Source organism: Glossina fuscipes, unplaced genomic scaffold (assembly GCF_014805625.2).
Source record: "Glossina fuscipes isolate IAEA_lab_2018 unplaced genomic scaffold, Yale_Gfus_2 2, whole genome shotgun sequence".
NCBI lineage: Eukaryota > Metazoa > Arthropoda > Insecta > Diptera > Glossinidae > Glossina > Glossina fuscipes.
The window spans coordinates 4,510,779-4,582,867 of NW_023998416.1; the positions used below are offsets into that span (position 1 = coordinate 4,510,779).

Consider the following 72,089-nt stretch of genomic DNA (forward strand, 5'->3'; position numbering starts at 1 on the left):
CCTTAAATTCAGGCGTAATTCTGCCTTCATTTGCCTGCAAGACACATTTTCATTAGCCGGTAAATGTCGAATATGCCGCTTGGTCCTCTGATCTACGCTTGCGATGTGTTTACTACGCTTAATGCAACGATTGCTTTCAGAATCTTTTAAAAAATTTGAGATCGTTCTGCTTTGCCAAATTATCTCGACTGCTATCCTGCCAGTTTCGTTGCCAGTACGTTTCATTACTTCAATTATCCTGAGCTGAGCATCCGAAATTTCATCACCTATGGCATTTTCAATTAGAAGCGAAGCTACAAATGAAATTTTTCCTTAAAATATATTGAAAATTCATTACCTATTTACCCACGGGGAGACTTTTTTACAAAACGCAAAATGAAAACTGAAATATTTACTATTCAGCGGCAGAAACTCGAACGATGATAATTGAATCACGACCTAACTACGTTAATCTCAGATGAAAGGACTGCAGATGAAGATGAACGTAGAAGGAAGTACTTGGTAAAGGAAGAGTATATTGTAACTGTCAGAGGTATTTATGTTCATTTAAATATACTGCAAAAAAAAAAACAGAAGCGTGCATGTAGCTTGACAGTTGATTAGATATGAGGATGAGAGCGATTCGATTGCATTGCATTGACCTTATGCTTAATGCTTCTGCCAGAAAATGAAAAGTGTGTGATGTAAATTTTGATATTAGTTATGACTTCAGCTGTACAATTATAAATTTCTTATTCATTTCCTCTGTCCATTCCTGAGTTCAATCGAACAGCATATGGTATTAATGAAATTTTCAAAGAAAGAGTCTTTAAAAACTATTTATTAACATAACAAGTGGTTGCTCTTTTGGGTCGAAACATGATAGAAACTGAGGGATCTATTTCAAATATTAGGCAATCACAAAGAAATCAATTTTTTATGGAACCTTGCCTATTTTCTTGTAGATAGGGACACGTAAATAAAAAGTTTTCATTTTTTTGATTCAAATTTGTTCCGGCCGTTTTTAACCAATCTAGATCCATAGAGTAGCAGAAGCAGCCATATCTCCTTACGGCCGTCGAGACCTTAATCATCCCCGTGACGAGCAGCGGAGTGTTTTCACTTTTTGTGTCAACCGAGCACCCCGAAGTCATCACTTTGAAAGACTTGTACATTGTTCTCATATGACTCCTTTTGTTTTCCATACACGATTTCTAGTGCATGGGTATATTAAGTTTGTGCGGACATATGCAATAGGGTGAAGCATTTGAGATAAGCCCGCTTTTTACTGTAGCCGCCGATTCAGAAAATGATTCTAAGACTGTTTGTCCGTCTGTGCATCTGATGTTTGTGCATGTCAACATGCAGTTTTGCGACGTGTTTTGACCCAAGAACGAATGCTGTTTAAAATGGATCAGATCGTACCGCTTGTTTTTTATCACTCCCCATGTAAAGCCTTATTTTCAAAAGTCTCTATATGAGTACGTGTATTAGGCCAAGTGGTGTAGGTTATGGTAAGCCATGGTAAACTCTTCTGCAATGTGAGAGAATGCAGTCAATTGAAGACACGCAAGAAAATTGTGTAAGGGTCTCAACTATTGTTCGCAAACTGAACAAAAAGCTGAAGTAGATGGTAAATGAAGGGGATATTGCTCGGAAGACCATAAACTAAAGTTCATCGAATATAATAACGAATTCCTTTCTTTTTTTCGATGCAGGGAATATTTATAAAAGTTATGTACTGTATGTTTGTTTGTGCTTGTTGTTTATAATGTCGCTTGTTATGCAAATAATTTTATAAAGTTATCGGACTATAAACATATAATAAAAAATTGCTATAATAAAAGTGTTAATAGGTAATTAAAATTGTTAAAGTCATTGTCATTCATGCCTTCGCAATTTGCTTTTATTTGTATTTTTCCTTTTGGATAAATAAGTGCATTCTCATCGTGGCCAGTGAACTAATAAGAAAAAAATAAATAAATAAAAATTAAAAAAAATACAAAACGAACTAATTTCACGCTTCATCAAAATTGAAATTTTTAAAATAACCAAATGTTTCTTTCCACTTATGCAAGCATAGAACAAAATACTTTCGAAAGGTCAATAAACACAATAAATGACGAACGAGTGAAATGATTGACTGGCAAATGACTGCCAACGTCGAGAATATGTATAAAATGTTGAAATGCAAAGCGCAAAGGAAAAAATAACGAAATTAAGCAAACAAATAGACAAACATACCGACAGACAAATATATAAATAATTCGTTCACTTTGACATTCACCCTTACACTTAGCGGCGGTGTAGTGCAGCGAAGGGAAAGTCTCGCGCACCTGTTTCATGTTTATAGTTTCGTTTTGTATAAAACAACAATTCAAGTCAAACTACAATGTCGCACACGTCAGGGTTAAAATTCTAGCTCATACTCACTCCAAAATAGGTGATTATTTTGCACATGCGCTTTACCTGCAAGTTTTCTTAATGCAATTATTTTAGCAACAATTGAATTTCCGGTAATCCATTTTAAATAATTCCACTCCACAGTGCAGCATGCTTCACATGGTCAGGCAGATGCCTATAAAATATTGAAAAACGAAGCAAGAAAAGGGAAAACAAAGAAACTCCTTAGATGAAGAATTTTCGATTCTTAGAAAAACGCACTAACTTACCATTTTGGAGTGCAATTCAACAAAGACTAAAATCATTAAAGCAAACATTTGCTCAATTAAAAATTTACGTCCGAACATGTATACACACACCCCCACATAATACTTTTATCTTAATTTCTTGTAATTATAATCAAGCATTCAAATTATTGGATAAATGGAAGGGATCGTTATTATTATATGTTTATGTGAGTTTTGTTTATTGCAACTAATTATTAAATATTAATGTTGTCAAATTAATCTTTTACTTTTCAGTTAGGAAAAACATTTTGTGAATGGTATGGAATTAAATCGGGGATATGAGACGTAGAAAATCAAATAGTTGAGTAATACATTTTTTTTTTTTTTAAATTGAATTCTTTATACGGACCCATCAATCCGTTTTTAAAAAGAAAGGTATCCTGAGAAAGTTCAACGCTCAGCTTGGCTTTGGAGACTTCAAAATTATCGGCGAAAATTGGCCCCTGATCCCTTTAGTCCCGAAGCAACTAATATCGACTCCAAAAGACAAGTAATCAAATTTTTTAGGCTGCAAAATGATTTATTTTCGTGATTAGCTTCAAATCAGTTAATATAAAAGGAGAACATTATTAAAACTTCATTGATTGAGTGAATGGTGCAATTTCCGGATAAAAATTCGTCACAGCGAAGAGAAAATAATATGTATTACATACGTAGATTACGTGCAACGAGGGAAATTGGGGGTTTAGGATATAGATTGTTGAAGCATCCTCTGCCTTGCCCGCCAGATTTTGATATCGAGCCAGGTTAACCTGCTTTCAGATATCAAATATGACAAACGCATTTTATAAAATAAAGGAAGTGAGAATTGCTTATGCTAAACATAATACAAATTATACATATACATACATCTGTCTGTAAGTCTGTAAGAAGTCGTAAGGTGCTTCGTTTTTTTCCGTATCCTAAATGGCAGTCCACAAATAACTAAAATAAATGTTGAGATGTTTATTAATTTAATAGAGACTGTGTTTTGAATATGAGATAAAAATTAAAGAAAAAGCCAAGTGATCGCTTCGAATAGATTATGACAGTTCGGACTACCACTGCGGATAGTGAAGATATTGGTTCAAAATCAGCAGCAGCATATAAATGCTTTGTTGGTTTTCTCTCTGCAAATTACGATGCTTAACACGTACTCCGCTCTGGTCGAGTAATCGTTAATAAAGTCGATGAAATTCTTCAACATGTTGACGAATACCGGCGCATTTCATGGTCGCGGAACTAAGCACTAATCAAAAACGAGTTTTCAACAATTTTCCATCCACTAGGTTTCCACCTGCGAATTGCGGCTGAAACAAAACGAAATCGAGCTAGCTTCGAAGAGATTGAGAACAGGAAATGTGATTCACATACGGCAAAACGGTGCGAAAGAGGGTCTTAACACAAGGTGGATAAATTTTCACTAATGGCGACACGGTTCGGATTGATGACACGTAAGGTGGGAAGGAAATTGTACTTCATGAGAAACTTGATTGATTCGACTCCACACTGTCAACTAACTAATGCGATTTAGAGAAGGAATTGAGCCAAACCTTCCGTAATTGATCAATAAGCAAGGATGCAGCTTTCCTTGGGACAATGCTAGACTATACAGTTCTTTAATGATAGGGAGAGCTTGACAAGAAGTTCTGAAGCTTTCACCGTATAGTCCGGAATTTAATGTTAGCCTGACTTGAAAGCAGGTGTCTGAGTATTATTACCTAAAGTTTTTCATCCAAAAATCCCGACATTTTTTTAATGAGAGCATAAAAGTTTTATCAGAAAAATTACAAAAGCTTACCGAACAAAAGGTTGCATGGGCTGGGCATAGCCGAGCAGACAACTCGGTATTCACAAGTTCAACTATCATTGAGGTTCCATCATTCTTGGTCGTAGCTATAGGGAGCATGCGGTTGGTAAAGGCGTAACCGCTTACTGGTTGGACACACACCCGCTAGACAGCGATTGTTCCTTTATCTCTTTTTCGAGCTCCGTCTGACCCTTGTCATGCTACGCGTATTTGATTTTAGTTCCTCTGTTCTTTCAGACACTTTAAGAAGAAAAAAACATGTTTGAATGAATGTTCTACAGCTCGCATGTGTGACGTGGAACCTCCATTGATTGAAGATGTTCGACGAAAACACATTTAAAACTCTCGATGTCCTTGAGCATCGGCCTGATATGTGCACGTGTACGGGTATATTCATGGCAAGTGTTCTACAGAGATAAAAGAGATTTATCCACCAATTAATTTCTTTAACAAATTTACAAGGCTTCCCACCCAGTCTTGATGAAAATGCCTATATATTGCACTATACATTACCGCGACTCGTCATTCTTTAATCATACTACGGGCCGTTAGGACAATTTACCAGCAGATGTCTTCCTTACCGTGCCTGATGTTTCCTCATTTACATCAAAGGGATATCCAGTGAGATATAAAACAACGAGGACATCGCAGCAACAAAAAACTCGAGTTATGTCTTTTAATTCTAAAATTCTTCGTAAGAGTCTATTGGCAGGTCCTTTAAAGTAGAAAAATTGAAAGAAGAAAATTGGGACTTAGATTGTCTTATAGAAACCAACTGCCATAATATTCAAGAAACCCTCTGAAAAATCGCTTTATTTTAATCAATAGCTGTTCTGTTGCAACAAAGAGATTAATGAGCAACTCCTAGTTTCTCCTGCTCACCCTGGTGATCATTATTGCAGACATAGAATGTAAATTGTGTAAAGTCCAGTTGTCGACCTGAAAAACGCTTTTAAATGCACTTAACGTTGAAAATTGATTAACCAAAATTTATTCCGTCTTCGCTTAATTATCGTATATGATGCATACAATATATAATAGCTTTAGTTTGCTGCATGTAAATGGAGAAACAATGATTTCATTTTATTCGGCGCCAATTTATTTAAATATCGTTAGCAACGCATTGAGCATCCCCTTTATTTAACGCTTTTCACCTACAACCGTGGCATGCTATGCCACATAAATTTCATCCTCTAGTGGTTTACTGTTGTATGAAAATTTTATTTTTGCTTTAAATTTATTACTTTGTGAATCTATAGCATAACGTTCATGTATTGTATTTAAGTAAAAATTACTCCTGCTTGATATATCATCAAAAACTACACACCATTAACAACAATCTCATACAAAGTGTGTCCGTGTGTTTTAGGTTTTTTTTTTCCCCCAATTGATGAGAATTTTGTTTTATTTGAGAGAAGTGCTCGGAGATAAGTTAACATGACCTACTCGAAATTTTTGATCATATTTTGTTCACAGCGAAATAACAAAAATGTCCTTTAAATTTTTATTAAAATCTTGTTACTGTCAAGGGATATTTTTATTAGGAATACAATCTTAGATAGATAGATCTTTACTACAAGTGCAGAATTTTACTGGAATTGTTTGAATTAATAATGAGACTGAAAAACTTTTAAATCATTGAAGAGTGAATTTAGTTGAAAGCACCGTCAACGTATTTGACATGATTTGGATTGAATTATATGATGAAGCCAATGTCTGATTGTTTATAGCCATCAGGGTTCATAATGGATTTTTCAGGCACCTTCATACGCACTGAGTGTTGTGTGATATACCTAACAATATGAAAATTTAAATGTCGTTTGTGAAGATTGTTTTTTTACGATATCTTGTACGATACGATACCATAAGGAAATTATTTGTTTCAATTTCATTAAATGGGAAAATGAACTCGAAGCTTGAACAGTTCTTCTTCAATAACTTCTTACCATTGTCGCCTTAAGAGTTAAATCCATTACTTCAAAGAACTTAATCTAATTTTTTTGATGGCAAAACCTCGCACAAAGCCATGTCTTCCACTGCGTAGAGGTGTTTTCCGAAATGCAAAATCCGAGAGTGAAACACTACCGGATTGGCTTTTAGTAACAACACACTTTAAAATACTAGTCAAAGTGATATCCAACTTCATCAACACGAATAAATTCACGATTGTCGGAATCCACTCGTCTTAATCCTTAGTTCGCCTATTCAATATTGCATAAACAGCCAGACATTGAAAAGCTGTATTGATAGCCAATAGAGAAACCTTTACAATATACGGAGATTCGCTTTCGGAGCATCTAATTCTATGGACATCTTGAATGTACCTGGAGAACACAATATCGATAAAATATTTAACTTCATTATGGCGACCAGACTTATCATCTAACTTACCTTTTAAGGAAACAGGGCCGGTAGCCTCGGTTACCTATGCTCATCATTTTACTAATAGAATTTATTTCTTTGGTCTAAATAAATTAGCAACAACTTATAAAAATTATAAAAATATAAATTTTATATATTCGAAAAATATTAACGCGAAATTGCGTTTGTATCATAATACCTGCAGGTAAGACTACTTGTTAGATCATGGCAAGCTGATAGACTACGTCATATGGAATCCTATTATTATTAGCGGATCTCAAATGGAATGTAGAAGCACTACGTCAATATCCTTTATTAGTTAGTTACGAAGGGTAGTGTGTATAAACTGCAGTGGACACAACACGCTTAAGCCAATCCATCATTCAAATATTTTATTCAAAATACGGCAGAACTCTGCCGCCAATCTACTACAATAAATGATCTTATTACACTAATACATTGCAAATGTTGATCTTTATGGCCCATCCTCCGTCACCATATACGTTTGATTCCTCCAAGGGAAGACGAAAATATATATGAACAAAATTTTCCAAACTATAGAAAGTGTCTTGCAAATATCTCCTCAAACGCGAAGATGATCCATAGTGATAATTCACACTTTCCAGGTTTATGCCTTTGCTAAATTCTATGTTCAACAAAATAAAGAAAAATTGGCCAAGTAATTATTAAACTTAAAAGAGGGAAAAACGCAACAATGTCTTTTAATATGACCACAAAGCTAAAAAAGAGCGATAATGCAAATACGACGTTAAACAAACGTATGATCGCTGAAAGGAGGTAGTATGTAAAACTCGATATACAACATTTTGAAAGACCGAACACACTCACGATTTTCGTTATGTTTTAAAGGGCGCTAAGAGCTAGCATTAAAATCTCATTTCATCACAATCTCCTAAGGGGATCATCACTGAATTTTCTTTCATAGACCGCCATACAACGTGTACATAAAGCTTCGTATCATTTTGTACAATAACACACTCGTTTTAAAAGACCGCAAGAGTTATCAAGAAAACTTTATTTCTTTACGATGTCGTCTCCCATATACATCAATTCCCATGGATGTGAGACGCGAAAACTTTCGTTTACATTAAGGCTAAACATTAAAAAATTGATTCTCATGGTAACTGGTGACATATCAAAAATCTGGAGCTTGCCTAACTCTCTCCCCAATTAACTCAGTATATCTTCGTTTATTATAATTCTTCTCTTCCGCATAGTATATAGTAGTAATAAATTTTTATTTTATAGTTTCGTATATATAATGCAATGATTTTATGATTTTTTTGATTTATGTTTATATTTTGCTTAATTTTCGAATCTACATAATCACATAAAATATAATCACTTAGCAAAGTCGCGAACCGGCAGGAAGACAATCAACGTTGTAGGAAAGATGAAATGGTAGGCTATGTTCGATCGAATAACTTCACGTCAATTATTTTCTTCCTCTATGATAGAACTAATATGAAAATTCCTTCAATAGAAACGGAAGTCTACCATCGATTATCCAGTAGAGTATTTTAAAAAATAGTGTACAAGTTTTCTTTGCAAAATATTCGAATAATTTTGCCCGATAGTAGAAGCACTTGAACATTTTCCCTTGCACATCTATTATTAAGGACTTGAGCATTTTAGAAGCTGTCAAAGAAAATATTAACTCTCGTAAAGAGTTAATTAACTCGTAGAAAGCTTATAAAGAAAAAAAAAAAAAAAAAAAAATAGTAATATTAAGTTAATTAAATTCCTTAAGAATTGCATTGAATTGAATTAAATTGAAAAGATAATAAATAATCCTGGCGACGTAGTTACGGCGCTGTCAACGGACTGTATTTATAAACGCGGGAATGTTTTTAGCTTTTAGATGCAATCATTTTATGAATTTACAAATATGTATTATATGTACATATAAGTACACTTTCATATATCTGCCTATACAAGGTGAATGTGAAAATGTGTAAACCGAGAGAGAGAAATGTATTCCGAGTGTTGTAAACATAAATTTAACAATTCAAACAAAGTGACGGCCTCTGACATCGTTTAAAGAAAGTGTCACAACGACATGAAACTCATTAAGAGAAGCTACATAGTCTTACCATGCACACACACGCACAAACACACACATATATATATATATATATATAGATATATCCAGACTTATATCCTCATGATAGTATATATTTATAAGTGCATATATATATATATATATATATATATATGTATAAGAGACTTTAAAACATATACGAATAATGAAAACCACAAAACGCATTAAACATTTCATTCGCCATTGCAGACCAAGCCCCTGCTTTATACGGTAACGAGCGGTAAATTTACGTGCGAACTTCTACTTTAATAGAATTTATTGTCCTCCCCACTCAAAACACATTATTCAATTATTCGGTGGTAACATAAATTAACAAAACGAGCCTCTGTGAAGGTATGAATGAGATTTTCATGCAGGCATATACGCCATGCTTGTTAAGCTCAAATTGAAACATGTAAGCGAGCATCCAAATCAGGCAGTGAAAAAGAGAGCCAACACGATAAAGAGAAAGAAATATGTTCTTTGTAGACTTGTAGGCATACATTCGATAGTGGTGCATGCCGCGCTTATACCATTACTCCGGCTACACGAAAACTCTGCTGCGCTTATGAAGTAAAGTGTGAGAGAGAAAGAGTGAGAAAATTAAGAAATAGGTGGAGCTTGTTAGAGAAGTAGAAAAATGTAGAAAAAGCAAAAAGTAGAAACCTGTTTGCTTTTTATGAATTAAAAATTTAATTTAGATCGAAAACACAATTGCAGACAAACAAACATATATGTATGTATATATATGTATGTACATATATATATACAAATATGTATTTATATACACTCTCTTCTATGGCTTAACACCTTTTTGTACTGAATGCTTTGTTTCCGAATTTATCGGCTTTACATTTTGCACACCTGTGTTCGATCACTTGCAAGACAGAAAGAGAACTTTGTCAATTAAATTTTTCAGCTCTCATCAGCATATCGCGGAAAACTGGTAGAAAGAGTATAACAAGAGATCGCGCGCGTCTTATTAACTGGTTTGATAAGGCATGTGGGATTCACACAAGCATAACCGGTATTTGAAACACACCTGGTTATATGAATACGAACGATAGACTTACACTGTTCCCCAAGCAAACGAACTTCACCAGTTTACGGGCAACTTTGACTCAGTGTGGTTGTTATACGATTTTTATAATGTGTGCATGCATGTGGCGTTTTCCGTTAAATTTAGTTGAAACTTAAAAGTTTTGAACACTTTACAACGCGTGTACCCCGAATATAACGCATACAAGCAAATTAGATTATCACCATGTCGAACGCAATGAAATGCTTCCACCTCTCGCCATATTGAACGTTTGTTTGCATGCATACGTAAAACAAGTTTAGCAAGAACTATTTATTTACCGCTAAAAATCGTTACGAAAATTGCTTAAAACAGTTGTGGTTGTTTTTAATATTTTTTTTTTTTTTTTTTTTATTTCTCTTTTATTTATTTATATATTTATTTTTTTTTTTTTCTTTTGTTTTTCCTATTGTTGCTTTTATTCAATTTGCAAATGAAACTTGAGAAGTTTTCAAGCTCACTATTATACATTAGTAATCGATTAGTGGGAACAATATATTTATATATATATATATATACACATATATATCTGGTTAAGTGAATGGCGTTAATCGTTTGTGTGTGTTCATGTGTATTTCTGCGTGGATAGTAAATGATTGCAAAATAAAAACAACAACAACAACAACAACAACAATAATAATAATAATAATAATAACATTACAAATCTTAATTAGAAAGTTTGCACAACCGATGCATTGTGTGAGAAAAACAATAAAAAGAAAAATCAATTAACTTGGATTAAACATAGTGTGAAAATAATGATAGTGAAAGCCGACGGCGCTATAACTGGTAATACTGCAAATGTGAGGATAATTTCGCTAAACTAATCTTGCAGAAATTGGATTTTGTTTCATTTAATCAGATTCGGTAAGTTTTTGCTACCCCCAAGGTGCGGCGTGCGATATTTTTATTGACAGACTTCTCTCTTAAATCCATTACGTCGTAGCTGCATTAGGTTTGACAAACGGCAATTGTGCATTCAAGTAGAGGGTGTACCCACTCTTGATCTAAATGAGAGACGGAATGCTTTTAATGTTAACTGCCTGTCTCTTTGTTCACCAAAATCACCGTTGCGATCTCAAAAGCTGATTCTAGATCTTAAACGATCTCCTTTCAATTTCGACAAATTGATTATATAAGTCGGTCATGGCTAGCAAAAAAACCTAAAAAATTTCTCTTCCTTTACACAGAGCAGTTGCCTCAGAATTTTTGATTGAACTTAGCCTTGCATTTGTTTTTTAAATTCAAAAATAGAACAGACATATAAGCATGTGTACGTATATATATATGTGAAGTATGCAAGAGTAAGTAGCCAGGATATTCAGTTTTTACACTCACGATGATGACTTGCCGCCAAATTGTATAGAATGAAGTTTCAACTAACGTGTATTGTATATAAGAAAGTCCTGAGAAGATTCTTTATCCAATAGATTTTCCATAAAAGCCATAGATCGGAATAATTTCGATAAACATTACCCTATGCAGCCAAACTATCAATAATTAAAGGAAAAGACACAAAATTTGTTAATCCACTTGAAAGTAATGGACTTCTGAAATTAATCTATATTTATGTCTATCATTTCGACCAAGCCTTTTCAAGTTTTGACCATTGACCAAAACAACAGTTTCAACTTGCATAAGACTGAAGGCAAAAAGAAACTCAATATTAGGATATTATATATGAATTAATATATTCAATTATAAACTGGTTTGCGAATTTCAATTCCATGATTCAGTGAATCTAATTACATGTATTCAGTTCTATAAGTAATTAAATAAATATTGCTACAGTATATTAGTATATAAACATTTGCAAACTTCTTTATTCATTATTAATTACGGCAACGAAACCTGATTTTTACATATTAACCAGAGGTCATGTATACCTGGGTTTAGGTGCCTGCTAGTTGTTATGAAAGTTCTTTAAAAAAGCTTAGAATTATTCTCATCGTCAGCGCCCATCAAAAAAAATATCGAAATAACAAACATCAGTCAAAGTTGTATCAGATCTCTTTAAAGACCTGAATCGACCAATCAACTCGACCATAGCTAATGTTGCCCGCAGTCGTAGCGAGTAAACGAATGAAGATGACTATAAATGCGTTGTTGTAATCTGCTCCATAAATTGCCCTTTGATTATTGTCTGTCGTGGTGGACACATTTAAATTCCTATCACTTTAAATAACTTTTCATTGGAACTTCTTTGCTTCCGATAAGTTCTGCAATACAAAACCACATAATCCAACTATTTCTGTGAATAATACTCGAAATTGTTTTCTTAATTATCGCAAGGCGTCGGCTCTTTCATGCACTTGTTTATTCGTTTACTTGTAAATTGATTCTCTGCATCCTTAAAATAAGTTTTTGAAAGCATTTCAAAATTCTTACCCGGCAACTTTTTACCTCCACCTCTACTGGAAGAAAAGCGCGTGCTATTTAGAAGTTATCAAACTTCGTACAGGTAAAGATGGATTTTCCCGTGATAGGTTTCCTCTTCTTTTTTCCTCAAAAACTTGAACTGAGACTCTCTAGTTGATGTTTTACATATTGGTAGCATTAAAAAATGTCTTTTGTACTTCGAAAACCGATGTCATAAACTTTTTGGACATCCCTTAATCTCTTGACTCACTCTCTCCAAACAATAGTTAGAAATTCTATATAATTCTTTCTAAAGAGAGAGAGCGAGAGAGAGAAAGCTCAACAGTATGTGGCAAAGCTGTAGTTCAAGTCCGTAACTATCCATCAGTCCAGTTAGCCTCTTCACGCTCGATCCCTTCTTCAAAATTCGAAACACATAGAAAATTCTCTCACTCGCACGTCAGGTGTCTTCAACACCGTTAGTTAGTAGCTAATCGTTCACTACCAAACTATTATCCGTCATTTTTAAATAATAAAAGATATTTGTTGTTATTTGAAGATGAAATATATTGATAACACTGGAGCAAAAGAGAAGAAGACTTGGAAATTCATAAAATGAAATTTGAATTCCATTCTTCTCAAAATATTCCAGTTTCAGCAAATATTTTTTACTATTTAAGATCGATAGGTCACTTGAAGTGAATATTTGTTACTCCTACCATTTATGCTATATCGCAAAATATGGAGAACAGTTTGGTAACTGTTGGCTTGTAAGTTATAGTTTAGAAGATTGAGCAAACGGCTTGTGAACGAAAATCAGTTAGTAAATATAAGCTAGATATTGTAACTAGTTGCCAATTATAGGAAAAGTCTTCGGCTTATTAATACCATATTTGAAGGTAATCTATAACCATTAAACAGGAATCATATGTCGGTCAATAATTCTCGGGACAAAGCAATGCTTTTTTTTCACTGAAAACTTCTTCTTAGGATTCAGTCCAACGATTCTCTAACATCTTTTTATGGTGCATCGTAAAATAAGCATTAATTTTCCCAAAGATCTCACACTTGATCCAAATTCTTGTCGCTGAAACAGCTATTTGAGATTTGCAAACAAATAATTGCCGCTGTAGGTCGGATCTGGTTGTGACCGCAATTCGAACTTCATGCATCTTTGCCCTTGCAGACAACGATTTGTGTCACGTGTCTTTGTTCCAATCTGAGTAAATACGGTGCCCAATGGCAAAACAGCGCTTTTGTCCCCTTTTTTTCAGGGAGAATACTGAATACAGTCATGAATATGATACCTCTAGGATATTAGGTGCCCCATGCAACTATAGTTTTCGATTATCATGAATAATTTTCACGGTTCGACTTGAAATTTCAAAAAACCTCATAAGAAGGTCAGAAATTCGTCTGTCATAGTCCTTCCAAAGTCTTATGATTCTATCTCTGGAAATTTTACAAATTATTTTGCACCTTTACCCACATGACTAGTCGATCGCACGTGATCACAGGTCCAAATCTCAAGTGTGTTAGAATTTGCAACTCAGGCGAGCTTATGATTTAAGTTATCCAGCAAATATACAGACAATCAATAAATATATAAATTTTGGATTTCTTATTATAGCTATGTATGTTACAGAAACGTTTTGGATGTTTTGGTGTCTCGTTTAAATGCAATAAATAACTCTTTCAACGTGTCCACGACTCTTTCACCTTGAACAGGCATGTTAATCAATTTGTCAATGTTTTCATTAGTGTATTTATAATTCATTGTTTTTTTTTTTTATTGTTTAATTAACGCTATGTTAATTTATTTGCACAAAATTGTTGCAAGTGCAAATTACTTGTACGTATTTGCGTTTATTGCATCTGTATAATGTGATATATTCGTTATCTAAGTGAAAATAGAAAGCGGAAGAAATATAAATCCTTGATTACTGTCAACAGCTGTATTCGCTTGGATACATCCATCATTATATCAATGTGACCCGATAGAGAATATCGCCCTCTTATTTCTTGAACTTTCTTGCTTGTAACTTTTAGCGTTAGACGTAAAATATGCGTTGGTTGGACTATTGATCTGTACCTCGAATTCTAAATGACAAACCATATATTCGAGTATTCACGAAATGGAGTCATAACCTATATCACTTGCGATACAAGGGCATATTCAGTTTGTGCGGATATATGCAGCATCCAGAAGGACTTGGGTAGACCCATCTGGTTTTATACCGGTTTAAGCTTGCCTGCCCATCTTTTTTTCCGTTCGTCTTTCTTTCTCGTGTTCAACCTACAGGCGGCAACATTTGAGATATTTTGATTAAATTTGATGCCCTGATGTGCATTCGCTGAGAGACATTCGTTTTCGAAAATGGTTCAGATCGGATCACTTTTTCGACCTCTGTCCATATAACGCCGTGGCCCGCTATAAGGTTTTTACCTGCTGTTATGTAAAAATGATGTAAATTAAATTCAAAACAATTTCCTAAATTATAATACGGTGTTTATAGAATAAATAAATAAATTCTGTAACTTCTTTGGAAAAATTCAACTTCGTTTCAAATATACTTGTAACAAGGTTTATGAATCGAGATATATACCATCACTATCAACGGCCTTTTGCCTCTTGTTGAGTAGCTTGCCTATGCCCTCACGGCAGAAACTTTATGGTACGGAGCACACATTTCCAGAACTAATAGTCTGTTAAGTATAAGTCCATCGATCTGAACAAGTACTAATGGGAAGGAAACAGGTCGAGAAAAATTCTCGATCGAAGTTGAACATCACTTCGTAAGTTGTTTTTGCAGGAGATAGACAGAAATCTCTTAAAATACTTTCGAACTGTTGTATAGTTTCATTGCAAGCCAACCTAATCATTTCCGCAAATTTAGCTACACTTTTTTCTGGATCAATCCAGGTAAAAACAGAACAAAATGCAAAAATGCAAGGTACCATGAGTGACATCCATCTCTTTACACTTTCATATGCGCTAACTGACCCACTTGTAAGCAACTGAAACTTGTACCCATCCGCTCCCCCCTCCCTAATGCTTCGCAAATGCGTAGTTTACAGAATTTATTTGCTCACCTAATACTTTTACATGATTTTTGATATCTGAAATTCTCTTCAAAATGAATAGATTTTTCTTAGCCGTTATTAAGGAATACAAATTTTTGATAAAATATTATTTCGAAGCGATATTTTTGTAAAGAAGAATTAAAATTAATTTAATAAATATTAATAGGTTTAACTTATAGTAAATAGAGAAGTTCATAAATTCAAAGGAAAATCTTATCTTACGGTATAAAAAGTCCCAATTAATTTCGAAATCAATCATTTATGGCATTATTTTATTTAATTAAATTTTAGTACATCTTGAACTAATGAAAAAATTGGCTACAAAATCTATTTTTTTGTAATCAGCCTTTTTTGTGTCACTCAAAATTTGAAAATGTTCTTATCGCGTTTCGAAGGTGTCGAACATTTTTGTAAACTTCATTATCTCATCTCTTTGTTTATCAAAACTAAAATAATTGTGTTTATTTTGTTTATAGCGCTGATAACTTAATAAAAGAAAATAGATTTTTACCTAATTAATCAAAACGAAATGTAGGGAACATTTCCAAAATTTTCCTCTTAGAAAAGGCAACGAAGAATAGTGAGGGAGGTAAGGTAAAAAGAGTCGTGCTGCATATCGAGACCAAAGTAGAATTTGTCATCTAAAGGTCTAAATTTTAAGGGAGTTTCGGGCTTAATTTCACGGTAGTGAACAACAGCGCGACTACTTTATATCAAGATTTATGCAACACTTATTTAATGATGAAGTTTGCCTGACCGTAATATTTTTGCTTAGTCTAATAAGCGTTGAATTATTAACGTGAAAATGAGTTCTTTAGCAGATTGGTAGCTTGGTTATAAACTTAAGTCGTCTATTTACAGACTAGACTTCCACTTTTAAGACATGAAAACATTTTTAACACAAGCTCGCCAAATTTCAAATATTATTTTACACTAACCCCTGTTGTGAATGGTTCGGAAAGATGAACTATATTACACCAAACCGTTCAGCGTGACTAAAGGCAGTGAAGGTACACACTACATTTTAGAGATATTTGTAATTCTTAAGTACAATTCCGTAATACATCCCTCATAACCAAGTAGTTAAGAAAAGGTGACCATCAAGAGGGCGTATCTAGGCCATTCGTGGCGTGATCGATCATTCTGTAATTGCTATAGGTGTGGCCGTAGCACCTGAGCTTACTTACTAAGTACGCGTATATTTTCCAGTCGTCGACCGCTCGAAAAAAAAAAAAAAAAAAAAAAAAAAAAAAAACCCATGGGTTTTTCACCATTATGTAGATATAGGGAACGCCCCCTAAATGATTCGTCGATAAAAAAAAAACAAAAATATATGCAAAATTCTTGTCAACGGAATATTTTCAAGCAGCATTCTTCTTCAAAAGGCGTTCGCCCGGAAAAAATAAAATTACGTATACTTTCACTACCTTTTAGATAAGGTATTTCAAATACACTTGACACTAAATCTGATACACGCGTAAGGACATACATATATAAAAAAATACAGTGCAGCTTGCTGACTTAGACTATGTCGATACGAAATTTAAATCTATAGCCATAACCTTATATAAGCAAAAGAAAATGGATTGGTCCAACAGCACCGCCGCAAACAAACAAAATCTTGTTGGATTCATGTACGAAAATACTCCCACCAATCTAATGTATAGACAGTGTTTGTTATTAAAAAAAAAAAAACACAAATTAAAACGTTACTGTCAATTCTTCTAGTACAAATGTCAACTTACCTTCCTCATAAAATATCAAAAATTGTGCTTTAACTATGAGAAAGGGTATCGAAAAATCGACCAATGTGGCCCAAGCTGAGAACAGTAAATTTATATACATCAAATTATTATTACATATATATATATATAGTTTAGACCTTGGTGCTTCGTGGAAACAGAAACTATGTCGTGACAATCCCTGAGCTGAGTGTTCGATGTTGTTTCCAAGCAATAAACAGAGCTTCTACGTCGATTCGGGATCATTGATCAACTGTTATTATTACTTCACACTAGAGATGAAAGATGGACAAGGAGAAAAGTCGAAAAGGAATCGACATCAAGAAAGATAGTTCCGTTTGCTGGTAGTTTTATATCATCAAAGAAACAATCGGCGACAACTTTTATGCAGACTTATTACGTCGTTCTAGTGAAGCAATCAGAAAGAAAGGATCATTAAATAAATGATTTTCAGAATTGTTCTGCTCTAGCTTGATGATAGATTTCTATTTACACAATTTTTATATATCTATCTACGATGTTTTTATTGGAGTAAAAAAATGACAGAACCCAATTAAAACTATTACTGTACTGCTTAACTAGATATATGTCTATGGTGACGCTAATTCAACAACATGATCAAAATCAAAACAATAACATATATGGAAATTTTGTGTGAGCTTATTTATCTTATCCGAAACTAGTTCCATGTCCGCAATATCATGAACACGTGACATAGAAAAGAACCTTGGAAGTTTGTATATCAGCTGTAATAGCTTATTATGGGTTACCTCTAAATTATTTAATCGGCAATTTTTACTAACGGGCCAGGTAGGTGCTGCGTAGCATATAACATTATGAAAAATTGACTTTGAAATGACAATTTTATTATTAATGCTTAGGCTGGATTTCCGATTTGTGAAAGGATATAGAATACGAATCAAAAACCGCACCGTTATTTCATTAAGGCAAGAAACCAAAGCCCGCTGACGTTTGAATTGCTTACTCAAAACACCGTGTTCGTCAGATGGAGCCCCCTTGGATTCTTGGCTCTGCCCACAATTGAAAAAATTGTCTGGTGGTAAAGGTTTTCAGAACACTGAAGAAATAAAGACTGCACGACTGCCTAAGCTATCGAACGACCTAAGACGAAATTGTGTTAAGATGTAAAAATAACTTCGACCAAACATTTTTTCGCTTTCCCTCTGCCAGATCGTATAGTTTTAAAGCTGTTCCCGTGCGGCAATCTACCCACTTCTAACTCACAATCCAAGACTGTTGGAAACATTGATTTAATGGGAATTATAAATGATTCCTGATTAAATATATTTTCAAATGGGCCTGATGTCTGCTTTTTTGTATGATATGTCACTATGTTCCCTTGTCATCTATGTATTTTGTAAGTAAATTTGCAAAGCATGGATTTAAAGGCTGCCAGGTAACTTAGTTCATATGCTCGCCTGTATTGAAAACTCTACGGGATTTGAAATTTGAAACTGAGTTGAGTTGTTAGTCGCTGTCCTTTACTTACAGCGGACTTTCAAATCTATATCCTATATTCCTTATAAATTTGTTTTCAATCTTTTTAATTAAGAATGGATTGAATGATTGGAGTGAGTTTTTTTTTTTTAGAAAGTGGAATATCATCTTGCTTCGATGGAGAAAGATACAATTTTTGTATTTATAATGATTCGTCCAATTACACGTTTCTTCTCTCATTATTTCAATTAACTTAATTAATAAACGTACAATGAATGCATGTTTACCCATTAAAAACACAAACATTTTACCGAATATACGTAACGCAAACAAATGAAACAAGTCAATAAATTATGGAAGTCGGTAGAGATAATTGATACAAACAGCACTGAACTTTGTACAAAACAGATATACAACAAATATATTTTACATGTAATATATCACATGTGAAACACTGACGACAAGAGGATAAAATTGCAACAGACAAAATGCTGCAAGAGTTACATAACGATTACGGTTTCTAAGAGTGGCATTTATTTGAGTCAATATCGGTCAATTAGTCAAAAATATCTTTGAATTCAAGTGTATAGATGTGTGCGTTCGACATCCGCCTGGGACAAACAATTAAATACGTATGCATGCGTATACGTAAGAAGTTTGAAAGAATGATCGAAATGATCGAAAAAGCCAATAAAAGAAATGAATACATAGCACTTTTTATCCCCTTTTTATGTACGTAGCGCAGTTCATCTTCTTATCACCAGCAGTCGACGTCACCACTCATTTTTCATTTTATTGTTTTTCAATACATTTTGTTACGTTTTTTTTTTTCAATAATATCGCTTGGTTGGTGTTTTGTTCTTTTTGAAATGCTTTTACTTTTTTTCTGTTTTTACTGCACTGGTTCATTGCTTTACTTATAAGAGGGGCGAGCACATATAATCCCACACACATATTGTGCGGTTAACAAATGTTTTTTTGAAAATCGTTAAGCGATAAAACCATTAATAATCTCTTTTATATTGTTTGTTAGTTGACAATATGTTGATCTTTCCGGAGCCTATATTGTCAACAAATACCATTTACCATTTAAATCAGCCACACACAAGCACCTGCATTCAACAAGTGATTCATCGCTTCGGAATCCGAAATTCTTTGTTTCTGGCATGTGAATGCCCTAAGGAAAGAAAGTATGTATTTGGCGAATCAAATTGTTCGCCAAGAAATTATAAACTTTTCATACATAGTTTTTTTTTTTTTTTTTATTCATTTCAAAACTGTATATGTCAACAATGAAGCGAACAAGTGCATGCAACATACAGGTTTATGGATTTAAAAATTTCGCATTTTTACCCTAAGCAAACTTAACCAATATCCATCCTGTGAAGCGTGCCGAAGGGATACATCAAAAAAAGATTTCTTTCACTTATTGCTGCCGATGCCATGAATCTAAAAAGCAGTATGGAAGCTGAGAGCGAACTCTGAACTGGACTCTTGTCAATATTTTCTTCGCAGCCTATTTAGATTAATGGAATGTTATAACAAAGGGTTCCCCGATTATATAGAAAATCTTAAAATGATATTTGCGCCTTCACAAAGAATAATTAGAAGGTACTAAGGTTGTCAGTGGCCTAGGGACAGCAGACTCTTTTCTATTATGTGGTGGTGGATAACTTTCTTACGATAATTCTCAACACAATGTTTATGTTATGTCTTTTATTACATCGTATTTAACATCTTTGACATCGCAACTTATCCTACATTTTAAATGCGATTCAGGTGAAAAAATAAATGTTATTGCGACGTAATTATATTATGCTTGATTAAATAAAATATAATTAACTCAAATTGATTTGAAAAGATTCTGAATTGAAATCTTTCTGATAATTTTAATCACCACAATCACGGTTTGTACACAATTGATCAGTGCTTTTGCTGGCTTTTCATTACTTCACTTACCCATTCTTATTCCACGTTCTACCTGCTGCTATCTCGTTTGATAACCTTGCTCGTCATTAATAACAAAACTACCAGTTAAATAATAGCCTTAGCCTGAGTACAATGCTTATGTGTTCCTATGGATAGATTATCATACAATAATAGAATAAATTCAATCATAATTATAACCAAAAAAATGTTTTTATTTGCTGTTTACAGGAAGGAGAATTCACGATCCATGTTAAAATGATTATAAACATTTATAATCATATTTCCTTTTATTAAAACGTCCCTCCTTTGTGTTATTATATCTTGCCCGTTTATTTACAGTCAGCCGCAGTCTGTCTTGAGGAATGGAATCAATTTTACCCTATACATTAGCATGATTGGATACAAGAGGGACAATAAGTTTCATCTTATGTTCCCTAGGTGTACCATGAAAATGGTAGCCACAGTTTTCGTAAAATGCTATATGTTCCCAATATGATTACCTGCATGTAATCTGGAACTAAGCTTGAAGTTAAATTTAAAAGCACCGTTCATTAGATAGAGAAATGAAATAATAAGTGAGATGCGCTTTGATTCGACATGAAGATGAACATAATCGGAGATTGTATTCAGTACGCCCGCCGACAATATTGCATAGATTATCATATAAACAGAGATAGCCTTTATTAGCGCAATAAGTTCATCTACAAGTCTTAACAGTCGTGAAGGTATATGGGTGCGTCCTCAGCATATAGGCGAATGTTTGTCTGTAGCAAGAGGTGATAAACTCATTAATTGTTGTTGTGCTAAAGAAAATTGATCCTAATTTTCCACCTTTTGATACCACACAACCTAATATTTGACCATCGTTGGGACGCATCAATTTCAATGATATGAAAAAAGTTGACTACCAGTATGTCGCTACGCATTTCTTTGCGAAAGACGATAATGCCATAAGTAAACGCGAGTATTTGTTTCACGCGTTTCTGCGCAATCATTTACCAAGGTGAAATTTTGAACCGTTGAATTGCAACGCTTAGGTGCAGATGAACATCCGGAACGTCTAGAAACTGCGACTACTGATTAAAATGTCGCTCAAGCTTACCATATGGTACTGGCCGACAGCCGAATTATAGTTAGAGAGTTACCGGAGTCTATGAACATATTCACTTTACAAGTTTATCACATAACGAATCAAGAAATTTGTGGATACCGCCTTTTCCCGCATTCCATCGAACAAATATTCGAATCCAAATCTCCAACGTTCTGTAGGCGTAGCTAAGCCAGACTTTTATCGCGGATTAATTATCGTAGTTAAAACTTGGACTTTCGAGTAAGAGAAACAACAGGCTGTAATGGAAGGATTGATTCCACAAAAAAAGCAGATATTGTTTATTCGACTGGGGCAAAGTGATATCGACTGTTTTCCAGAATAGCCATGAAGTTATCCTAATCCGACTATCTCGGAACAGGAAACCGTTAGAGAAGCGTATTACGCATCATTACTTGATAAACTGAAAACAAAATTGCCGGAAAACGGCCACTTTTGCAAGAAAAAGATTTACTTGATTGCGACGGAATATCAAAAATTCAGTAGTTATGCTTTAAAGCGCTTACCTAATCTAAACCTAGACAACGTTTGCTCTTTGTTTCGTTGATAACTATCGTGTCTAGAAGAACACAAGTATTAACTGATCGGTTTAAAAGGAAAGGAACAGCGCAGACAAAGAGACTATGTACAAAAACAACAATAAATATAAAGAAACACTATTGTGTATATTTTACGGACACTTTTCAAACAATCCTCGTAACTTTTATATACTTTTTTGTTACAGTGTATAACAATTTATTGTAAGATAAAATATCGGATCTACAATTTATTGTACGATAAAATATCGGATCTACTAGCATTTATTATCTGTCTCTCATATTATTATGTTAAAATTCATTCCCCTTTAAAGCCATAGCTGGAGAACGCATACTATATAATCTCCTTGATTATAAAATCCCATTTCCCCCATTCATTCATCTACACGGTGTTATCATACAATGTTGCGATTATGAAAGTCGTAAAAAGTGAGATATTTGGTTGAAACTTAATATCCATTACGTTTGCTTGCCTTCGGCGATTCAAAGCAACGAAGTTGTGTATTTTGAAAAAATTGCAAATAGCTTACAACTTATAAGGCAGATATTTTGTGAAAAGTGATACTAAACTTACAACTAGAAAAACTTCTTCTCTCAACTACTGTTAGCTCATATTTAATCGGGTTCACCAGGATATAATGTGAAATAACAACAATTTATTATTTGATTATAAAAGTTTTTCTAATGATAGCTATTAACTGACTTCACAAATAAAATGTTTAACGAATATTACTAATTAACAATTTTCCACTTTATTATTTCGATGTTTTCCATTTATGCACGTGTATACCTCTCTTTGTACCACCCATCACCTAAGGATGAAGAGTATATTCATTTGGTGAGAAGGTTCGGAACGCCGAGAAAAAAGCTTCAAAGTCTGCATGTGTAATGTCTGTTGTAAATAGCTTCCTGGGCGCAAATATTTCCAAATCGATTTCAAATTTGGTAGAAATATAGTAAGTTCTTGCACGCACGTTGATATTCAAAATGAGCCAAACTTATCGAATGGCATGGCTACAGTACAACGTAAACTGAGAACACCTCTGCTTCTCAAGAGCAATAAGAATTTGGAATTTGGCAAATTGCTCATACACTGTAGCAGGTAAATCTACAAAAATTTCAACGTGTTCTACGAAAATTGACCACACCTTCCCAATATTATAGTGTGTCAAAATTTAAATAATTTTTCAATATCTTTATAACGCCCAGAAGCCAGCTTCAACAACCACATAATTACTCTCAGCCAGCTTCAAATTTGGAATGCCCCTATGCACGTCTATTTGTTCGTCTGTCCAACTATGTAGCATCTGGGGTAAACATTCTCCAATCGGCATTGTCAACAAGTTTGCAAGAGGACATGGAAAGGATCGAAACCGGTTAAAGGATATGCCCACAACGCTCACACACCTATCCAACAGACCCTTTGCTATCCAAGTTTATTGCTTGGTACTCATAAAGTATAACACATGTAAATTTTATATTTTTTCTGAAAATAAAAAAAACCAGCCATGCCCACCCAATGTTATACAGCCTAAAGATTAAGTTCTTTTACTTTTTTTTAGTTTTTTTTATGGCTGCGTATGGTGAAGGGGTTTAAAGATTCGCTCGCTTATTTGTCTTTTTTCAGCCCTTCACTTCCTATTTAAATGTCCCTCCTCCCTATCTTCTTTCGTGATTTTGTTTCACTACAACCTTATTTCGTACTGAAACATTTGATATCGGGCATCCTAGAGTCAATGAAAATTACCCAAAACTAGCTGCAAGTCTGCTTATCATTCCGTTTATGTACATGCTGCTAATATTTTAATTACTCATATCGTCTGTCAATAAGTTAAATGGAAGATAAGAAATTAGTCAGGTGTAAGTATACAAAATTCCCTTTAGAGTGAGCCTCACCTTCCTTTTTCTCAAAAACGCGAATATCTGTTTTTCTAACGCCTGACATATTTGACGTACTAAACGTGGGTTTGCAAGAATTTTACTTACATACAAAAGAAAAATATGCATAAACAGTAAATCATTTCTTAATCACTTTTAATTACACTAAAACTGATGCTAACATTTATCAAAACTTTAACGAGCCTACGTATTATTATCATTGCATAACAGAAGACGCTATGGCACTCCTGTTTTTATGGAACATACTTTAATCAAAATTCTTTTCTGTTAAATATAATCGAATTTTTTAATAACAAATAAAATACTTTTTATATTTTTTTTTTGGGAAATTTTGAAACTTACTATGGAACATGATATCAATAAATTGGTAAACTTTAAACGCCAATAAAAATGACCAAACTAAACAACCAGTCTATATTTTGTCTTGTAAAATACTCGCAGGTGTCCATATTACTTGAATCCAAGAATACTTTTCGTTGGAATAAATAAATTATAATAGTATTAATATTAATAATAATGAAGATATAACGAGAAAAATAATAATATAACTAAGGTGAACTTTATGGGCTACATTGCTTGGAAAAGTACTGTTCATGTAAACACCATTGCTTATCCTAGCAAAATGCTCGTTTTAAAGAAAATCGACCATGGTTTGATCATATACAGCATACAACGCCAAATCTAATGTAAATATTCTGAAACCGATTTGTTACCAAGTGGTCAAAGGCAGCACACATACTTTCCGAAAGTTACCCGTCAAGAACACCATTGCTGAGACTGGTTTTCCAATATTAAAAAAAAAAATGTGTGCAAGTTAAAAGTCAATATCACCCCGAAACTGCCCAATCTTAGCAATTCAATCCTCGGCGAAGATGCTAGAATATCTGCCAAGCGGCACCTCTTGTATATTTGCTGCTAAAGAACCAATTATCTCCCTAAACGTCTACCGAAAATCTGAATTAAAACTATCGTGGGATTACATCCTAACATATATAATAGAATTTATGCTATATATAGGCTTCCGGGAAGTTATCACAGAGAGAACTGATTATTTAAAGAATTATGATTGGCATCTTCCTTTTGCAGACGGTCCCTACAGTTCTACGCAGTAGTAGATGCCGCATAGATCCGCGCTTCAACATTTACAGTCGAAGCTAGAACCATTCTTCAAGTTACACAAACCCTCCTCCCAAATTAAAGCTCTTATCGTTGCAAATAGTTTGTCGATCATAAACTCTCCGTAACTCTTTAAATTCGAATGAGAACACCATCAACAAAATTAAAATTTATTGGGCACCGAGTCACACTGGACCCTTGGGAAATGAGCGAGCAGAGCTTTGCAGTCAAATTGGCGGCTTCGGCGCTTTTAAATATTTACAGCACAATGATATTAGAAAAATGATCGAAGAGTAAATTAATGACAGAAATCAATAGTTCCACACTACACGCATATTAATCCCAATCCAAAGTTCCACCCGTGTATCGAATCAACGTCGAGAAAACCAAGATCGAAACATTTCTTAAGACATCTACTCCTCCAATTTTCAATTGTGGACAAAATCTTACGATTAAACATTTACCTTGTGAATGCTGAAACTTTTCCAATATTCGAAAACTCGTCTTCGAATAATCTACCAGTATGGACATCCCGAATATAACTGCAGAATATAATATCAATGAAATTGTTAACTTTGGTAAAGCGAACAGAGTTACTGCTGGACTACCTTCTAAGAAAGGAAGAACCGATAAACTTTGTTGCTAATGCTGTTTCTACTTTAAATTATTTCTTTGGTCTAAATAAACTGTAATAGTAATGATAATATCTTGGCGGGAAATTTCCATTGTGTTTCCCTATCTCCAGGCAATTTTAGTTGCCAGGTTAAGGCAATTGGGTAGAATGGGAGTAAGAAGTTAGAACGAAGTCTTATTGTTTAGAGCAACTCCACAGGTACATAAAAGGACTGCCCGTAATACACTTCATCCATTAGTTACGAAGTGCAGCGTGAATAAAGCGCATTGGATAAAATGCATTGAAAGAGATTCAATCAGCAAGATTTTCGGGAGATAGCAACGCATCGGTTACTCGTAAAAACTTATGCGATGCATTGGAAAGCGAAATTGTAAATGTTCAGATGGATCGCCATATTTCGTTCCGGAGTTTTCAGTCTTAAAACAGATCGTCAGTTTACGAGATACCAATATTTTCTGATCCGTATTGGAGAGTAATTCCAAAACTAGACACTTTTCAATTGCAGGAAAACTAGACATACACCGTATGGATGTTAAGGGAAACATAAAACATCTTCAAATTCAAATGTTTTATATAGAATGCGATAAAACTTTCCCGCCAACGAAATTGTAACCAGAAATGTCTCCATTGTTTTTTGTAACTGCCTTCTTCCGTCTTTATAAAAATTTTGACTTGCCTTCGCTTGCATAATTTATCTTCAAAGAAAGTCGTGTAAAGTCTCTCTTCTATATTTCCGTGGAAATACTCTTTACAATCTAGAGGAGCCACTTGATAGACTTGTTTGATGAGCGCCCTGTGGTCTTATGTAGTCAAAGTAAAAGATGCTTTTAAACGTGCGGAACTCATATGTTTGCTATTTAAATATATGTAAGTGGCTTGAAACGGTGAAAAACAATCAAGTTATCTGTATTTACAATTTCAGCAAAGTAATCAGTCATAACTTTTAGATTATTATCCGTTCAATCGCGTATAAAGCCATTATCAATGACGAAGCTTCAAACTGCAGCCATCGTTTCAAAATCGACTCGAATGCTATATAGCCGCAGCTGTGTCACGATCTAAGTGCACTTTTTTTTACACATTTTTAGGAAACGTTTTTCTTTATTTTTATTACAAAATGAATTGAATTTACTAAAAAGAAAAATGCTGTCATCTGTTTGTCAAAGTGTGGCCTAGCCATGCAAAATCTTACCTGTAGCCAATAGTAACAATCACAACAAAAAACCTCGTGTTTCGGTGTTAGAAGTAAACCGAGCTTTGTAACAAAGGGAACCATTTGAAGCACTAAGAACTACAGATGCATGTGCGCCAATTATTAATGCCGACAGAAAGACCGAGTATCTTCGAGAAATGCAGTGGGATGGATTACTGGAACTAGATATGAGCTGCAATAATAGCAAAACGAGCACTTAAGCAAAGCTATAAGCGACAGCTAATCCAAATACGCCGACCATTAAAGGAAAATCAACTGCAGTATGACAAACAAAAGGCATTGTAGGCTCATATTTCAAAACACGCTGTCAAATCACTCTAGCATTAAACCAGCAGACATTTCCCCCTCTAATTAGCACTTGTTGGAAAAAATGACTAATATCCGAAAAATAACATAATCATCTGTTTGAGTAATCGTTACATTTTTATGGTGACAACTAACAAGTAGTCACTTATATGAATGGATTTAAAAGAGCACTCGTATGTTCTGCACGGAATTCATACTTTGCCTAAAAGATGGAAAAAATGGGTGGCTAGTGATATACAATGAAAAAAGTGTTTTTTTTTTCATCAAACAAAACCGGTCATAACTTTCTTTTACACTTGGTATTGATTCATCACGAGTATAATGTAGATAACAATCACGTACTAAGATATTTTGTGTAGACATAGAATAAAAACTGTAGTAAAAAATGCATTCGTCTTGAACAGGAACTTTTGCCATCATTCAATACTCATACAACACTTTAAATTTTATATATATATATATATATATGTATATATATATATATGTATATATATGAGGACCGCGATAAAGGAGATTTCAACACATTAAAGCTAAACATTCCTTGTAATGAACAAAAGTTCCAGTTTCTGCCTATTGATAAAAAATTTGCAGAACGACCACATGACTATTACTTTGGAGGGAAATCGCAAAAACAATTCGTAGTGAGCATGAATACATTGAATGTATTGATGCATCTATGCATGAGCAAATCGTTTATGTGTGACATTTCAGTGTATGTTTCGTTTCGTTTCGTTTATTTGATTACTGGTTTGTTACAATGGTGAACATCTCTGAAGCCAACAAAAAAAAAAAAAAAAAAAATAGAAATCAACTGAAAGTATGAAAGGTGCAGGCAGAAGGAGAAAAAATAAAGAAATGGAATAATAGACAGGCAGACACTAGGTCCGATAAACACAAACAGAAGCTTTTTATGTGCTCTTAAAACCACTAATGTGTTAGTGCGTCTACGTAATCATGCGAAGTAAGTGTTTATGTATGGAATGCAATCCATGCTTTAACTTTTATTTATGGTTTTACATTAAGCTTAACTACATTAGTCACACATTAATGATTAGTCAACTGCGACAACTTTGACGGAAAAGGAATTGAATTACAGCAACAAACAACAAATATTTTATTGATCTTCTTTTTCCTTCGGATGCTGCGTACTATTTTCATTTACTTACTATTGCTGTTAAGTATTCAAAGGTGGATGACTAGGTTCTCTACTAAATGAAAGAAAGGCGGAAAGAACAGATCTATTGAAAAAGACATTCCGCGCTGAGAGCATTGAACAATTGTAGCCATAGGCAGAAATGAAACATTGTCTTCACGATTTGAGTATGAAAGAGTTTTTGATTTACTAAGTGTTACAAGCATTTCAATAGATACGAGATAAATGTAGTAGATATAAAGCTAGCATCGTATCTCCAAAATATTCGCTCCACATTCAAAAGAATCAGTATGACTTTGTACAAGGGGTGTGGCTTTCCGCTTACACTCATCATCTTGTAAAGGGGCAACAAAACCACAAAACGGAATGAAGTCGATTCTTCGAGCTTCATGGCAGCCGATATCAAAATAAAAATCATCAAAGGAGGCTACGATTCCAAGTTCTTTATATCTGCCGTTAAGCCCAAAAAAATCCGTCTCTTCTTAAAATAAAAAGATCATAAGAGAAGAGTACTATTCAGGTTGAACAGTGCGAGTATATAGAATATGAAAAATATTTTATTTTGTAAATATATAGCACTGTGACAGACATCTGCGTGCAATTTCACTTCATTTTCACACACTTTCACAATGTTTGCCTTTATTGAGCAAAAAGGTTGCATTAAATTTTACTTGCGAAATATAATGAGGTGAGAATTGGATCTACGCATACGACCTGAAGCCAATCGATCAATCGAACCGAATGTCGTGCAAAAGGTGGGTCAAGATCGAAAAAACCGCGCTAAGTTCGCCCAAAACTAAAAGTGTTGGTGACAGTTGTCTTCGCACCGTGGCGGCTTGCACTATGAATTCCTTCCGTCGAGCCAAATTGTTAACAAGAAATTTTATTTGAGTTTGAGGGTTGATTGAAATGAAGAAACCGGCGAAATAAATTTAGAATAATAGATACAACCATGCTTCGGTAGTAGATACAAAAATTATTTTTAAAAAATATTTATAAAATGCTACTCTGGAGCCATTCTTCTGAAGTATATTTCGTTGGAGAAGCTCTGCTGCATCTAGTACTAATCTATGCAAGTCCTTAGCTAGAAAAGTATGGCAAGGATATTAAAATTATTAATATAGTAAGTATTAAGTATAATCATTTATTAATAGTATAAACTAAGCTTAAGTTGTTGAAAATCTTTTACTTCCCTTTAAAATGTTGTTCTAGAAATAGAGATAAAACATAGGAGCGAAAAGAAAGAAAATCGTTGGAGGTACACCGTATTTCGGAAAATAAGATAAATAACGTTTAAAGTATGGAAAGTTAACTTGCGTAGAAATGCTTACCGTTAATGTGTCATCCCAGAAACGTAAAACTGTCCTTCTATGCTTTTCTTTTTGTTCTTCTTCATTCGTCATCTTCGCAGATTTTACGCTAGACAGCTTGTCGCCTTTCATCCGTTTAGCATATAATTTAGTAAGATTTTCGAAGTACCTGCGTTGAAACCACACCAACGTACGTCTTTGTAGAAATCCTTTTAAATGGACGCAAAACACTTTATAAAGGCATCCGTTAGGGTATTAGCGAAGTTAGAAAGCAACGGATAATGCATTATTTTCTTTCTTCCAGAAGACTCTGTTCTTTTTTCTTTTATTCTAGGAGACTCTGAAACCAATCTATTAACTCAATGGGAAAAAATAGATTTTCCGAAAAATCTACGATCATGTAACTGCTTGAGACTGTAGTTAATTAAGGTTGGCTACGAGACGAATACAAGTTTTTTACGTTACTACTTTATTACCGTCTACCTTTACCATCGTAAAGGCAATTAATGAACTACAATTTCGCTTTCATTGTCCTATACCAACAGTACGCTTGGGAGGGCTTAAGAGGCGTACACTTTCTTGACCAACAAACATGCAATTTTGTAGTTCAATTGTCAATGTTAATTAAGTTATGCAAACAAACATATCAACTAACCAATGTTTATTTAAAGAAAAAAAAAACAAAAAATTACATATTTTTGAACGCTTGTCTTAAAAAAAAAAAAAGAAAAAAAAAAGAACAATACATACAACGTGAACAGTTATTATGAGAGTGCAAAAGAAATCTTCGGTTTTATTTAATTGATGAAATTCTTTCATGTCTCGTAAATTTATATTGCTCAGCAACAGGTATGCATGTAATATTCATACCAATATGAATTATGGTTATGGTTAATAAGTGCACCGGCCGATAGCAGCAAACGTGTGTTGGCTTGTTTCATAAAAAACAAAAACAAAAAACAAAAAAAAAAACGAGAACAGAAAATTGTAAACACACATCTATGCATTTAGATACCATTTACGTTGGTTGAATATGATTCCTTGTTCGCATTCATGTGCCTCACTTCAAAACTGTGCCGCCACATTATTTTATAATTGTTGTGCGTGCATTCAACAACAAATTAACACAACAATGTCAAACGCACGAGAATGTCAATTTATTAATACTATGACGAGCCTTAGGATCACATAAAAAAAAGAGAACAACGAAACAAACTTCCCTCGTCTTGAAATGATTTTCGGATACCCATCATTTACTGTATGCACACTACATAAGACGAAAGAAAGTTATGTTAACCTTAGAATATGCACTTGATATCCGCGTAAAAATTGCTAAGGAACTCATCGAACGCGACCGCTTTGATACCGAGCTTTTATCAATTTCTACAAATTATTTATTGTTTTTCATTACATACGCACTGAAGCAGTTGCAGTTTTGTGCCTATAGCAATTGTGTTTTTGAGTCGATTCACTTTTCCGTCCTTACGTCCCTGATTGAATTGAAATTAAATTTTGAAATTTTATACATTTGCTTTCGTTTGAAGTTCACATTTGCTATTTGAATTTACGCTTAATCCGCTTTATCCGCAGCCATTTCCGCCATATCTAACAAAGAAAATCATCAAAATTCATAAAAATTGTTTCAAGATTCCCCAACGAAAATTGAAAGTATATTAACAAAAGAATATCGCGTTGGGCACACTTTGGACGCCAAACATAAGATTTTGACGCTCGATTTGTGTCAGCTTAACACTTTTAAAATATTGTTCGAATAATAATAAATTTTAAGGACGAAGTGCAAGGCAATAAAATGAACGACTCCCCGCCAACATTCTGCTTTTATATATTTTTTTATGCAATTTTTTTAAAATATGTCTATCGACTAACCAGGAGATATTCTTGATTTACAACTCAACCCTAGGGCGACATTTTTCAATCGATGAAAACTGCTCGTCGGAAATATTAGATAGTATATAAAAAAAGGCATAAAAGATTTACCTAGAAAAACCAAGCTTGAGTTCGTGGAAGTTGCAAAAATACTTTTCAAACGGTTTCCTCTCCTAAAAATAATGCTTATTGCAAATGCATGGTAAAAACTATTTCCTTTAAAGTATTTTCCATCGCTATATGCAAATTTTCGCCATCTTTCTGAAGGCACAAAAACTAGGTGGCGAAAGGTGTTCTGAAGGGGTTTTGACGGAATACTGGCATAATAGTGACAATGCTGGTTAAGGCAGTGCTGCTTGTATTTGTATGTTTGGGAGTCGTTATGCTCACAAAAGGGACCTATAACGCCTTTCCATGTATTACGCTCGTTCCTCTTAATTGCTTCGGTTTTTTATAGTGTTCCTTGACTGTAGTTTGGCAACGTCAGCTTTACATCGTATTCCACAGTACATACAACTAATGACTTTAAGTGATATTTCCTACCTTACCACCTAGTTACCTTCTCAGCGCTATGGCTGTTTTGCTCTTTCGATATTGCATGGTAACTACCGTTCATCACCCACCAAATCTCAGCAGCTCCTTATAACAAGCTAGCCAAAGAGCATAACGCTTCTTCACGAACAACCCAATTTTTGCACACATTTTTTAGCTGTATGACTTAAACCGTTGTGTAAAGCTCTCATTTGAACCCCAGTCTTGAAGTTTGGATGTTTCCACAGAACACCTAACGGCTTCTCTTGGAAAAATTGACAACGGTTTGTTCACATTTTTAAATTTGTAGATATTGGTATAAAATATAATCTCTTGCGACCTCAGAATTTGTTAGATTCAAAATATAACTTTATTTAACTTAGTATCGGAAATCGTCTTTCAAGGCGAACTAAGGATATTTGATGTAATATATTAAGGGGAATATGCTTGGAGCATTTTTAGGTTTCGCAAATGGAATATCAATATTAGTATACCTGTATGCTTGTGTAGCAGGCCTAAAAGCTGTAACAACAACAACAGCATAAGCAGAATACAATTTTCATTAATAACTTGCAGACACAAGCACAGGAAAAAAATGTATGCTTCTTTTACTTTTCTCTTGTCTTGCTTCTTCTTCTTCTTCTTTATCACCCCTCGCTTGCTGATCATCTCGCAATAATTATAAATTACTATAATAATTGGCGCCAAAATGGGAAATCATGTTGTTACTTGTATCTGCCAATTGCCGCAGTCACACAACCTGTATGAAGAAAAAAAGTAACCAAGCATCAGATCCACATACATAAATGAGAATCATAAATATTTATGTTTGTTTCTTAGTTTGTTTGTTTTCATTTTATATGAATTCCACACAGAAATTTTCGGCTCTTTTTCAACTCTAATTTCATTTCATACTTAATGAACGCTTATACGGTTGCAGTTGAAAGTTTTAAGATACACGCGCATGCTCATACATTATAGTCGCAATTATCATAACTACGGTATGCGCTATTATGAAAAAACTAACACACGCTTACCTGCACACATTGCATATATATACATATATACATATATACATATATACATATATATATACTTACATACTTACAATGATTATTATTTAATTAGTGTAATTACTTCAACCGCATTTCATCTGATATAATAACACTACCAACAACGGCAATAGCAATTGAAAAGAAAAAGAAAAAAAAGAGAAGAAAAACAAGAGCAAACTTCAAAGAGATGGTATGTTTACTTTCTATTCCAGTAATATCTGAATTTACCGCCTTTCAAATGCTTGATTGATAGATAGACACCGTTCGGCTCGTGGTTTCTATGCTTAATCGTCAGTGAATATCTAAAACAAATACAAAAACAACAACAACAATAACAACAATAAAAGTTTGTTTAGTTATCAACATCGTTATTTGTTGCCTTTGCCAAATTAATATTGTCACTTGAACATGCGAGGAATTTGTTAACATAATATATCTGTCATAAACATCATAATAAAATATTAAAGTTGAGTTATTAACTGATTCCAATACAACGCAAACTCAACGAACAACAAACAACATTAAAGGCGAAAAAAAAAACAAAAAAACAAAAAAAAATTAACAGGCAAGCAAACACATATCTATATATGCATTTATGTCTGCATACACACAAGCTCAGATTTATGAAGACAGATATTATAGTTTTCATCTTCAATTGGACGCTAAATGGAGATGGCAGCAGCTTTGAAAGCAACATAATGGATGTACAACACGTACATGACGTTTGGTGCTGATCTTGTTGATATTTGTAGCGAATGCTGAGAAAACAAATTTTTCGCTTTTTCGCTTCACTTACCACATTCTTAAAAATATGCAATGGTGCTGCTGCCAGAATTGTTACACTTTCGAAAGATACTTGAACGGATTAGACATACGCGTGCGCAACAAAGGGAAAAGTAATCCTTACTCGTGAGTATCGCTCATATACATATTCTGGAAACTTTTTATGCAAATTCCATTTTTTTGTAAACACTCGTCTTCTGTATCCACTTTTTAGCAAAAAGTATTCCTTTGGAATTGTGAAAATTCTGCCGAAAAGCCGATAACCTGTTTCGTATCACAAGCTGAAAATTCAATTTGTTCGAAAGTTTACAAATACCGAACACAGGCTGGGGTCCGCATTGCTTTATCAATATTTACATCATTCGATCCACTGGGAGATTTCAGTATTCTGACAAAAGGCAAATAAATGCAGTTTGATATGACATAATTCGACCACCTTCTTGGTCGCACTGCTTTGGAAGCTCACTGAAGAGGACTTCTCTAGTATTGTACTTATATTTTAGGCAATAAGCAAACACCTCTACGGTTACGAACTTCCAGCGTTTTGACATCGAAATAAATGCATATTTTTAATGCAAGTGATTAGAGCGAACGTGATCGAGGAACGAAAGCGATTGCAAGCGGCTATTTTCTATGATTGTCAAACTTTCCATAATCCATTCAAAACACGTGCATAAAATGATGGGAAAATTGGTATAATTTAAAAGGGGAAACTCTTTAAATCGGACAGTCTAACCGCCCGACAAACGATTTGTCACGCTTTCCATTTGGTTGCAGAAAACCACCAATGAATTAAAGTTGACATGACAAAGGCATTACGCATCTCAATTGGATGGGTACGTGCGATCCTAATAAACAAGATATAGTTATAAAAACCGACAGAGACCTTACGAGTAACGATGCCTTGGTGTAATGCAACTTCGTCATCTTGTCACTTATATAAAACAAAGTATTTTAAATAATTTTTATTGTAACCTCTAAACATATTATAATGGTACAAACTCATTAGAGCCACATCTACTTACCAAACACTCCTGGTTTTAAAAAGAAATTTACGCGAGAAGGAATATCTAAAGGAAATTGGATTACTTCCTTGTAGAGAAGGTAAACATACACTCAGTGTCAAAAAAAATCATCTCTAGATTCAGAATAGTGGAAATAATCTATCTGTTGTGTCGGTTAGCAGGAAAAAAAAACACACGTTACGAAAAGCGTTCCCTGCGCACCTATCCGAACAAAAAAAACATCTACAGAAAAATGGATTATCGATTGGATTGTCGAGGAAGTAAATATGCACTCGTTGCCAATAGAAATCTTATCTAGATTAAGAATATTGGAAAGAAGAAAACCCACGCTGAGTAAGCCTGCACCTAAACGCTTTAAGAAACACATTACACTGACCTCACTTGTATCGGCAAATCGAAATAATTAGCATGCATTAAACAAACAAAAAAAGGCACAACGGCGTCTTAAAAACACTTTAAGCAACTCTCGTAACAATTGGCTTATTTTGTGGCATCATCAACTTGAAAATTATATCAAAAGACGAATTTTTATATCTTAATACGAGAATAATCAGACGTCTTTCTTATGTAACTAAACGAATGTGTTTTTGCGTATATGTTGAACATTTAGCAGTCATTTCATGTCATCAGACATGTGTACCTCAGGTACCTACGTACACATAAAGAATCACCATCGATCGCATAATTGCACACTGACAAACACTCGAAAGGAATCAATCATTAAGACACGAATTTGCCAAGATTTAAACATTTCAACATTATAAACATGACATTCGAACAATGTTGACATATTTGGCGTTCCAGGGTAATGTCAGCAACAGAAAAGAAATGAGAAAAGAGGAGAAACAGCGAAAAAAAAAAAAACATTTAAAACAAAAATTTTCTTTTACTAAACGTATTCCTTTATATATATATATATATATATCTGACCGCAAACTGTTAAGCAGTGACTGGTTGTCAAAAAATCAAACATTTTTACGTTGATTTGTTTGGGCATAATAATCTTTTTGCTGCTGTTTTTCTTTTTGGCTTTCAATGTCTGAATATCTTCCGCGCGGCTAAGTTGAAGGCAATTGATGGTCATAAGCAGAAGAGTTTACTTTGTTTGTGCTTTTAACCGAAGAATCGTAACAATTTTGATCCAATTTGATAACGATGACATGATGAGAAAATAATCATCATAAAGATGAGTAGGTAGATAGGTCTTCGTACGTGTGTCTCTTACGAGCAATAATGATATAATTAGCTATATGTAAACATGAATATAATTTTTCTTTTTTAATTTCAAAAATATATCAAAAATTTATCACCATTGTAATCTTGTAAGGAGAGCAAATTGCCTACGGTAAACACATCTTCTAAATAATATAATAATAACGTGAAAAATACTTAGCATTTAGACGATCAGAGGATTATAATGAGAAATTATTGCAAGTGGGTAAAAAGCTTTCAACTATATTTCTGAAAGAGTATCTAATAAGCCTAGTGGGTATAGAAAGATTGGTCTTGGGTATGCGGGACTAACCGAATCAATTTACTTACAAGCATCCTTCTGCTTCCCAAATCAATTATGTCATATCTCTGGTGTAAAATATCGAGCCTTCGTTCAAACCTTGTTCTTCATTTTAGCCTCTTTACGTTGACATTATTTAGATCGACTGGGGCAACCATTCCACTCAATCATTTATACATACGAGATGAATTATAACGAGAAATTTATCGAATGCTCGTCATTTTATAAAACTAGAAGTAAGTGAGCGACATATGAAAGCCGCTGATTATTACATGCGAATTTTCAACGAAAAATGACGATCGCATCAATGTTAGGAAAGAATTTTAAATTTCCCCAATGAAATTTCTTCCTTGAATTCCTCCCTTGCTAGTGCTGTTCATACGTAACTCTTTTTAAAGACTATATTTGAACATTTCTTAGACGCGCAGTACGGGTTGCTTATTGCCAAGACAGACTGAAGGAGTTGAACGTCTCCAACCTTTTCTTTTAGAAATTTGTGAGGACCAGAATCAGTTCATGTTTTGACCCCCATTTATTTATTTCCATACCGCTGTGGAGCAAGCGTAAGTATGGTATAATTACCTTCCCACACTCTTACTGTGCTAATTAAAGGTGGACAGATTTTTTTTTTTAAGTTTTTGCGAAAGCAAATGAGATATGAAATCGTTTGGTCATGCCAGCCGATATGCAGACAGATGTCAACTCGCTTTGTTAAGTTAATTTCTATCTGAACATACTTCTTACTGTGATCGTTGTGTTAGCAGGTGTGTTCGTTCGTGAGACAACAACTAAGAACAGCTACCGAAGGTAATTATTTTGAGAACGACTCAGGCAACAAGTTTCACCGAAAGAGATTCACAGAAAGATTGGACTAAGGGTGCACTTGCAAATTGGATCAGTTGGACAGGAAGATAGTGTAACAGGACAGTTATATTACAACCGTATAGGCCTCCACTGTAGTGCCCACCAAGTACCGAAAAATTCTTCTTGTATGAACTGTGAATCGCAATTTGTCGCAGTAAATATCTCAGAATAATTGACTTAATGAAAGGTAAATTGCGATTAATCCGATTACTCCGCGTAGAGATGAGTTTCAAGCTCTCTCTCTTTTTTTCCCCATCTTATGAAGGATACTAGGACATGATGTCATAATTCCATATTGGTTTCACACTTTTAATGCCATTAAAACATGTAGCAAAAGGAATGATAAAATTAATACGAGTTACTTGGTTGGAGTAAACTCATAAGAGAAAAATTTCCATATTAAATTATTACTCTTTCCCTCTTTATAGTAATTAACAAACATTCTGACTATTGCCCACAAAGAATTAAAAAAACATTTTCACCGGCAAGGTGTCAGGCAAATATATGCGAACGTACTCTTGCTGATGTAAATTAAGTTCTTAGTAGTTCATGAACTTATTAGCAGCTTCCTGTTAATATTGCCACCGAAGTACACCAAACACAGGATAAAACAGCATTCAATGCTGCAGCGATGAAAAGCACATATGTGAATAAAAACATTGATTTCCTCTTAAGGAGGCCATCTCACATCTCGTTGCTTTAGATTATTCCTGATATAGTTGCTACCAGAATACATATGTATATATTCGCATGAAATATGTATGCAGTATCACCCTGGACCCCCTCAAAATGTTTTCTTATTAAGCTTGTGATAAAGTGCAAAGAATATTTAAAACCTAAACTTTATTAAATTGCAAAGATAAAGAAGCATACAATGAGAAGATACATGCGACTTTTTATCACAATTCAATTTATAGTAGAGTTTTTAATTAGTAGAAACAACAGCTTGTTCAATCGCTCCAATAGGATAGGCGTTTAGTTGTCCTTTACAAAGCACAATTTTTCAAACGCTACCTTCTAAAGGTGAAAGCAAATATATCAGTATTCGATTTCTTTGCGGATGAGTGTAACACTGAGCGTTGATCCAGTAAAGGATTGCAATATGCCAAAAAATTAGTGGATCTTCTACAACAATTCATAGATACTTTCTCCATATATTAGTAATTAATATGCAATCACTTATCAAGTCCATGTCAACTTCTTCAACCCTATCTTTGCTATCTATCCCGGTCTTTAGGTGCAATGATCACTTTTATTGCGAATCAGAACTAAAACGAGAAGCTTAACAGAATGCTTTTCGACATATTACTTAGCCGTCTCGTTTACATCACCCTAAAAAATCTGTTATTCCATTAATTATCTCTTAGTTGCTACCCTCTAAGGGGGAAAAAAAAAGTCGAATTTTTGTTTGCTACGGGCGGAAAATGGAAAAATTCATTTCAAATACTTTTTGTTCTAAGTGAAATAAATCGATCGAATCACTGATTACCTTTCGATTCGCGGACATTCGATCCAAATATATGTATTATTCGATCAGCTACTTAGAATCTCAAAGCGAAATTTATCGAGCGGGCGGAATACATTGAAACACATGCCATTACTTGTTTCTTTCAACTTTGCAGAAAGCAAATAAAATATCGGGTGCTTGGAGCTTTAGTCCGGTTTATTATTATTATTATTATTATTATTAATTTCGCCAGAGAAATAAATTCTAAGACTAAACTCTTAAAAGCACTAGCATCTAAGGCTATCGGTTTTTATTAAAAACTCTACCGCACTTGAGATTCGAACCCACGACCATTGACTTGCTAGTCGAGACTCTTGCCTACTCGGCCACTCAGGCGGATAGTCCGGTTTAAAATTAGCACTGGTTCTGTTCCTGTAGATTATTATTTTTCGGATATTTTTTCTATATAAATAAATCACATTTGATATGAAAATTTATAAAAACACGCTTTGTTTTAAAAATGCATTCAAATTCAAGCAAAGTTTCCGAGTCTTAAAAAAGGAGGAGTGTTTTTCTAACGTGTATCCCTACATCGCAAAGCTATTGTTGACCCGGAAGCGGTCATTCACAAGCTGAGTTTGGGCCTTTGACGCACTTACCCTCTTTCACCAGCAGACTGGCTTATAAACCATCGCATTCAGTGTCGGGCTCGTTCCATCGACTACGTGTATGAACTCTTTTTCTTTGAGCATTAGAGAGGAACAAGCGCATTCGTTTCACATATTTTTGGCTCCTACTTGGCAGTTTCTCCACAAATTCGCGCATTCAACTTTTCTTTCACTAAATAATAACATGTACGTATGCTTTTTCTTAATTGCTGCCATCTACTCGATAAAAGACCGATAACTTTGGTTTTCTTTCCTCATACAAGATCAAGCATCAGTTGAACTTGCACTTGTGGTTGTTTCGGCTTCAATCGATCACATATGAAAATGAATGTTGATATAAGAGAAAGAAAAAAAGGACAAATAAAAAGTGATGAACCACTCTAATGTAAGAAATATACGAAAGAGATATTGATAATATGAATGTAGATTTCATTTCATTTGTCTTTTTGGCTGGCGAGTATTTAGTTTTCTTCTGTTATGTTTATACAACATGCTGCTGCAACATGAACATTTGCATCATCTTATGTAATCTAAATAGAAATGTTAAGTTTGCACTCGTATCAATGAATTCGATCGTACGGCGATCATGTAATCCCCTCGCAAAATCAATACGAGTTCTGTATAAATTATAACTTGCTTTAGTACTATACGCATATACGCACATACGTTCCCGTACATATATAATGTATACTTGGTGTTCGCGGTTCAAGTTTCAACTTGCTGTACATGCCCATTTCGGTGGGCATATATATATATATATATATACAAGAATAAGGAATTCTTCCTTTTTTTTTTTGTTTTTGTTCTTTCTCGTTTTTACCTTTACTTAGAGTAGAATTCGTTTTGTTAGTTTGTGGTAAAACTGAAGTGATTAATGAGTGTTTCTGCATAACATGCAGCATTGTCTCGTGAAATGGTAGCATACGATGGCAGCTATCATGTTGTGTTTGCTGACAGTCGTACCATCATTTGAACATGTTACAATTTAATGAATTACATATGAATATGTAATGATATCAATATCCACAAAGTCAGAGTTCGAATATGGGCTTTTGATGTACTACTTAAGATGTATATGTATTTGTGTTTTTCTTTATGCTTGCGTTGTGCTTGCGTTTGTGTTTTTTTTTTTATGTATGCAGTGATTTACGATATTTCAAATCAAGTAATAATTATAGGAAAAAATATAAACTTTAACAAAATATATTATAGCTTGAGATTTTCAATGTTCGCTAACATCCTTTAACTGCGGACGCATTGGAGAATTGGTTAACTAAGTGGTGGTGGTATTGAAGGTATAAAAATTGTTCATTATTTATGCAAAAATGCATTCGAATTTTACGTTTTGTTGCTTTTGTAAATTGGTCGTGTGCCTTTACTTATATAGATCACTATCCGAGTAAGAGAGCCATCGAGAGAGAGAGAGAGAGAGAGAGAGAGAGAGACGGATAGTATATATACATATATATTTGTGTGTGTTACGGAGTGAAGTATAGAACGCTTTCATTGTGCATTGGAATCTTGTCAGGCTCTTTTGGTATTTATGTTTGCTCACGCGTATTCACCAATGTCATGCATAGTAATGTTTTCTGCATGTCATTGTTCAGGAATATAAAAAGATCCTCCTGTTAATGTATGCGTTTTGTGCATTGTATTTTGTGTATATATATATATATATGGCAGCTCTGTGAAGCGTGACTTAAGTTGTGAAATAATGACGTTGTTGTACACCTTCGAACAAATTGTTTGATACCTTAAGCGAACGTATAACTATTCCGTGAGTATGTCAGTTAGTCTATCTATTCGACAATTCCAATCCATAAGTATGTCCGTCCTGTCTTTTATGCTTAATTGCATGATGTGATTAAGTTGTAAATCACAGCTTGGCTGCCTATCAATGTCCACAGCGGCCACAATATTACCGAACCATATATGTGATTCTCACGAACTCAATTAAATTTTTCTAAATCAAGTGATCTCTCGGTGCAAGTTCATAAAACTCATTGGAACCATAATGCATTGTCATAAAACTGGCATCAACGCAATGATGTACACGCATCACATTAAAGTATGAAATGACAATTAATATTAATGACGGAATCGTTTAAATTCAATATGGCAGACTGTACATCTTCACTACCTATGCGCGGTTAAACGTTCGCCTATCTATCATCATTATTTATTGCCACAGCATTTCTATAATTTATATAAAATTTCATTTTCTTTTGTCTTTTTTTTTTTTTTTGTTTTCTATTTCAGCTTTTGTGGATACAGTAAAGAGAATTTAATAGAGTTACTCATTGTAAACATTGCATAGTTTTGGGCCCATATAGATTATGGGCATATCTGAGGAAGTCAAGCTGGACGAGTTACCACAAGAAGCCAAATTAGCTCATCAGGATGCTATTCCTGACCGTTCGGCCTCCTGCACTGTTACCGCTGTCGGTTGTGCCCCAAGCGGTGGTACAAACAGTCCAATCTCCGATGCAAACAGCGACGGTGAATTAGATGATTACGCTCCGAAACGTAAACAACGTCGCTATCGTACAACATTTACCAGCTTTCAGTTAGAGGAATTGGAAAAAGCGTTCTCGCGCACTCACTATCCTGATGTTTTCACACGGTAAGCTTTTCTACCTTTCATTATAACTTCTCTTTAGATGACTGATTATTAAAAAAAATAAATAAATAAATAAATAATAATTTATATTCGCCTTTAATACTTACCACTACCAATCAATAAATTGTGGTGGTTCGTCGGAGAATTGTGTTTTGAGGTTAATCTAAACAGCTCCCGGTGCCGGAATATATATAGTTTCGTGATTATGCAAGGGCGAGTAAGCCCATTTTCTAAACTGACATACGATCGTCAGTTAAAAATCGTAAACCCAGCTTTTGATCTGTTTATTTTCTTCATCAAGGAGCAATAGAGAAATGGACGGGGATTTCTAAATCGATGCAAACTCTTATTGGTGTAGCATATACAGGTTTTTTAGGATCCCTAGAGCGTATTTCCGGGATTATAAACACTCAGATTCGTCTATTCGTTTAAGAAGACCATTTTTAACGAAAATCTATTTGTTAATGCTTTCGATAGCTTATCGTACTTCTAAAGGGAGGATATTTTTCGCCACAACAAGGCGACATTTTTATAGAATCTCGAATATTTTTAACTTCCGCAAAAAATATTTTAAACCATTCGCATAAACTTCTTTGAAACCAACAATAACGACGTATTGGAAATCCAAAAGATTGCTTTTAACATTTCATCTAATAATAAAACCAACGTCTGCAAGCGATGCGACTATATTTTCAAGAAATCCGAAGAGAAAAAGTTGTAAGGGGTAATAAAAGTTTAGCATATGAAGGGAAATTTACCAATTAATTGCTGAATGCTGCTCACAAACCACATTTAGCCCTCTTCGAGCACTATCTGTCCCCAACTCGCAGCACATTCTTTGCATTTAAAGAATTTATTAAGACTTTGGATAATTAATTTGAGGATCTGCGAGAAAATCAATTCAAGGACGAAATACATGGATATGTTAAAGCAAATGACTACTAAAGGAAAATCTATTAAGCTTATATTGCTCGTGCAGATTGTCTTTGACAGAAGAAGAAGAAGAAGAAGAAGAAAGTAGTCAACAACTATCAATAATTACTAACATGTGAACAAACTAAGCACACTCCCATTTATAAGTTCAGAAAAATTCATAATTTTTCTTCTTGAGACAACGCATAATGATCGTTAATATTCACATTTTGTTGAACATAATCAACTAAACCTACATGTGTGAAGACTTTTCATTGTATTTCATTACTTCCTTTAGCCGCGTATAAATTGTATGCACGTCGTTGAACGCTAAATCTTGTTTTTTTTTTTTTTTTTTTTCGACATACATGTGTATATGCATATAATTTCTGTAATTTTTATAATGAATAATCATGTTTTCTATAATTGAATTTATTTTTAATAAAGTTTACAGGTCGTGATTGAGCATAGCCTGCCATCAGAAACATCCACTGACTGCTTAAAAGTTAAAGGCATCGTCAACACTGATTTAATACTGATTGGTAGCTATGTTGTTATACAAGTTTATATAAATATTTTTACGCTTCCTTCAGTGGCGTACGAACAGTTAAAATAATCGGGACTTAAAATTTCGAAAATTTCATCCAATTTTCTTAAATTTCATCATCACTTATCCCATCCACTTTACTATCAGATGATGAAAAATATATTGAATCATTTCGTTGATAGCTTTATAGGCGCAATTTAATGTAATGCGCAAAAATATTTAATTGACTTTTATGATGTATTACGCCTTTCTTATTCACTTTTTCACGCCCACTATTGCAACAATTTAAATACGTTTGGGGATTATTCAGTTTGTTTATAGTAAAAGAGTACGGCTTGTTACTGCGTAAATGCAAAATACACTGTGACGTGATAATATGCTGCTTTCAAGTTAAAACAGTTTCATTTAATTTACCCATTAGGAGAACAAAGCAACTAACGAGGCAAAGTTACATAAACTTAATTTGATGTTTCGCGTTTTATACTCCATAAAAGTGGTCAAGAAACACTTCGAACGTCAATCTGACGGTGTGCAAATGATAGCGTTTTTATACACCTCACTTCGTACGCTTTATTGAGTATCGTCGCAATTTTTTCTAAATACATTATCAACTTTCGATCAAGTCTGACTTTGCTTTTTCGATTATGACCCTTACACATGTAAAATGTTTTACATGCGCAGCAAGCGAGCAGGAAAGTGCCTCTTTAACCATTTTTCATGATTTCATCATACTTAAGTATACATATTTTCACCGCAAGCAATACTGGTTTATATCGCATTTTATCTCGCATTAACGTGTAACTATGCCGTCGGCCTTTTAACTGAATATATCAGTACAACCAATCATAATTGTATTGATTTAAAAAAAAAAAAAAAAAAAAAATGTTCAATTTTCAGCTCTTCTCTTCCGAACGTTTACTTATCTAAAATTTGTTGTTGTTATTGTTGGCACGATTGAAATAGATACAAGATAAGTTGAGTTTAATTTTATGTTACTCTTCCTTTAGTATTTACCAAAGATAAATTTGCATAACTTCGCATAGGTATTCTGTTATTTGTTTTAATTACCACCGATTTAATATTGGCCGCCTAGTGAGGGCTCTTTATTATTAAATACTTTCTTAATTGTAGTCAATTAAATGATCGGAACATTCAATATATGCTTTGGGTCCTTGGGGATATTTGGCCTATTGTTGGCCCATTTGCAAAAAGAGCCACACTTCTTCGAAATTGGAGAAGGCACTTATAGACATTTGCTTTAATCTTTAGATTAATATCCGCTACAGATGGTAAACTACAGTTTTTACTTATTATGTTTCTAACTTTTCCTCGATTGCCTTTGCCATACAGCAGCAAACATCTTCATGCTGAAAAACAAGTAAAAAGATTATAGAGGGCCATGGCTCACCTTTAAATACTTTAACCCGCAACGCTTGTTCACATTACAACTTTTCAAAATGAGACGTTAGATGGGAATTAGTCCAAAAAATGATCCAACACGAACGCAATAGCGTTTGTCCTTGAGCCACGAAACGTCGGTGTCCCAATTGCACCAAAATATCTCAAAAATTAGAATGTGTAGGTTGAAGACGGATAGATGGACAAACGAGTTCATATAATATATAAGACAAACTTATACAATGTATAAGACAAGCTTACGTAATAGGTAAGATAAACTTATATAACAGATACAATGAAAAACGCGTCTATCCTAAATCCTTCTACGTGTTGTATAGATCACCACTAACGTAGGGTATAGCTACTCTATAATACCTTTCGGCACTTCACAGCTGGAAATAATTAACTGTCATCGGTAATGGCCACTATAGGTTTTGTAACTATAGGTTTTGTAAGCTCGTAATACACAGCTCGTAATATATTCAGCCGACTACACGAATAAGGATCCGTCGATATTCGCCTTTTTGTCGATATTAGGGTTTCACCGGACTGGCTTCATGGTTTGTGCTTTCGATAGTCCACGTCTCTTCAGTAGCGCTTTCGTTAGGAGTTAAATGGAAAACGTAGCACAGCCTTCAAATGGGTTTTTTTGGCATGCAAATCGCGCTGAGCTGCGAAAAAATCAGAGTTATACACACTTCATCGAAATAACTCACACCATCACCTAAAGTTTAAATATATTACTTTTATCCGCCGTAGGCGAAGTATAAATCACTAAATCAGTACAATATACTACTAGTCATAGCACCTTTCAAAAAATGTTTGGAATACATGGGCACACCTATTGTTTGTATTTTTGCGAAAACCACATATTTGATAAAGTGAATGAACATCAAAATTACTTAAAGGCGCCGTAAAATATGGACGCACTGTACAGCTCACAAAAGTTGCGTGGTAACGATTGCAAATGGAAACCCATCACGTGAGATAATTAAGAATGTCATAGGGAGTTCGTAACTGCGGTTACCTCATGTGTTCGTTGTGAGAGGGGGCAAACGAACTCCCTTTCCCATTTGCCCATTTCTATTCGTTCAGAGGGAAATGCAGGATGGTTGGTGCTCTACACGCTCGATATGCAGTCATTTTTTCTTAAGAGTAGTTTTAAAGAGAATTCAAAATGGCCAGATTACGCACGCTGCCCTAACAATGCATTTTTTATAGAGTGTTGGGACTCAGTCACTTTGTATAATTTGCTTAAGTCAAGTTCTTCGTACGTTGAGTGAATTAATTCTTACCTCGCTGACTACCGCAACACAGAGAAGGGCTGAGCAACGTTTGCATTAGCCTTTTACACAATTCTCGATATGCTTCTTTTTACAATTCATCATACATAGAAAATATTATGCATATAAATTTTACGCAGCCAATGACAGTATACACAGAAGGAATATGTTGCTCTAATATGTTACAAAACTATATGAACAGCAAGCATGTTGATTATATGTCAAAAATAAATATGTTACTCTCCTATATATTAGATGTATGTACGTGTATGTTTTGCATAAAAAAATGTATGTAGAGAAGGATAAGATCATAGAGATATATACTTAGCTTGGCTAGAAACATTTTGTTGTAGCGGAGCCTAGAAAAGGAAGAAACCAGAAGAAGAAATTTTAGGCCAAGGAAGAAGATAGAGAGAAGATATTTTGGGTTGCAATGAATATTAAAGAGTTTATAACCACGGAAAACAAAATAAAATATGATTTAAAAAAAAAAAAATAGAAATTAAAGATGACTTCAGAAGATTCACGCATTGAATTCGAACTTTGAAAGAAATATTTCTCATAACAGAGATTATACATACAATATATACTCGTATATAAAAATACACGTATATAAAGAAAAACTTTGCTCACAAAAAACTTGAACGTTTTTATGAATAACTCAAAGTGTAACTTGCAAAGTAATTTCACAGTCTGTGCGCATTTGAATGGGACTAATTTATATGAATTAACATGAATTTCTTAAAGAAAAACAATAAATTAAACTTTTATGCTGTTAGCTTTTTTACGATGCCAGTAAACGAGCGTCAACAGCAACTAATGTAATACATTAATAAAAATTTTATATTCAACAATGATTGGTAGTGATATACTAATATTTTTATATAATTTGTAACGAACCATAAGTCCATAAGTCCATTAATTTATTTATTTACTACTAACCGTTAGAAATGTTCAGAAAATAAAACTTGAGCTAGAATGATTTTGGGCATATTTGCTCTTAGATATAAATTCCACAAACTATTACTTTTGAAAACCATCCAATATGTTGTTGTTAGGATTCATTAACATATCGGCAATTAAGAGAGACTTAAGCAACTATTACATTTAGTTTAGATGGTGAGTAACCAAGATTCGCCCTAAAGCAATATTTTCTGACTTGTTTTCATTTATTAAGACATTGAATGGGTTTTCCGTTGTTATTCACCTTTCTACTCTTCGGCCTAGCGATTTCAATTTTTATTATCTTTTAGTTAGTAAATTAGTCTTGTTTTTTGCTCTGAATTTTATTTATTTTTTTTTTTCCTTTTAATTTTAACTGCTGTTGATTTTTTGTTTTATTTTAATGGCATTTTTACAAACCAATTATAGTTTATTTATTATTCCAGTTTGTATTGTTTGTTTTTTATTTTTATTTTTTATTTTTTTTTTTTGCGCTTATTTATAATAAACGCGGCCAAGATTTATTGATATAATTAATGTTCAATTAATAAAGCATTCGTTTGTTTTCTTAAAGTATGTACGTATGTCGCAAATAACGGAGCATTTGATTAAATTACTTGACCTATGGCAAAAGATATATATACTCATTTTCTCAAACTGCTTGCAAAAGTCAGAAAATTGACTTTCGAGAGATAAGCTCAGCGTATGATTAAAAATTAAAATGAATTGTTCTCGCTATTGGTGAGAAAGAGAGATTGAAAATAGGCCAAATCGCTCAAAGGATACGACAACAGTACAACATGATCTGAGACTAGTTCTCTCTTCAAAAAATAAAAACAATATCGTTTTTTATTCGTTACTCATGAACTACAACAATTACAAAGATGAATATTTGTACGTACCCTCTATGGATGATCCTGCAGCACCTGTACAAGAATTGAAGAAATTGACCACGAAGTTGCACGAAGTTATAAGTGACTTTTTCACTATTTTGATGTTTTCTACTTATTACTCTTAAGATAAACGAGACAAAATGTTGAAAATTATTTTACACATTCCTCACCCGTAAAATATGTAGTCTGTCTAGAAAGGTATTAGTTCCATAATATGTAAGGTGGATCCTACGGCGTGGAAGATTCATTACCTCTTAGCACCGATATCGATTGGCTATCAAATAAAAGAACTTGAAGAGTAGAATTCGACAAGCTAAGTGCGTTAATTCGAAATTAAATATCGCAGGCGTCACGACGATATACGATTTATACCGGGGATGGGTATAAAAGGTTCGTTTCCGGCCAAAGACAATTTTCTTGCTTGTTTTAATAATCATTATCATATTGTGAATATCAAAAGATTCGTTTCAAGTTGATTGCAATTTTTTCCATTTTAATGCTAGTGCAACAAATTAAATTAAAAACCGGCCGATTATTAATTTTATATATTTCCTTTTTTACATATATATATATATATAAACTTTTATGTCCAAATAAGCATTAAACGGGGTAATGAGTTAATAAAAAAAAATCAAAGTACAATTGTAATTGAAAGCAGCTATAAAGCTATCTACACTTATAGTTTCTTTTATCTATCTATAAGCATTTGCTTCGATATAACATATATAAACACATGAATGATTCAATTAATTGCGTTTGCTTGCTTTAATATCCGTTTTTCTTTTTTTTCCCCCTTTATTTTCTCATTTTTTTATTGCAGAGAAGAGCTGGCCATGAAAATTGGTTTAACTGAGGCACGCATACAAGTAAGTCAGACTATGTTAAGTAAACTTCAGATTAACTTAAATTGCGACGGACAACTTAAGTTAGGAATAGATGATAAATGATTGTCTTAAGAAGTCATGCAGTAAAAGTTTCTTATAACCGTAAGCCACACTATGTGTATTTATTGGATTGCAATTAAATTGGAAGAGTTTTTCAGTCACTTAGTAAGACTAGCTTACTAGAATTAGCATTAGATTGAATGTTACTTAATAAAGATCAATATGATGGTATGATGGTGTAAGTGCTCGAAACAGGTTGGAAGGAAAAGGAAAAGGAAATCTCATATTTTTATTTCTTACAGTTGTGGTGAAAATCTATCTTTGACCAAAGAACGATTTTATCCGCAAGTTCTTCTGTGTAGCGAATTGTTTTGTAAGATTGGATGGATTGTTTTAGCCCCACTTTTGTATTGAAAAATTGCAATTTAGGGCTATGAACTGAAATTCAAAGATGATTGATGTAAAAACAGCAGGTCCTTTGAAAAAACGGTGAATTTCCGAGTGAAACGCAAATTATATATTTATTCATCGAAATCGGAGGGTAGTGACCCCCCCCCCCCCCCCCCCCTCCTTCCCCTCTTCCCTTAAATGCACCTGCGTCAACATTATTTCAGTCGCCTATTCCATTTCTAAATTCCTGAAATCGCCCGATAGCTCCTTTAGCTTCTATTAACTCAAGACGATTAGTACAGATTAGTTCATTCAATTGTAGAAAAAGAAAACACACACTAGAGGTCGTTGGAAGCGTGAATAAGCTGCAAGTGGAACAATATTAGCAAGATTCTTGTTAAAACATGATGATTAAGCAGTAAGCGAAGGTGTCTTCTCGTGATGTGAAAGTCAGGAAATATTTTTTCAGGTAACTGGATATTTTTTATGAACTGGACCAAGGCAGGTTGAAGACGTAGACAATATTCTTTGTTAACTAGTTTAAGCTGTGGAAAACGGTCCTTACGAAACGCAAAATGATAATGAAAGTAAACATTTAATTTCATGACTTTAATTTTCAATAATGAGATGAGCGCATCTTAGCAAGTCGATTAACGGTGAACGCCATTTGCAGCAACGAGGCAGATGAGAAAGAAAATAAATGCATTGTCGCAAGAGAAAGTCCGCGAAAAAGGAAAAATGCCTTTTCGAAGGGCTTCAAAGTAAATTATGAGATAGTTTTCCAAAAAATTAGTTGTTTATAGGTTTATAGAACACCCAGTCTTTAGCGAAGTAACAAAACGTCATGTGGCCTCAACAACGACAAGCCATTCCCAATGCTGCTAAATGACTGGCTTTGCAAATACTCAAAATATCAAATTGAAATAAAGCTGTGTTTAGCCAGGCAGCGACTTCTCTTTATTTTAGCATGTGAGCAACAAAATACTTCAGCGATGATTACGAACGCCGGAGAAGACGTTCGATTCATTTACAATCTCTCAATGATTGGATTTAACTTGTTCGAAAATGTATTACTAGAGTGAAAATGAATGTACTAAAAGATAGGTGGCATTCAACAAAGAGGGAAAAGGCCCGGAATGACACACATAAAGTGATTACTTCCAGTATACGCAGGGAAACGGGCAATATGAACTGTTTCAAAATATTCAAACAATTGAACTCATTCTCTATTTTCAATAACTAATGCGATTGAAGGGTAAACGTCCACAATCGTTCAATAAATAAAGCATCGTCTTCGATCACGGCAATGCCAAATCGAAAATATGTTTAATGCCCAGCCCAAAAGGGAAAGCTGCTTTTCTGGGAAGTTTTGATCTCAACCGATTTCAACCATTTTCAATAGCGTTCGTCTTTAGACTCAAACACGTCGTTTTATCAAATTTCATTAAAATATCTCATAAATTTCGGCATGTTGGTTGAACGCTTCAGCACAATAAAACAAGAGGGACTAATGGACAGATGGACAGACAAGCTTAAACCAATTCAGGGTAACTTTCATAATAGGTGGATCTATCTCAAGTTCTTCTGGGTGTTGCATACATTCGCATAAGCTTAATATATCCTTATGGCACAAACCCATTATTAGGACTTTGATGAAAAAACACCAAGAGGTTTTTTGCCTTGACAGATTCGGTTTTTATTTTAAGATCGGAGTCATTCCTTTTCGAACATTTTCTTCAAACCTTAGTAAACACTTTTCTAATTCTAATTTTATTCTTAGGAGTTTTAAAAATACTGGGAATGCACAAAGGAATAAGCGCGTATCTTACTTTGCAACTAATTTGCAATTAAATCTCGAATTTTTCAAGTAGTGAAAACCAATTTTCGGTTCTAATTAGTCCTTCTTTACTTCTTTGACGAACCATGACATTTAACAAAGGCGTTTATACGGTAGCATTATATCATTTCATAAGTCATTTATCAAGCGCATTAACCGTAGTTATAACTAATGTATGTTTATGCTTGGTTTAGAAAAGTAAATTTCCGAAAATATGAAGGGAAATAAAAAAAATTGCCACAGAATTCTTGATATTCTTTTTTCTTTTTAAACTAACATGGCTGTAAGCCTTAAGCTCAGAAAAAAAAACGAAAAAAAATTTAGTTATTGCGGTTACTAATGTTACTAATGATTTTGTGCGGTAGTAAATGTACTCAACACTAATTAGTTAAGCTGGCAGATACATGATGAAAAAGCCAAGTCAAAACTAACACCAAAGAAATACATGAGCAACGAATTTAGAAAAAAAGATAAGAAAAAGCGAAAAGAAAAACAAAAACAAAAAAGATAAATCAGATATCAGTTGAATTCGTGGAAAGTAATTAAATAACAATTTAATTTAAAATCAAAGAAATCAAATCGCGCGAATAACTTTAAAACAAAGAAAAAAAAAAAAAACAAAAAAAAAACAAATAAATGAATGAAATGCACAGATGTGTAGACACCATACAGAGCAAGGCTTCAAGTTAAGTAATGTTCAAGTTAATAATGTTCAAATGTTCATTTCATCGACAAAAAACAAAGTTGTGAAAACAGTAGCCTGATAGTAGCTTTTAAGAGTAAAGAAATATATATGTATGTCCCTGATGATTTTAGTAAGAAACCGATAGCATTTAAATTTTATTTTTATTATTTTCTTCCTTTGCCTTGGTTCGTTTAAGGTTTGGTTTCAAAATCGTCGCGCTAAATGGAGAAAACAAGAGAAAGTGGGTCCGCAATCGCATCCTTATAATCCGTATTTACCTAGCGGGCCGGGAGCTATTCAAACAGTGGTTAGTTCGACATTGCCACCAAATCCGTTTACTCATTTGGGTTTTGCCAACTTACGCAAATCATTTGAGGCCCCCGCCAATTTAGCCGCATTTCGTTATCCCCATTTATCCGGAGCTCCTCATCTTTTACCCACGGGATATTTTAATCAATTTCAAAGGTATTCCTTTAAGAAAAAAAATCGTTATATATATTTTTGTTTGTATTTCGCTCATAGCATTCGATTTTTTTAATAGAGCTCCACCGCATATGCTACCGCCGGCTATGGCGTCCATGTATTCGCCGTCGACGTCATTTCAATCGCTTCTGGCCAATATGACGGCAGTCCCACGTCCACCATCTGTGGCAGCTAAGCCTCCAATTTTGATTAGTTCGCCCGATTTACATTCGCCCAATCACTTGATTGGCTCACCTCCTACGTCGCCGGCTTCAGTTTCTTCACAATCGGGTTCTGCGGGAGCAACGTCACAATCCTTACCGCCGGTATCGCAAATTCCATCAATTTCTTCGCAAGCCGCAGCCGTAAGCTTATCATTGGCTCATCAAACACTTCCGGCGGCGATGAACGCTCCGCCCCACAATGTGCCACAGGCTCCTGTCATTTTACCATCCCATCATTCGCCCCAACAACCGGTTTCATCAACACCGACCGGAAGTAATGTTCGCTCTAGTACCCCACCTGAAGATCGCCGCACTTCGTCTATCGCTGCTTTACGCCTTAAAGCTCGGGAACACGAACTCAAACTGGAATTGCTGCGTCAAAACGGTCACAACGATGTGCTCAGCTAATAGTCACTTAATCAACCAATAATTACAACTAACTAACTAAGACCACAATTACTGTTATTCGCAAAGAGGTGCTTGATCACTTTGCCCATTAAAACTTTTTAAAAAAATTTTAAAAAAAAAAAAAAAAAAAAAAAAAAAAAACGCCAATTAAAGCCAGAGTAAATTAAATGTACTTAACATCAATTAATTCATGGCATCTGCATGCAACTATGTACGGTATACGCGCCTATCATATACGGTTACGACGCATTTATTAACATCATAATTACGTTGTTTCGCAATGTTAATGCTTTGCAATATGTCGGCGTTTTTTAATACACAAGTCATAAACACACATACACACAAATATACATATATATAAATAGAAATTAAGAGAAAAAACAATTCTTACTTAATTTTTTTTTTTTTTTTTATAATAATAATAAATACAATATATGTGTATGTAGAGGGATGTAAAATGAAACGTCGATGAAAAGTCTTTCTTCACATTTGTAAAATTAGGAGAAAACAAAAAATAAAAATTTTGTGATATTCACAAAAACAAAATACATTAAAAATGTAAGAAACTCTGTTGGTGTTTTATTACTCTATCATGCGTAATGTAGAGTGGATTTTAAAAGCAATTATTTTCTATGAAGATTTAAATGAAATTTTTAAGTGCACTTGCATTGTTGCTGTTGTTGTTATTTGTGTTTTTTTTTTTTTGTTTTCATCATTATTATTTTTATATTCGTATTCTTGTTTTATTTAACCGGTGAATCTCACATGCGCATCTCACTTCTTAATTCCTGTTTCACGTTTCAGTCAATTAACTGAATTAGAGTCGGTGTTTATGCGCTTAAGATGTAATTCTTTGTTTCTTTTTTGCTTTATTCTTTGTGGAATACGTCATCCTCGAACTGGATTACTACGGCGCCAAAGCATTTATTGCACTTTTAGTAAAACGTGGTTTTTCATTTAACATCATTCATTGCCTTCAGTATTTTAATGTGACAAACTGCAGTTAAAACAAGTTATAATGGTATGCTTTATCAAGCCCGGCCATTTAATACCTTACACCCTGTTTAAGTGCTTGCTTCTTTATGTCAAATCTTATTATAATGTGTAATGAGATATTAAGGACTTTTTCTTCAACAAGCATGCTCAAGTACACTAGAACTTTAGACTACTTGGGTACACCTTATGGTGTTCTATGATAAATAAAAATTTCTTAATAAATTTTCATCATAATCTCACTAAACTATTTATAAATTCAAAATATGAAAAGGTTTCAAGAGAATGAAGTCTCCTAATCGGTCTGTGGAGCAATCTGGCAACATGACTATCACTGTATTAGTCGTTGTGAATTAAAATTGGAAAAACCAAACGTTGTGTACGGATTGGATTAATTTCCAATAGGCTTTCTTTCTACTTGCTTTATACACATTTTGCATGCCATGCTGTAAATGCCCGCACGAAAGCATGTGACTCGTATTTCTCTTACAATTAGTCTCTAAAAAGTGATCTCGTTATGGTACCACATATTCGTTGTTCTGAGCAACGGAAACCTTTGGTCTACTGTTTTATTCTTTTGACGATCTCAACTTTAGAAGTAAGTACTGCTTTCGTTGGTCTCAAGGACTGTAGCGCACTTTCTGCGAGACCAAGCAAACTGCACTAAATTTAGGAAGCACCATCACTCGCTAATGAAGATTAATGCACGTTACAGATAAAGCCATCACAAAATGCTCGAGCAATGTCTTAACAAGCCAATAAGAAGTGCCTAACAAACGCTTACTTACCTTTCTTAAGATGCAAATGCGTCAATGAGTCATCACATTTAAAATCACAGGGACAAAACAGGCGTACATATAAAGCATTAAATAAGTAGCTATATACATACACTTAAACGAATTCAATAGACGATTTCAATGCATAGTCTGCTTGATTTTATATAGATCACTACGTTTCGTTGCTGCATAGACCATGAAATAAAAGAAAAGAAAATGTTTATGGCCTTCAAAAGCCTTCTTAAGTGTACAATCGTTTTGCTTACTTAGGATGGCTAAAATCAAAAAGCTATACGGAGTGCTATAAACAACGTTCATTGCATTATGAGTAAGCAAATTAAAATCAATTAATATCAATTATTGGTAATTGCTTAACACTTGACACTCCTTCAATTATCTTAACGTTATTTAATTGAAATGAACTTGTATGAATTAATCAAACTGATTACAAATAATTATAATTATATATGAAAATTTTAATGTACATAGTGCACAAAGCAAAATGACTTCATTCTTTGAAAACAGGCTTGATTACAAGAATACAACATCGTCGCTCTAAGAAAATGCAAATGTACTTGCAACATAAAATTATAGGTTATACTCATCACAGAAAATGAATTAAAGTTTCGAATGTTCAAAACTCATAGGGACGCGCACAGGGTGTACAACATGTTATATATTGAGTTAAGGCGAAACTTCCAAGCCATTCATCAAATCATTTCATGAAGCATATAAATACATTACACTCGGCTGCGGTCACTTCTTTCATATACAATACTAAATAAAATTTCATTACTCGTTGATATTGAGTGAACGCAAGTCTTATTTTTTCCATTTTTGGGCACGTGCTGCAAGATCAATCGGACAATGTCAGTGCAAATTTGCTTTGTTGAGTACTAAGCAAAAAATCTCTTCCTTTTTCTTTCGAAAACAGAAGCGTTTGCAAGCTGTTATGTGTTGTAAGCAATTCCTCGGCTCGTCATTAATCTCTATGGGAAAATTTTCAAAACGTTTACCAAACTTAGAAACCGTATAAGAATTTTGGCGATTAGTCGAATGTTTTTCTGAGAGAGATGTAGATGTGGAAGAACAAAGGTCCCTCCACCGATTCAGAGTCCGATTTCGATCAGGAATATGTACACTTTCCAAAATGTCTGCATCGTCGAAAACCCCTCGACGATAGGTATAAGAAAGACATCATGACATTTATTTCAGTTAGAAGCAACCGAGTTATGAAAATGCACTAAAATGTGAGAAAAGTCTTTTTATTCTGCAACGTCATTTCGACTAAGGCAATACGGTGTCCTTGTGGAACACAACTGGTGTGAGAAAAAATTGAAATAAAAGTGAAAAATTTATTGAACCGAATTTTGGAAATCTCTGCTGAAACAAAACGAACTGCGGTAATTTTTGAAGAGACTGATAACGAACAATGGAGCCGCAAACGACTGTAATATGCGGAAAAGATAGTCGTCGAAGACGAGGCTATACAATTTGGTACAGCCTAGATTCAGATCACGTAGGGTAATCCTTTCTGTTTGATGAGACTGAAAGAGAACAGCATTGCGTCAATTTTACCAGAACTCCTTTCTACTGTAAATAATTAACGCGATTAGGCTGCGCGAGACTAAAATAAAGCGACAACCTCAGTCCACATATACCTTTAATGACTCGGTATAATAATAAATTGGTAGGAAATCGGTAGATAAGGAAGCAATAATCGGTGCAGGCGAATGAACGGGATGACTTGTATTAGGTCCGCTTTGCTTTTTATCAACCGATTAAAAATCATTTTCTAAATCAATTCAGAATAATTTTTTAAATCTACTTAAGAGTGTTACGTGCGACCACATGTTTTGCGTGCAACTCCCAATTTACGAAATGTTCGAATGAAATTTCGCACCCCGATATGCTGCGTCCTAAAGACGAACGCTTTTGAAAATACATTAGATTTTTAGCATAATTCCGCATACGTATAAAGCCCTACCTTGAAAAGTCGTTATATGAAAAAACGTTTTCGTTTTTATTGCTTCTCAGCGAAAGTAAGTAAAAAGTACTATATACGAAATATCTTTGTCTAATGCGGATGGAATGAGACGGTTTCTCTTTATATAAAATAATTCCTTACATGGTGACAAGGTTTGATTTTTAGTGTTTTATTTATGGTGAGAATTAGTAGAATATGTCATCGATACTCTTTTCGGACCCACAAGACTATTCTCATAAAAACTAAATTCTTATATGGCAAAAAGGTATAATGCGAAGCGTTACTTTAGACGGAGTGAAGTAGGATAATACATTTTTACTTTCTTTTACTTTCTGTTACTGTAAGGTAAATAATCCTTTCCAAAATTCAAATTATTTGCAAAACGTTGTTCTCGATTAGAGACGTTTGCTATTAATTAAGAATTTTAAACCAAACTCTTCACTACATGCTGTGTTTCAGGGATCTAAGAGGCGAGAGTTTATACGAAAGAGAGTGGCAGACGGACCATGTTAAAGGATTTTCCAATTTTTTTTATATAGGTTTCGGATGATTGCTATAAAAAAAAATCCTTCTTAAGCATGAACAACTTCCATGTCTTCGGTAAACTTTTACATATTTTTAATAAAAACAACATCGGCATCCGAGCACTTCTGTTCTTTAAAGAAACAAGTAAGCAACAAGTGTTAAAAGATTCGATGAAAATTGGGCATTTCTTCCCTTTATCTTCTTCCTCTTCTTTTTTTTTAATGTTTCACAATAACATACGGTTTTCATTACGTCCCTTTGTCTTCTTTTTCTTCCTTTTTTTTTTAATTTACTTCCTTTCTCAGCAACATGCGGTTATCATATCTTCCCTTTATCTTCTTCCTCTTCCTTTGTATTTATATTGCTTCCTCTGTATTTTTTTTTTACAAAAACATACGGTTTGTAAGTTCTACGGAAATTGCATTACATGGAACTTTTCCAAGTGTGTACACGTGTGCATATGTAGCGTATAATTGAAATTCAACTTAAGCTCAATACCTTCTTAGCTGTTTCTTTTTTCTTCTTCTAATTTTTCTTCTTCCTCTTGTTCTTTCTCTTCTTCGGCTTTTTGTTTGTTGCCCCAAAAAATTGCCGGTTTTCGTTATTTGATATTAAAAGCAAATATTGTTATTATGAAAACAAAAACAAAAAGAAAATTGTTAGCGCGAAATATTCCATTAAAATATGTTATGTTGTAATATTCATTCTGAAATCAAAAAAAAAAAAAAAAAAAAAAAAAAGTAAAAATAAAAAAAATAATAAATTAAAAAAAAATAAAAGGCAAAAAAATAAAGAAGTAAAAACATTTCAAATTACTTTTCGCTCACACACGCATCACATCACAGACGAAAGGCATCAGTCATCGTCAGGCGATGAACTAATGGTGGTGACGGCGGCGTTGGATCGGTTGCAACCTGTGTTAATTGGATTCAAATTTACTGCACATAATGACCATAATTTCATTAATGGAATTTCGTGTGGTCGGTAATTGAATTTAGTTTTATTAAATAAGAAAAGCAACAACAAAAGGAATTCATACATTTTAATAATAATGAATCAACAACAAAAACAACAATAACAGCAGCAGCAACGCGCAAAAAATTTATGCCTGCTGTTGTTGTTGCAGTAAAAATAACTCACTTGACTGTCGAGCAATAAAATTATGTTGCGCACAATGTAACATTTGTTCGCTGAGAGGGGAAGTGTTGCTACTAACGATCAACGTAACAGCGAGCAACAAAAACAACATTAAATAAGAAGAAAAAGCAAAAAAAAAGACAAAAAGGAAAAGAAGAAAACGCACACATTGCGAATGTGTTGCAGTTGAATTGTAGGAAATTGTTGATTAAAATGTAATTATTTCTTGTGTTTTAAGTTGTGTTTCTTATTAAAATAAATTGAACATTTCATCGCCATGTAGGAAATAATTGTTGACTTGTTGTAAAAAGTATAAAACAAGAAAAAGAAAACTGAGAGCAGAAAACAGAAAACAGAAAACATAAACAATTCATCCATTCAGCTTTGCTTAGTCTATCCGTTTAAAGGATATTAAACGAGTTAATCAATTATTGTGGCTGCTAGCGATGCGACCGTATAAGCATTGTATGCATTTACTGCTGCTGCACCATGTTCACCGTGAAAAATCAATCAGACTCCATATAAATCTTTGTGCAAATGAAATGAACGGCATTTCATCAAACAAGTGAACAGCGACAATAAGAGAGCATGTGTATGCATACACACACGCACACACACACACACACACACACACACACACAGGCTTGCTGCTAATGCACAGTATAAATCAATTAACCCGTGATTAGATCAATAGAAATTGATTCACATGTAGAGAATGTGGGAAATTTGCTTTAATTGCACAAATCAAATCAAGTTCGCTTTTCTTTGCCTTTTATTTATTTAATTTTTTTCATTTTTTTCTTTTTTTTTTTTTTTTTTTTTGCTCACTTTGCGTCCGTCTTTCCTTTTCCTTTTCTTTTCTTTTCATATATATATATATATACATTAAAAATATATATAAATATATAATTTACATATATACATATATATATTTTTTATTTGATTTCATTTTATTTCTCTTTTGTTTCTTTGTGAGTTCATTTCATAAAATGTGCATTTTCAGTTTTTGTTTTTGTAATTAAACTCTGGCGCCAAAGTATCTTGGAATAATCTTAACGAGAAAAACTAAATGTCCTACAGAAGAAACGTACGCTTCGGATCACACGGCACATATCAACGCGACGATGTGAGTGTAGAGCAAAATGAACAAAATAAGACTTCATTAATTTAGTGCTGAATGGATATCGAAAAAATGAAGGCACACACATACACACACTGGCATACACACACACACTAATACAAACAAACATTCAAACATACTCATCCACAGAGACATTTACAAGCACACATGAATGTGTACGCGCTCGCTTAGCTATACATCCGTCTTATCAAAGGTACAAAATATAAAAATTAACAACATGATGGCAAGGGGCATCATGTAATTTTTCATCACCGCTTCACTCAACGAAAACAATATTATGGTGCTGCTGAAAATGTCTCGTACTTATATGCACAGCAAACACAACAAAAGCCCACACTACTCGTCTTATTGTGCTAACACAAGCATTTATGAGAAATTTGTTTATGCGGCCACCATCAACTGCTCATATTCGCACCGAGAAAGAAGAAACAAATTGCATTTGGTTTACAACGAATCTTTAAAGCCCATCCTTTACTGATATTAAATCATATTTTAAACTTATGCTCGTCAAGTTTAATTCTAAAAATATATTACTCAGTCTGCCAAAGAAATACCAGGAGAACTTACTCCTTTCCATAAGCAATTTCGTTTTCATTAATGAAGTTAAATAACTAGTTTTTAAACTGGCAGAATGATAAGATGACATATTTTGCTATTTTCCAAAAGGAATTTTTAACTAGTCTGCTTACAATAGTCGTTCTCATTACAATAGTTGGAGTTTGTGAAACTTTTTGGGTTTTCCCTTCGCATAGCAATACGAAAACAGATTTTCCTGCAAGAAACACTTAAAAGCTTTCGAGAGAATTATCGATGGAATGCTTGGAACCACGAAGTAATCATCTAATTGTATGAAAACAACTGTGAAAGATTGAATAGATAGATAATCTTGGAGACTCGTCAAATCCTACGAATGCATTCGCGTCATACTAATTGATAGTTCAGGCATAAAAACTTTGGAATCAAAATTCAGTCGACTATCATCCAACAATCTTTGTCTAACATTTCTCTTTCTCCGTAGTTAACTTAAATTTTGGAAAATTGCATGGAAGCGATATGTGTCGTGTTAATTGACGCTATAGGGACAAATTTAACAAAAGACACCTTTCCAAGGTAAAAAGACCTTCAACGAATGGCTTAAACGTTGCCAAATGTCGATAGCCTCAAAGAAACATTTTTTAACAGAGATCATAAAAACTTTGTTGTTTATTGTATTGAAAATTCACGGTACTTTTTTTATGTGTATTTAAAAAATTTTGCAACATATCTTTCATATCTAGATTTAATATGTTATATACAAATCTATTTATGAAATTTTTGTGTACAATATTTCCCGACCATGCGTATATAAAATGAACGAATTTCTATGTTAGAACCAGATGTTTGCAGGAAAGTTTTAGAATTTAGCTTTCTTGCTAGATAAGCATGAAGAACGAAAAACCATAGTTCACCGAGAAGGACGTGACAAATTCATGCTGTATGCATATATCATTCATCAAAGAATTTGCATTGTCAAAATCATTTGTTAATTATTACGAAAAATTGAGTAGAAATGATACCGTTTAACGAACATTTAGACAACATGGAGCGTATGAGAAGAGATTTGCGATTGAGATATAAAATAAAAATATTAGTAATAATCAGAAAGCCTTGAGAGTAGTTCCTCAACCATTCAGTTTCAATCACCCTTAAGGCGTAAGAAGTAATTATTTGTCAAACTTTTGACTGCTTTGTACGAGCCCTTCGACATTAAAGAATGTTAGGCAGTGGAATCGAATTTTTCATGAAAATATACTCTAAAACTTCTTAGTACATCGGTAGCCCTCCAGTCGAACTGTAGTTAAATGATAAACTTGTACAAGATAATTGCATATCTTACGGCTTAGTACATTGGCCTCTGGCTCCATAGTTATAAGAATAATAAATAAAAACATAAATATTTCTCATGTTTTCAATTGCCAATCGTTTAGCCTCACATTGCAACTGCGCAACAGTAGTGGTAATGCTTTCTAGTAAAGCGGATAGGACTTCTTTCATTGATTAACTGATTTTGATACCGAGTTTTAACAGATTTTTTTGCAACAAAGTTTTGTTTTTCTAAAATCGCCAAAAATTTTTTTTAAATAATTTCAAAAGATCTTACTCGTGTCGCTAGATATTGATTAACATTTTAAGAATTATTTTTGTCTTTTGTTTTAAATAAAAAATCATTAAATGCGGCCGAGATGATTTAAAAAAAAGGGGGTCCGTAATGTTTTTTAAAAATTTTTTCAAGATCCACAAAAGATACGTAAAAATTTATGAAAACTTTTTTCCAACACATTGATTGATCTGTCGTAAATAAATTCGAAAAAATTGTTCCCCATGATTAAATTGTGGCCGTAATCCATTCAAAATTGAGTCGGGAAGAAAATTTCCTCCTAAAGTTTATTACGGGCTGCATACATAGCCCACAAACCGTAATTCAATCCAGTGCAAATTATTTTGTAGGCAAAAAAATTTACATTTGCGTCCATATAAAAATCAATCGTCACAGGGGATTCTCCTGCCATTAAAAACGTTACTATGCACATATAAAAGTAAATAAAGAAAATGAAGATTTACAGCTTGGTTATTAAAAGTAATAAACTTTTCCAGCACCAGCTGGGGAGATTTTGTAATGCTCCCTTCCCTTCACTTATCACACTTTTACTAATTATGCAATTTAGTTAATACTCCAACGTCAGCTGGTTAGAGCAAATAAGAAAAATTTAATTCCAAATTTGATATTTAAACGAGGCTTCAAAGTCGTTATCGTAATTTCAATAAGTAGACAGACGGACGGACAATTATTAAATATGCCATTTATATATATAACCATATATATGACTTACACACGTATTTGGTAAACTTAATAAACCCCCTGTGGTTTGTATGAAAACGAAAACAAAAGACTTAAACAACAAACTTTTTTTTAAATGCCATATAATCATGCAAGTATATGAAAGAAAGAAAAAGCATTCGAATTAAGACGACTCCAGTAGTTGGTCTACACAGAGACTGCAAAGTGTAAATTTGTTCAATAAACTTAAAATTTTCGCTTATATATATATATATAGGCAATTTATTGTATTTTCTTTCAGTGTATCTTACAAACTAGTCAACGAACCGTACATATTGACGTATATTGCTTTATAATATGTAGTGCGTAAAAATAACAAAGATACCACAGCGAACATGTGCTTGGCTTGTGATACAGTTGAAATGAATGTTGAACGTTTTATTGTGGTGTCTCGTCTGCTACTGATTACAAGGATTCAATAAATGAATATCAGTAAAAACAAATCCATTAGGGTGGCATGTCTAAAGCATGTTACGACATAAGAACACTTTGATAGTGGTAAAATTGAATTAAGATATATGTACGCATGTATGTGCATTTCGAAAACGCATTCATTTATATACAGAACAAAAACATACATCGTTCTTATTATTTATTTATTTAGGAAATCTTTTCTTTTTTTTTTTTTTTGTTTGTTTATGAACAAATTGTTATTATGTAAGTTCATATAAAGTTGAATGATTAGACGAAAAAAATAATTTCTTACATTTAAGCTACCGACATAAAGGGAAAAAGTAGTTATACGCAATTCTAAATCTCTTTCTTGTTAGTTTATAATATAAAAAATGTTAAGTTTCTGTCATAGAAACAGCAACAATTACTTGCAACAATCAGAATAGATAAAAAAATAATGTGTTAAGTAAATTAAATGAATTTTGTAGGATTAACATTTCTTAGATCGTCTTAAGTAATTTGACTTCTCTTTTTCTGAATCTAATCCGTCTGTGCGCTGATCAGTCAAATCGCAAAAGTTGCAAGCATTAGGATAGAAATTTTTAATTTTTCCTTCAGTTGACTTCTGCACATGAAGTAAAGAAAACAGTTCTACAATTGCTTAGCTAATAATTATGACTTTAAAATTAAAGACATTTTGTCGAGAATATATAAACTATAGCAGAATATATCGCTCAAATTGTTGTCCATCTATACAAATATTGTGTTTTCACAGTATTCACTGTCGATTCTGTGTACCTTTTCAAGATGGTTAAAAGCTAGATGGAGAGGATACCATGCCCATTTCGTCCGCACGTTATAACCATCCTAATAGAATTTTTCCTTATTGAACGCTTTTCCGACTTCCGAGCATAGACATCATGGGCCGAAGGAAGCCATAGATAGAGCAGGGTGGAAAATGACCCAGAGCGTAGGATATGCCCATTCGGTAAGATAGCTTTCGTCCGTCCGTAAAGGTTGTGTGAGACAAAATTTAAAACACGCCCACATTTTCCGAACTAGCTAGCTCAGCTATGGCACTTACCGACCTATAGCATGTTACACAACATCAGCTGATTAGCGAGTTGACTGTGAAGTGTCGTGACGAGAAATACACTTCGAAGAGATTTTCTTCATGTCGTGAAAATCATGCTGGATATGCTGCCTGTTGATATTTTTAGGGCGTGAACTACCTCAGGCAACTTTACCACCTTTCGGTCTTTCAAACCGATTTTGTTATCTGGAACAACCGTCGAACTTGTCGTCGTAACATCTTTGAAGCCAACGTACGTTTGTTTCTGTATGTTTTTTTATCAAAAAGCAACGTTCAAAGAACACTCGAAACTCAGATTCTTGCATTGCTTTTAAAATTACAAAAGTAGCGTCACAAAAACCGCAACTTGTAACCAATGGTCGAAATGTCATGAAAATGTTGACAAGAATAATATGAAAGTTGGTACTACTCAGAAATGATATCGGAAACTTATTGGGTGACCTGTTGTTTGAATGCTAAAATAAAACCGAAATTATTTTAAAATAATGCCGAAAATGCGTATCGATAAAAAATGTTTATATTGAATAATTGAAATGGTTCTGAAAACTAAAAAAGTCTTAAATCCGAAAAATGTTATTAATGCTTGTTATGGTAATCGAGTTTTTATCATGCTTTTCCATCGGTCTGCAATCTCAGCACCAAAAACTGTTAAACATTTTCTAAAGACATCTGACAGTGCACTAGAGAACTTACAAACCAACAGTGAAGATGTGCGGTCGTAATTTTCTAGCAAGGATTCTTTTCATACACGACAAGTTCCTTTTAGGTAATGAATTCTTGCCAACATATTCGAAAAGTTTACAGTAGTTGCTGCTTTAAGTTACGTAAAGATTGTTATACCCTACAATATTTTTATTATATACGTGGATTAAGAAGGACTTGCGATAGAGCTACTTTTTGTTAAGCCGGTCGATGCGGAATTACTTTCTGAATCGATCTAAGTTCGACCATCTTGTTTTCTTGTGTTCAACAAATAAAATTTAGTACACTAAAATGTTTGGCACTGGGAGAGGCGCTATTGAAAATATGAATAACTGCAAGATGATGTAGGGTATTCAATAGTGCGTCGTGGCCATTACAATTTCTTTACTTATTTGCTTTATATTAAGGGCCTAACTCTGGATAGGAAATGTGCTCTCATAAGTATCCATAATACACAAAATAACCCCAATTATCTCCGGATTTGCCATTCTGGATAGTGGACTGCAGAGGAACGAATACATGCAGATATAGAATAGATACGAATGGAGCATACAAAATACGTACAACGGTCAAATATAAATAAACAAAACAGACAATGAAAAAAGAAAATAAAACCAAAGTTGAAATGGTAACGACCGAATAGAAGGACATATTTATATGGTGTTTTAAAAAAGTTGCGAGCTATACGACAAGCATCATCCTACATGTGGTAGGGTATAATAATTAAACGTATAAATTCAAAAAAATTATTTCTTATTTTCTTATTATTTTAGGCTACACAGTCAGAATGGCAATTATCCCAAATTGAGACGTATAATTATATTATAAAACAAAGCGGCATCTATCATAACGGACATAAAATATTGCATTACATAGATAGTAAAAAGTATAGCTAAAATAGTATTAGAGTTTACCACCAAGTATAGCAAATCTGCTATCATAGCAGCGGAATTTTGTTTTGCTGCTATTCTTAGCAGATGCCAACTACCAATAATATCAAACCTACTATGAATGACTTTTAATTCAAATTCTGAATCTTTTCTATCATGAGAAATTGCTTACTATCCAGAATTTAAAACAACAACTTGACACGTAGAATGGGCAATATATAATAGATGGTTGCGTTAATTTTGGCCAGCGACTTCTATAGGTAAAAATTATAAGGAGATGAGAAATATTACCCATACATAACGATTAAATTCGATGATTTTGACCTTTCTCTATCTAAAATAGTCGTTTTCAATTTAGTATTATAAGGACATTTAGTCTACAAAGACGCTCATCACGGAACGCTGAAAATTGCATTTTCGACATTCACTACTTTTGTTGCTTGATTTGGTAAAATCTCCTGCCGAACTCCAATCAAACACTTTTAGAAGCTTATGGCGATGCTGCTCCGTCATATCGCGATTGTTGCTTTTAGCTTCAACGGTTTAAAAATTCGGTCTGGAACGGTCTGGAGAAGCAAAAAAGTTCGAAGGCAGTGAATTGCAAGAGTTATTGCAAGAGATATTGAGGAACTTTTGGACAGCGCAGCCAATAAATCAACAATTTCTAGACGTTTACATGCGATAAGAAAGCCGCTGTGCTTTTTTCAAGTGAAAAAATGGCCAGAATTGACGCAATCACGTATAATCTGCTTCTTTTTTGCATATTAAATATGAAATGAAAGATTTATCGAGCAAGATGTGGGATCCTGAGCACGTACCGTGCCTGTTGGCCTGTCTATAACGTAAAACCTCGAGTACGACCTTAAAACTCGTGCTAGTAGAGTAAATTTTGCCTGAAATTCTTTCTCACCGTTCTTTAAGTGGGAAAATCAACTGAATTGTCCATAGCTCATGAAGGCATTCGCAGCTATTACCAACAATTGTAAAAATTTTAATTTAAAACTTTATGATGCGTTTTCGATTTTTTTTTAATAAAACGTCGCATCGCGAAATGAGGAGAAATATATTATTACAATGTTACCTGCAAAGTGCTGCCAAATCGTATAAAAATATAACTTGAAATGTATACATAAAACGGTTAATATAAAAATTGATTTTTTGCTTAAACGAATTTGAATTCGCGCCATATTTTCAATGGCTTTATAGGAAAAGTACATAAAAGCATATAAAATAATCTACAAAAACGACATGTGCATAAAAAACAAAAGTTAATTTGTGTTTTTTTTTTTTTTTTTCTTTTGTAGGTTTGTCTTAAGCACTCGATATCTTAATATTGCCGCTAAACTTTTGTATTTTACTTGCTTATGTTATTTATTGTATAGCTAAAGTCAGTCTGATATCCATTGAAACTAATTTTTTTTTTTTTTTTTGGTCAATTGCAACAATTAAGAGTTTTTAAAAATGAATGCCATAATGAGCGGACCTGTTATTGATAGATAAAAGGGAATTTAAATACTTGTAATTTCCGTCGATTATATTATAGGCTTACATGTGTTTGTTTATGAATTACATTCCAACGCCTTGGCTTCCATGCATAGAGTTAATATATGCATCGATACCCGTTCAAGTAATTTGAATATAATTATTTCTTTTGTTTTGCTTAGTTATTTATCTACATATTGTTGCGTGAGTTGTGTTAATTAAATGTCGTAACGAATTAATGTGATTAATATAATTAATAATAAAATGTTTTATTATAAAATTTATCGATTTTCTTCATTATATAAACTTTTTTAATTTTACGAAATTAACATAAATCATAAAGTCCCTATGTCTATAGTCTATTTCAGGCACTGAAATAAATGATGTTTTTCAACTTATAATATTTTTGCATAAACCTATTTAAGCCAATTAAAATTATTGCTTTACGCCGAGAAAATGATAAATGTTAACGTTTTTGCATATAAGTAGCGGCACCTGCCTGCACGTTTTTCCAAATTTATCTACTGTCCGTCTCAAAAGAAATGCAATGAAAATGTACTAGTTTCGATCAGAATAAGGTATCATCTCCTACTGGCGTAGTACACTGCTTAAAGTATTAATAGTTCAGGTTCGTGTAACATTGTCTGTCACGTGTCACGTGGAATTTTAAGTGGATTTTAATGCAAGTCTTCGTTTCCAGTTTGCGCCAAAGTTGTTGTTTTAAGCTCCCTTATTTTAATAATCATACGATATTTTTAGTTTGCAATTTTTCGACTATCAAAATACCCTACATTACTTCGCCTAATAAAGTTCCTCATGTATTTTCGTGTTAGAAAAGGCAAAGTTACATTTTGTTTCCATGCGAGGTCTCATATGAAAGATCGCTCAGAACATGGACTGGCTTAGTCCATATTTAGTAAAAATAATTTTCTCGACATTGACCATTTTCGCCAAAATGTACTAAATTAAGTTTCATGAAAACTTTTATATGGGATGGTTCGAATTTGGTGCAGATCATTTTTATGTCTCATTACTCTTATGAATCACATATGACAAATCAAACCATTTTGCCATGTAAAGGCTAACTTTTCATGAGGATAAATTTGCCCACCCGATGCAAATGTTTTCTTTATCAATGAAAATTTAAAAATTTTAAAAGAAATGCAAAAAATTTAAAGAATTACTGTCTGCTAGTTATATGTTACGTGCATTATAAAAAGAAATAAGTGTTAGTGAAAAGAAGCCAATAAAACGGTGAAAACTGACATCTTAATGTTATGGTGGTGTTCTGGATCCTACGAGTCTTACTTTAGTTGCGCTTAGGAAACCATACCTAGAGGTACCTAAGTTCAAGTGACACCAAATCCTTTGTTTAAACAACCGCGTGAGTTGTACGCATACTCTGACTTCAGAGTATGGCTGTGTCTCTTCGCGTTGCTCTTCTTGTGTTGGCTGTGGTCACAACAATTGCAGGATATTTAAGGAATTAGGTGTACGGATAGGCCCTGCCTTACCCAGAGGGGATAATTTATATCATATCCAACCTTCGATATCTAGCACTCCAGTCTTGGAATACGTCCCCTCATTCGCAGTATTTTCTTGCAAGCTGGAGAGCGTCGATAGTCACGCGTAAATTACGCTACAAATTTTTTGGCTTTACTCTGTCAAAGCCGGCAAAGTAGGTGCAGACTATAAACCTTAAAAACTACACTACATATGTTTCATACATTGGTGTCGTCGACGCCACTCCTACGTCAAACACGTTAAAGTTTGCAAGTAATAGGAATTGAAACAAATATCGCTTAAAAAACATAAATGAACAGAAAAAAGACAATCATTCACTTCATCTTTCCGCTTTCCCATTCCTCATATGCTACAAATTCAATTTTTTTTTTTTTGGGGATATTAAGTTAAGATGGACTAAGCCAATTCAATTTTGATCAACCATATATTTTGTACATATGTCAGATTAATAAACTGAACAAAAGTGATGCCTTTTGATATGTAATGATAAATTAAAGGAATTAAACCGTTATTCATGGGAAACTTCTAGACTCGCTAATGAAATAGATTTTTGCATAAAAGTGAAATATACAAACCTATCCAAACACCAACGCCGGTTAAATCTGTTGACAACCAATAGTCTGTTCACCCACATACTAAATAATTACGCAGCCCATAAAAAAAAAAGTCATTAGGAACCGCTTCGAAACTATTCGGACGACCTTTTCGAGTAACAATTTAAATTCAGCAATATAAAAAAATTAAAAAATGGCAGCCACTGAAAAAGAGGACAAATCGTTATTGCATTATAGTGGCGCTTCATATCAAGGAAGTAAATAGTGAGTTTAAAATGTTCAAAACAAGTGTCAAGAATGCTTTTGACTAATGCGGATCCTAAACGACCCTTTTGTTTGTTTGAAATCCTTTTGCAGTATCTTTTCTGGCAAAAGTCATGGTCATGACCAACAGATTCTTTACTTCTTTTTTTTTTTAATCTTTCTTTAATTCTTTAATCTTTTTTTAATTAAGAAATATATCCAAACTCTTTAAGAAATATATTTTTTGACCCCTAACTCATAAATTCAATTTTTAATAAGGGAAACCTTCTTTTTTCGTCTTGTATGTTGACTTTATTGGGCGACTGTATACATATATGTCATCGTTAGATTGCAGAGTTCCTGAAGAGCTCCATACTTCTTTTGCCAAGATATGCTAACTGAACATTTGTACCTTTACGTACTTTACCTCTGGTTAAGCTCTTATTAATTTCATTCAAAATGTTGAAATAACCAAAAATGTGAAAATTTGCTTTAAATGTAAGGCTTAAGTATAACTTTTGCTTACCTTTAACGAACTCTCTGAATACGTTTAACCGTTCAAACCATTTACCAGTTACCGAACTATAATAAATGGAATCTGTGGTATGTGATGGACAAAAATATACTCCATAAGAAAAAGAATTGAAATGAAATAACCAAAAATACAACTTCATAAGTCAGGAACATGAACGCGACAAGGAATCGTTGTGAATTTAATTACGAATCGTTTGGTTGCAGTTTTTTTTTTGTTTTTATTTTGTATTTTTTTTTTAATATATTTTTTCTTATTTTTTTTTTTTTCTGCTCCTTTTTCTTCACATTCATGAATCCTTTTATGCATAAAAATTGAATAAATTCAATTTCTCCAATGGCATCAGAATTCTGAAAAATTTTTTAATTACGTTTTTCTGTTGCATAAATTTATGAAATTTCAATTGCAATGAGTTTGATTTCGTGACCAAATCTTCTTCTTTATTGAATGATTAATTTTATTATTCCACTGGTGACATGTAGAAATATATATGTCAGTTATTAGATTAATACAGAATATATATATATATATATATATATATATGAAGCAATTTTCTTAAGTCTGTCTGTTAGTCCATCTGCCTTTTGTGGAGATATCTGAAGCCATAAAATTCTTACCACATTTTACAAATCAGCTTTGAGAACGATATGGAATCTTCCAACACTGATCCAAAAAAAAAAAAAAACAAATTTTGATACCTCAATATAATTTTTATGTTTAATATTTTAAGCTGATAGAAGGGAATTTTCGAAAAATCGAAATTAACCATTTCTAAGAGATCGGAGTGAAGGACATTTGACAGCAAAAATTACAAATTCAACACATTTTCTTTGCCCACTCGCTATTTAGTCAAATAATTGACAATCTAGGACGACTGAGTGAACCAAGGTAATTAACTTGAAGATTTAAAAATAAAATACTTACGAAAAATTTTTCGATTTTTCACGGTTACGCCCATTACTCACAAATTTTTGCTCCCATAGATATTTAAGCTCCATGCTTAAGATGCATGGTACTACTACGTTTTAAGCGCTTTTAGAAATATCATCATCCTGATGGATAATTATATCGGCACAGACCATGGAATGCCGCACTCATTGCATGAATTCATATCCATGCGCGCACAATTCTACAACAGTAGCAATGAAACAGTAGTCAAGATGTGAGCAATTATCGAAACAAGTTAATTACCGCCTCTACTTCAACAGCAAATATGCACACATACTCATACTTTAAGTAAGCGCAACGATATACCCAGCATCCGCCATTGAATGTTCATAACGATGATGAGGATGATTGTTATTTGGTTACTGCGCGTCACGCAATTACATTTACGAATTTATAAAAAAGTCAACGGTACACGAAGAAAATGAAAATAAAAAGAAAAAAAGAGGGAGAGCGAGAGCGAGAGGGAGAGGGAGAAAGAGCATATATGTGTGTGTGTGTGTTTGTATGCGTGTGTGAGAGAGAAAAAGAAAGAGAATGAGGGAAACGAAGAAAGTAAATTGAGCGCGCATGGTAGACACGCTCCATGCAGCACACGTTTCTTGACGCTCGTTCTTGCATATTTATAGGCTTTAACGGTCACCTTCATTTTCACCATTTCTGAATATTTAAAATTGGAAAAGTGTCCTTTTTCGGCAAAAGAATTCTTTTCACATTTACTACTCACAACCAACAAGTTCAACCTAAATTCTGTCACCATTTCATTTTGCAACAGTTTACAGCAACAATTTATTTAATGTAATGAGCGTAAGTTGAGCTTTCGGAAGACTCACATTGCATGTATGTATGCCCTAAAGAGTTTTGAAAGTTTTTCAATTTGTGTTTTTCTTTTTAAACGTACAACAGACAATTTTGTATTTCGAACACGTATTTTAATCACTGCATTTACTTTAATCATTACATGTTACGGAGGACCGGACATAAAATCAGTACAGCATAGCCAAATATGTTTTTATATTTACCGCCCGAGGGAAAGGTTAGTGTGTTGTATACATATTGAGTTGGCAAGGAAAAGAAATCGATTGGAATTATTGTCAATATCTACTTTGTAAACTTTCTTCTGATATTTGACTTTAGCCAAAGCAAAAGATGCGTAGAGAAGAAAGAAATAATTGAGCAAATGTTGCAACAT

At 33.7% G+C, this 72,089-nt stretch overlaps 1 protein-coding gene across 2 annotated transcripts; it reads left to right on the plus strand.

The window, feature by feature from the left end:
- The first annotated feature begins 10,171 nt into the window (after positions 1-10,171).
- Positions 10,172-53,154, plus strand: LOC119634087 (homeobox protein aristaless). 2 transcript variants are annotated; one of them, XM_038028024.1, is made up of 6 exons: positions 10,172-10,315; positions 10,447-10,865; positions 41,877-42,240; positions 49,033-49,078; positions 52,205-52,473; positions 52,550-53,154. In XM_038028024.1, exons 3-6 carry the CDS (start codon positions 41,954-41,956, stop codon positions 53,100-53,102), a joined length of 1,155 nt encoding a protein of 384 aa, XP_037883952.1. In that variant the 5' UTR covers positions 10,172-10,315; positions 10,447-10,865; positions 41,877-41,953; the 3' UTR covers positions 53,103-53,154. The 2 variants fall into 2 exon arrangements, with proteins under 2 accessions (XP_037883952.1, XP_037883953.1); XM_038028025.1 differs by lacking the exons at positions 10,172-10,315; positions 10,447-10,865 and adding an exon at positions 39,526-39,803.
- Positions 53,155-72,089: the final 18,935 nt, after the last annotated feature.

Coding starts and splice junctions, on each gene's coding strand:
- LOC119634087 (XM_038028024.1), top strand. CDS start 41,954: ATGGGCATATCTGAGGAAGTCAAGCTGGACGAGTTACCACAAGAAGCC. Junction 49,079..52,204: donor TAACTGAGGCACGCATACAA/GTAAGTCAGACT, acceptor GGTTCGTTTAAG/GTTTGGTTTCAAAATCGTCG. Junction 52,474..52,549: donor TATTTTAATCAATTTCAAAG/GTATTCCTTTAA, acceptor TTTTTTTAATAG/AGCTCCACCGCATATGCTAC.